We start from the raw sequence: 72,089 nt of genomic DNA, 5'->3' as shown, positions 1-72,089 counted from the left end.
AGGTGATATCAGAGGAGGGTCCTGTGTAACATGTAACTTGTGCTGTACAGGTGATATCAGAGAAGGGTCCTGTGTAACATGTAACTTGTCCTGTGCAGGTGATATCAGAGAAGGGTCCTGTGTAACATGTAACTTGTCCTGTGCAGGTGATATCAGAGAAGGGTCCTGTGTAACATGTAACTTGTCCTGTGCAGGTGATATCAGAGAAGGGTCCTGTGTAACATGTAACTTGTGCTGTGCAGGTGATATCAGAGGAGGGTCCTGTGTAACATGTAACTTGTGCTGTGCAGGTGATATCAGAGGAGGGTCCTGTGTAACATGTAACTTGTGCTGTTCAGGTGATATCAGAGAAGGGTCCTGTGTAACATGTAACTTGTGCTGTGCAGGTGATATCAGAGAAGGGTCCTGTGTGACATGTAACTTGTGCTGTGCAGGTGATATCAGAGAAGGGTCCTGTGTGACATGTAACTTGTGCTGTGCAGGTGATATCAGAGGAGGGTCCTGTGTAACATGTAACTTGTCCTGTGCAGGTGATATCAGAGGAGGGTCCTGTGTAACATGTAACTTGTGCTGTGCAGGTGATATCAGAGGAGGGTCCTGTGTAACATGTAACTTGTGCTGTGCAGGTGATATCAGAGAAGGGTCCTGTGTAACATGTAACTTGTGCTGTGCAGGTGATATCAGAGGAGGGTCCTGTGTAACATGTAACTTGTCCTGTGCAGGTGATATCAGAGGAGGGTCCTGTGTAACATGTAACTTGTGCTGTGCCGGTGATATCAGAGAAGGGTCCTGTGTAACATGTAACTTGTGCTGTGCAGGTGATATCAGAGGAGGGTCCTGTGTAACATGTAACTTGTCCTGTGCAGGTGATATCAGAGGAGGGTCCTGTGTAACATGTAACTTGTGCTGTGCAGGTGATATCAGAGAAGGGTCCTGTGTAACATGTAACTTGTGCTGTGCAGGTGATATCAGAGGAGGGTCCTGTGTAACATGTAACTTGTCCTGTGCAGGTGATATCAGAGAAGGGTCCTGTGTAACATGTAACTTGTGCTGTGCAGGTGATATCAGAGAATGGTCCTGTGTAACATGTAACTTGTGCTGTGCAGGTGATATCAGAGAAGGGTCCTGTGTAACATGTAACTTGTGCTGTGCAGGTGATATCAGAGAAGGGTCCTGTGTAACATGTAACTTGTGCTGTGCAGGTGATATCAGAGGAGGGTCCTGTGTAACATGTAACTTGTCCTGTGCAGGTGATATCAGAGGAGGGTCCTGTGTAACATGTAACTTGTGCTGTGCAGGTGATATCAGAGAAGGGTCCTGTGTAACATGTAACTTGTGCTGTGCAGGTGATATCAGAGAAGGGTCCTGTGTAACATGTAACTTGTGCTGTGCAGGTGATATCAGAGAAGGGTCCTGTGTAACATGTAACTTGTGCTGTGCAGGTGATATCAGAGAAGGGTCCTGTGTAACATGTAACTTGTGCTGTGCAGGTGATATCAGAGAAGGGTCCTGTGTAACATGTAACTTGTGCTGTGCAGGTGATATCAGAGAAGGGTCCTGTGTAACATGTAACTTGTGCTGTGCAGGTGATATCAGAGAAGGGTCCTGTGTAACATGTAACTTGTGCTGTGCAGGTGATATCAGAGGAGGGTCCTGTGTAACATGTAACTTGTGCTGTGCAGGTGATATCAGAGAAGGGTCCTGTGTAACATGTAACTTGTGCTGTGCAGGTGATATCAGAGAAGGGTCCTGTGTAACATGTAACTTGTGCTGTGCAGGTGATATCAGAGAAGGGTCCTGTGTAACATGTAACTTGTGCTGTGCAGGTGATATCAGAGAAGGGTCCTGTGTAACATGTAACTTGTGCTGTGCAGGTGATATCAGAGAAGGGTCCTGTGTAACATGTAACTTGTTGCTGTGCAGGTGATATCAGAGAAGGGTCCTGTGTAACATGTAACTTGTGCTGTGCAGGTGATATCAGAGAAGGGTCCTGTGTGACATGTAACTTGTCCTGTGCAGGTGATATCAGAGAAGGGTCCTGTGTAACATGTAACTTGTGCTGTGCAGGTGATATCAGAGGAGGGTCCTGTGTAACATGTAACTTGTGCTGTGCAGGTGATATCAGAGAAGGGTCCTGTGTAACATGTAACTTGTGCTGTGCAGGTGATATCAGAGAAGGGTCCTGTGTAACATGTAACTTGTCCTGTGCAGGTGATATCAGAGAAGGGTCCTGTGTAACATGTAACTTGTGCTGTGCAGGTGATATCAGAGAAGGGTCCTGTGTAACATGTAACTTGTCCTGTGCAGGTGATATCAGAGAAGGGTCCTGTGTAACATGTAACTTGTGCTGTGCAGGTGATATCAGAGAAGGGTCCTGTGTAACATGTAACTTGTCCTGTGCAGGTGATATCAGAGGAGGGTCCTGTGTAACATGTAACTTGTGCTGTGCAGGTGATATCAGAGGAGGGTCCTATGTAACATGTAACTTGTGCTGTGCAGGTGATATCAGAGAAGGGTCCTGTGTAACATGTAACTTGTGCTGTGCAGGTGATATCAGAGGAGGGTCCTGTGTGACATGTAACTTGTGCTGTGCAGGTGATATCAGAGGCGGGTCCTGTGTAACATGTAACTTGTGCTGTGCAGGTGATATCAGAGGAGGGTCCTGTGTAACATGTAACTTGTGCTGTGCAGGTGATATCAGAGAAGGGTCCTGTGTAACATGTAACTTGTGCTGTGCAGGTGATATCAGAGAAGGGTCCTGTGTAACATGTAACTTGTGCTGTGCAGGTGATATCAGAGAAGGGTCCTGTGTAACATGTAACTTGTGCTGTGCAGGTGATATCAGAGGAGGGTCCTGTGTAACATGTAACTTGTGCTGTGCAGGTGATATCAGAGAAGGGTCCTGTGTAACATGTAACTTGTGCTGTGCAGGTGATATCAGAGAAGGGTCCTGTGTAACATGTAACTTGTGCTGTGCCGGTGATATCAGAGAAGGGTCCTGTGTAACATGTAACTTGTGCTGTGCAGGTGATATCAGAGAAGGGTCCTGTGTAACATGTAACTTGTGCTGTGCAGGTGATATCAGAGGAAGGGTCCTGTGTAACATGTAACTTGTGCTGTGCAGGTGATATCAGAGAAGGGTCCTGTGTAACATGTAACTTGTGCTGTGCAGGTGATATCAGAGAAGGGTCCTGTGTAACATGTAACTTGTGCTGTGCAGGTGATATCAGAGAAGGGTCCTGTGTAACATGTAACTTGTGCTGTGCATGTGATATCAGAGAAGGGTCCTGTGTAACATGTAACTTGTGCTGTGCAGGTGATATCAGAGAAGGGTCCTGTGTAACATGTAACTTGTGCTGTGCAGGTGATATTAGAGAAGGGTCCTGTGTAACATGTAACTTGTGCTGTGCAGGTGATATCAGAGGAGGGTCCTGTGTAACATGTAACTTGTGCTGTGCAGGTGATATCAGAGGAGGGTCCTGTGTAACATGTAACTTGTGCTGTGCAGGTGATATCAGAGAGGGGTCCTGTGTAACATGTAACTTGTGCTGTGCAGGTGATATCAGAGGAGGGTCCTGTGTAACATGTAACTTGGCCTGTGCAGGTGATATCAGAGGAGGGTCCTGTGTAACATGTAACTTGTGCTGTGCAGGTGATATCAGAGAAGGGTCCTGTGTAACATGTAACTTGTGCTGTGCAGGTGATATCAGAGAAGGGTCCTGTGTAACATGTAACTTGTGCTGTACAGGTGATATCAGAGAAGGGTCCTGTGTAACATGTAACTTGTCCTGTGCAGGTGATATCAGAGAAGGGTCCTGTGTAACATGTAACTTGTCCTGTGCAGGTGATATCAGAGAAGGGTCCTGTGTAACATGTAACTTGTGCTGTGCAGGTGATATCAGAGAAGGGTCCTGTGTAACATGTAACTTGTGCTGTGCAGGTGATATCAGAGAAGGGTCCTGTGTAACATGTAACTTGTGCTGTACAGATGATATCAGAGAAGGGTCCTGTGTAACATGTAACTTGTCCTGTGCAGGTGATATCAGAGAAGGGTCCTGTGTAACATGTAACTTGTGCTGTGCAGGTGATATCAGAGAAGGGTCCTGTGTAACATGTAACTTGTGCTGTACAGATGATATCAGAGAAGGGTCCTGTGTAACATGTAACTTGTCCTGTGCAGGTGATATCAGAGAAGGATCCTGTGTAACATGTAACTTGTGCTGTGCAGGTGATATCAGAGGAGGGTCCTGTGTAACATGTAACTTGTGCTGTGCAGGTGATATCAGAGGAGGGTCCTGTGTAACATGTAACTTGTGCTGTTCAGGTGATATCAGAGAAGGGTCCTGTGTAACATGTAACTTGTGCTGTGCAGGTGATATCAGAGAAGGGTCCTGTGTAACATGTAACTTGTGCTGTGCAGGTGATATCAGAGAAGGGTCCTGTGTGACATGTAACTTGTGCTGTGCAGGTGATATCAGAGGAGGGTCCTGTGTAACATGTAACTTGTCCTGTGCAGGTGATATCAGAGGAGGGTCCTGTGTAACATGTAACTTGTGCTGTGCAGGTGATATCAGAGGAGGGTCCTGTGTAACATGTAACTTGTGCTGTGCAGGTGATATCAGAGAAGGGTCCTGTGTAACATGTAACTTGTGCTGTGCAGGTGATATCAGAAGAGGGTCCTGTGTAACATGTAACTTGTCCTGTGCAGGTGATATCAGAGGAGGGTCCTGTGTAACATGTAACTTGTGCTGTGCCGGTGATATCAGAGAAGGGTCCTGTGTAACATGTAACTTGTGCTGTGCAGGTGATATCAGAGGAGGGTCCTGTGTAACATGTAACTTGTCCTGTGCAGGTGATATCAGAGGAGGGTCCTGTGTAACATGTAACTTGTCCTGTGCAGGTGATATCAGAGAAGGGTCCTGTGTAACATGTAACTTGTGCTGTGCAGGTGATATCAGAGAATGGTCCTGTGTAACATGTAACTTGTGCTGTGCAGGTGATATCAGAGAAGGGTCCTGTGTAACATGTAACTTGTGCTGTGCAGGTGATATCAGAGAAGGGTCCTGTGTAACATGTAACTTGTGCTGTGCAGGTGATATCAGAGAAGGGTCCTGTGTAACATGTAACTTGTGCTGTGCAGGTGATATTAGAGAAGGGTCCTGTGTAACCTGTAACTTGTGCTGTGCAGGTGATATCAGAGAAGGGTCCTGTGTAACATGTAACTTGTGCTGTGCAGGTGATATTAGAGAAGGGTCCTGTGTAACATGTAACTTGTGCTGTGCAGGTGATATCAGAGGAGGGTCCTGTGTAACATGTAACTTGTGCTGTGCAGGTGATATCAGAGGAGGGTCCTGTGTAACATGTAACTTGTCCTGTGCAGGTGATATCAGAGAAGGGTCCTGTGTAACATGTAACTTGTGCTGTGCAGGTGATATCAGAGAAGGGTCCTGTGTAACATGTAACTTGTGCTGTGCAGGTGATATTAGAGAAGGGTCCTGTGTAACATGTAACTTGTGCTGTGCAGGTGATATCAGAGGAGGGTCCTGTGTAACATGTAACTTGTGCTGTGCAGGTGATATCAGAGAAGGGTCCTGTGTAACATGTAACTTGTGCTGTGCAGGTGATATCAGAGAAGGGTCCTGTGTAACATGTAACTTGTGCTGTGCAGGTGATATCAGAGAAGGGTCCTGTGTAACATGTAACTTGTGCTGTGCAGGTGATATCAGAGAAGGGTCCTGTGTAACATGTAACTTGTGCTGTGCAGGTGATATCAGAGAAGGGTCCTGTGTAACATGTAACTTGTCCTGTGCAGGTGATATCAGAGGAGGGTCCTGTGTAACATGTAACTTGTGCTGTGCAGGTGATATCAGAGGAGGGTCCTGTGTAACTTGTGCTGTGCAGGTGATATCAGAGGAGGGTCCTGTGTAACATGTAACTTGTGCTGTGCAGGTGATATCAGAGAAGGGTCCTGTGTAACATGTAACTTGTGCTGTGCAGGTGATATCAGAGAAGGGTCCTGTGTAACATGTAACTTGTCCTGTGCAGGTGATATCAGAGAAGGGTCCTGTGTAACATGTAACTTGTGCTGTGCAGGTGATATCAGAGAAGGGTCCTGTGTAACATGTAACTTGTCCTGTGCAGGTGATATCAGAGAAGGGTCCTGTGTAACATGTAACTTGTGCTGTGGAGGTGATATCAGAGAAGAGTCCTGTGTAACATGTAACTTGTCCTGTGCAGGTGATATCAGAGAAGGGTCCTGTGTAACATGTAACTTGTGCTGTGCAGGTGATATCAGAGAAGAGTCCTGTGTAACATGTAACTTGTGCTGTGCAGGTGATATCAGAGAAGGGTCCTGTGTAACATGTAACTTGGCCTGTGCAGGTGATATCAGAGAAGGGTCCTGTGTAACATGTAACTTGTCCTGTGCAGGTGATATCAGAGAAGGGTCCTGTGTAACATGTAACTTGTCCTGTGCAGGTGATATCAGAGAAGGGTCCTGTGTAACATGTAACTTGTGCTGTGCAGGTGATATCAGAGAAGGGTCCTGTGTAACATGTAACTTGTCCTGTGCAGGTGATATCAGAGAAGGGTCCTGTGTAACATGTAACTTGTGCTGTGCAGGTGATATCAGAGAAGGGTCCTGTGTAACATGTAACTTGTGCTGTGCAGGTGATATCAGAGGAGGGTCCTGTGTAACATATAACTTGTGCTGTGCAGGTGATATCAGAGAAGGGTCCTGTGTAACATGTTACTTGTGCTGTGCAGGTGATATCAGAGGAGGGTCCTGTGTAACATGTAACTTGTGCTGTGCAGGTGATATCAGAGAAGGGTCCTGTGTAACATGTAACTTGTGCTGTGCAGGTGATATCAGAGGAGGGTCCTGTGTAACATGTAACTTGTGCTGTGCAGGTGATATCAGAGGAGGGTCCTGTGTAACATGTAACTTGTGCTGTGCAGGTGATATCAGAGAAGGGTCCTGTGTAACATGTAACTTGTGCTGTGCAGGTGATATCAGAGAAGGGTCCTGTGTAACATGTAACTTGTGCTGTGCAGGTGATATCAGAGGAGGGTCCTGTGTAACATGTAACTTGTGCTGTGCAGGTGATATCAGAGGAGGGTCCTGTGTAACATGTAACTTGTGCTGTGCAGGTGATATCAGAGAAGGGTCCTGTGTAACATGTAACTTGGCCTGTGCAGGTGATATCAGAGAAGGGTCCTGTGTAACATGTAACTTGTCCTGTGCAGGTGATATCAGAGAAGGGTCCTGTGTAACATGTAACTTGTCCTGTGCAGGTGATATCAGAGAAGGGTCCTGTGTAACATGTAACTTGTGCTGTGCAGGTGATATCAGAGAAGGGTCCTGTGTAACATGTAACTTGTCCTGTGCAGGTGATATCAGAGAAGGGTCCTGTGTAACATGTAACTTGTGCTGTGCAGGTGATATCAGAGGAGGGTCCTGTGTAACATGTAACTTGTGCTGTGCAGGTGATATCAGAGAAGGGTCCTGTGTAACATGTAACTTGTGCTGTGCAGGTGATATCAGAGGAGGGTCCTGTGTAACATATAACTTGTGCTGTGCAGGTGATATCAGAGTAGGGTCCTGTGTAACATGTAACTTGTGCTGTGCAGGTGATATCAGAGAAGGGTCCTGTGTAACATGTTACTTGTGCTGTGCAGGTGATATCAGAGGAGGGTCCTGTGTAACATGTAACTTGTGCTGTGCAGGTGATATCAGAGAAGGGTCCTGTGTAACATGTAACTTGTGCTGTGCAGGTGATATCAGAGGAGGGTCCTGTGTAACATGTAACTTGTGCTGTGCAGGTGATATCAGAGGAGGGTCCTGTGTAACATGTAACTTGTGCTGTGCAGGTGATATCAGAGAAGGGTCCTGTGTAACATGTAACTTGTGTTGTGCAGGTGATATCAGAGAAGGGTCCTGTGTAACATGTAACTTGTGCTGTGCAGGTGATATCAGAGAAGGGTCCTGTGTAACATGTAACTTGTGCTGTGCAGGTGATATCAGAGAAGGGTCCTGTGTAACATGTAACTTGTGCTGTGCAGGTGATATCAGAGGAGTGTCCTGTGTAACATGTAACTTGTGCTGTGCAGGTGATTTCAGAGGAGGGTCCTGTGTGACATGTAACTTGTGCTGTGCAGGTGATATCAGAGGAGGGTCCTGTGTAACATGTAACTTGTGCTGTGCAGGTGATATCAGAGGAGTGTCCTGTGTAACATGTAACTTGTGCTGTGCAGGTGATATCAGAGGAGGGTCCTGTGTAACATGTAACTTGTGCTGTGCAGGTGATATCAGAGAAGGGTCCTGTGTAACATGTAACTTGTGTTGTGCAGGTGATATCAGAGAAGGGTCCTGTGTAACATGTAACTTGTGCTGTGCAGGTGATATCAGAGAAGGGTCCTGTGTAACATGTAACTTGTGCTGTGCAGGTGATATCAGAGAAGGGTCCTGTGTAACATGTAACTTGTGCTGTGCAGGTGATATCAGAGGAGTGTCCTGTGTAACATGTAACTTGTGCTGTGCAGGTGATTTCAGAGGAGGGTCCTGTGTGACATGTAACTTGTGCTGTGCAGGTGATATCAGAGGAGGGTCCTGTGTAACATGTAACTTGTGCTGTGCAGGTGATATCAGAGGAGTGTCCTGTGTAACATGTAACTTGTGCTGTGCAGGTGATATCAGAGGAGGGTCCTGTGTAACATGTAACTTGTGCTGTGCTGGTGATATCAGAGAAGGGTCCTGTGTAACATGTAACTTGTCCTGTGCAGGTGATATCAGAGAAGGGTCCTGTGTAACATGTAACTTGTGCTGTGCAGGTGATATCAGAGAAGGGTCCTGTGTAACATGTAACTTGTCCTGTGCAGGTGATATCAGAGAAGGGTCCTGTGTAACATGTAACTTGTCCTGTGCAGGTGATATCAGAGAAGGGTCCTGTGTAACATGTAACTTGTGCTGTGCAGGTGATATCAGAGGAGGGTCCTGTGTAACATGTAACTTGTGCTGTGCAGGTGATATCAGAGAAGGGTCCTGTGTAACATGTAACTTGTCCTGTGCAGGTGATATCAGAGGAGGGTCCTGTGTAACATGTAACTTGTGCTGTGCAGGTGATATCAGAGAAGGGTCCTGTGTAACATGTAACTTGTGCTGTGCAGGTGATATCAGAGAAGGGTCCAGTGTAACTTGTGCTGTGCAGGTGATATCAGAGAAGGGTCCTGTGTAACATGTAACTTGTGCTGTGCAGGTGATATCAGAGGAGGGTCCTGTGTAACATGTAACTTGTGCTGTGCAGGTGATATCAGAGAAGGGTCCTGTGTAACATGTAACTTGTCCTGTGCAGGTGATATCAGAGGAGGGTCCTGTGTAACATGTAACTTGTCCTGTGCAGGTGATATCAGAGAAGGGTCCTGTGTAACATGTAACTTGTCCTGTGCAGGTGATATCAGAGAAGGGTCCTGTGTAACATGTAACTTGTCCTGTGCAGGTGATATCAGAGGAGGGTCCTGTGTAACATGTAACTTGTCCTGTGCAGGTGATATCAGAGAAGGGTCCTGTGTAACATGTAACTTGTCCTGTGCAGGTGATATCAGAGAAGGGTCCTGTGTAACATGTAACTTGTGCTGTGCAGGTGATATCAGAGAAGGGTCCTGTGTAACATGTAACTTGTGCTGTGCAGGTGATATCAGAGGAGGGTCCTGTGTAACATATAACTTGTGCTGTGCAGGTGATATCAGAGAAGGGTCCTGTGTAACATGTAACTTGTGCTGTGCAGGTGATATCAGAGAAGGGTCCTGTGTAACATGTTACTTGTGCTGTGCAGGTGATATCAGAGGAGGGTCCTGTGTAACATGTAACTTGTGCTGTGCAGGTGATATCAGAGAAGGGTCCTGTGTAACATGTAACTTGTGCTGTGCAGGTGATATCAGAGGAGGGTCCTGTGTAACATGTAACTTGTGCTGTGCAGGTGATATCAGAGAAGGGTCCTGTGTAACATGTAACTTGTGCTGTGCAGGTGATATCAGAGAAGGGTCCTGTGTAACATGTAACTTGTGCTGTGCAGGTGATATCAGAGAAGGGTCCTGTGTAACATGTAACTTGTCCTGTGCAGGTGATATCAGAGGAGGGTCCTGTGTAACATGTAACTTGTGCTGTGCAGGTGATATCAGAGAAGGGTCCTGTGTAACATGTAACTTGTCCTGTGCAGGTGATATCAGAGGAGGGTCCTGTGTAACATGTAACTTGTGCTGTGCAGGTGATATCAGAGGAGGGTCCTGTGTAACATGTAACTTGTGCTGTGCAGGTGATATCAGAGAAGGGTCCTGTGTAACATGTAACTTGTGTTGTGCAGGTGATATCAGAGAAGGGTCCTGTGTAACATGTAACTTGTCCTGTGCAGGTGATATCAGAGGAGGGTCCTGTGTAACATGTAACTTGTGCTGTGCAGGTGATATCAGAGAAGGGTCCTGTGTAACATGTAACTTGTCCTGTGCAGGTGATATCAGAGGAGGGTCCTGTGTAACATGTAACTTGTGCTGTGCAGGTGATATCAGAGGAGGGTCCTGTGTAACATGTAACTTGTGCTGTGCAGGTGATATCAGAGAAGGGTCCTGTGTAACATGTAACTTGTGTTGTGCAGGTGATATCAGAGAAGGGTCCTGTGTAACATGTAACTTGTGCTGTGCAGGTGATATCAGAGAAGGGTCCTGTGTAACATGTAACTTGTGCTGTGCAGGTGATATCAGAGAAGGGTCCTGTGTAACATGTAACTTGTGCTGTGCAGGTGATATCAGAGAAGGGTCCTGTGTAACATGTAACTTGTGCTGTGCAGGTGATATCAGAGGAGGGTCCTGTGTAACATGTAACTTGTGCTGTGCAGGTGATATCAGAGGAGTGTCCTGTGTAACATGTAACTTGTGCTGTGCAGGTGATATCAGAGAAGGGTCCTGTGTAACATGTAGCTTGTCCTGTGCAGGTGATATCAGAGGAGGGTCCTGTGTGACATGTAACTTGTCCTGTGCAGGTGATATCAGAGGAGGGTCCTGTGTAACATGTAACTTGTCCTGTGCAGGTGATATCAGAGGAGGGTCCTGTGTAACATGTAACTTGTGCTGTGCAGGTGATATCAGAGGAGGGTCCTGTGTAACATGTAACTTGTGCTGTGCAGGTGATATCAGAGGAGGGTCCTGTGTAACATGTAACTTGTGCTGTGCAGGTGATATCAGAGGAGGGTCCTGTGTAACATGTAACTTGTCCTGTGCAGGTGATATCAGAGGAGGGTCCTGTGTAACATGTAACTTGTGCTGTGCAGGTGATATCAGAGGAGGGTCCTGTGTAACATGTAACTTGTGCTGTGCAGGTGATATCAGAGGAGGGTCCTGTGTGACATGTAACTTGTGCTGTGAAGCTTTTGATGTCTGTAAATATGACCTCCTGATGCTGCAAATTCAACAAATTACCATTTTACTTCTCTTTACAACCTGTAAAATGTTCTGATCTCTGTTGTGTATAATAATGTGAAACAAAAAAAATCTGTTATCATTAGGAGATTTGCTCAATAAAATTCGCATTATACTCCCAACGGTTGATGCTGAAGATTATACTGACTGTCATTGCATCGACTATTTAGGAAAATCAGCGAAAAATAACATTTGAATAATAATTTGGAACGCGGTGTACAGAGGTAGATTACACCCCATACACCCTCAGAGGGCTCTCCTATATACAGACCATAATGTGACATTATAAGATATTCTGAGCCCTCGTTACCCATCATCACAGATCACTCGTCTTTATTACTCAGATTGTCACATTTTCTAGGTTGTTAATTAATCTCATTATCTTCTGTTCTATAGTGTGCGGCCGGACACCGCGCGGTCACTTGGCGGAGAGACGAGGCACGGCACGTATCTGGCCGGAGGCAATGATTTCCACTTTGTTTAGGTTGAGAGATTTGGAGTCCTGACGTTCTGTCCCCGGGGGCAGGGTGAAGGTGAATTTCTGGAGCAGAGCGGAGAAGAGCAGGAAGAGCTCCATGCGGGCCAGGTTCTCTCCAAGACAAACTCGCTTCCCTAGAAGAATAGCAAGACGGTGTGTAATAACCAGATAATCTCCATCTCCTGGTATCAGCACTTATCAGGATACAATGAAGAGAAGGATTTATCCAGTGTAAATAATCATCGTATCATGAAAAGTTCTGCACCTTCCTGATATACTTTGTTTCATAAATGTCAGTGAATTGAAATATTCTTTATATCAAGAAAGTCAAATCTCCTTCAGACCTAATACTTCTCACAACTGATTGGTTTGCTACAATGTATCATTGCAGGTAAAATGTATCCGTCTGGACTGTAGGCAGTTGGTCTCACTCAGGACTTTTTAGACCGGATACAATTATAGCAAACCCTTAGCTGTGAGAAGTATTAGTTTTTTTTAGCCTCTGGTAAAACTATGAAAGCTCCTATTCATGGTCAGCAAGCAGAGATCTTGAAAATACAGGAGAATTGAAACACAACTGTACTAGAAAGTTGCAGACCTTTTCATTATAGTCATTAAACCTTCCATTCCCTGATCCCATTTCTGCTGATGGTCTATGATGTAGTGTGGCCCTATTCCAAGATTTGCCACGGGGGAGGGGCCATTATTTGCTTGTCACACCCCTGCTTGGCTTTTTTTTTTCAATGATCTACCATGCATCAGCCATTTTTATTATTTATATAGTAACATTCATTTCCATGGAGAGTTAGATAGCGGAGTATTGGGGGAACACATTGTTACAGAGTGGCCGGTGCTTCTCAGCCCCTTCAGAATGTAAGATAAGTCCGACGATTCTCTATCAGTGTAAGGCCGGGTTCACACTGGCCTAAAACAGTCCTGACCGCCGGTCTAATTATCTGTACTAGCAACAAAAATCTTTGATCTGGTCTGTCCACTTACACATAATGTAACCTGCCCGTTTCTGTACCACACAATGGGGACAATGTCACAACGTTTCTGCGTTCGTTTTCTAGCATTAAAATGTCGCAAACAGCACAAAAAATTGGCGCATTTTCCTAGACATGTTGGACACGGTTCTTTTTTTTATGTCACCTCTTTGCTTATTTTTGAGCAAAATTTTGCGTCTAAAATTTGGCGTATTCTAAGACTCCTCTGAGTCACGCCTCCTGTGTACTCACTTTTCAAACCTGTCCAGTGAGGCGCAAAAAGTGTCTAAACACAAATAAATGTGGCGCATGGATTGTACACCCGTCTTTTGGTACAGAATTCTGGCGCATTATCTCCCCCATTAACTCCTCCATCTTCTCTCTAGATCTTTGTATCTCCAGCTCTTACCTGCTGAGAAGGGCATGAACGCCAACCTGGTGCGGAACTGCCCCTCCTCGGTCAAGAAATGCCCGGGGTTGAATACTTCCGGAGTCTCCCACTGAGAGGGGTCAGTCAGGACTGATGAGAGGAATGGGATCACGGCCGCTCCCTGACAACAGGATGGGACATGTGTTATCCAAATTTGTCTGTAATAAACTAATAAATTCCTTTTTATATTATCTGCCATCAGTTCATATTACACCTAAATTCAATGACTGTATGCGGACTGTTCAGCTTATATACTCACAGTATATGTAATATACTATATATGCTCCCAGTGGTATATGTGATATAGTGTACATACTCCTAGTGATATATGTGATATAGTGTATATACTCCTAGTGATATATGTGATATAGTGTATATGCTCCTAGTGATATATGTGATATATTATATATGCTCCTAGTGATATAGTGTATATGCTCCTAGTGATATAGTATATATGCTCCTAGTGATATATGTGATATACTATATATGCTCCTAGTGATATATGTGATATAGTGTATATGCTCCTAGTGATATATGTGATATATTATATATGCTCCTAGTGATATAGTGTATATGCTCCTAGTGATATAGTATATATGCTCCTAGTGATATATGTGATATACTATATATGCTCCCAGTGGTATATGTGATAGTGTATATACCGTACTCCCAGTGATATATGTGATATAGTGTATATGATCCTAGTGATATATGTGATATAGTGTATATGCTCCCAGTGGTATATGTGATATAGTGTATATGCTCCTAGTGATATATGTGATATAGTGTATATGCTCCCAGTGATATATGTGATATAGTGTATATGCTCCCAGTGATATATGTGATATAGTGTACATGCTCCCAGTGGTATATGTGATATAGTGTTGATGATCCTAGTGGTATATGTGATATAGTGTATATGCTGACAGTGGTATATGTGATATAGTGTATATGCTCCCAGTGGTATATGTGATATAGTGTATATGATCCTAGTGATATATGTGATATAGTGTATATGCTCCCAGTGGTATATGTGAAATAGTGTAGATGATCATAGTGGTATATGTGATATAGTGTACATGCTCCCAGTGATATATGTGATATAGTGTATATGCTCCCAGTGATATATGTGATATACTATATATGCTCCCAGTGATATATATGATATATTATATATGCTCCCAGTGATATATGTGATATAGTGTACATGATCCCAGTGATATATGTGATATAGTGTACATGCTCCCAGTGATATGTGATATAGTGTACATGCTCCCAGTGGTATATGTGATATAGTGTACATGCTCCCAGTGGTATATGTGATATAGTGTACATGCTCCCAGTGGTATATGTGATATAGTGTACATGCTCCCAGTGGTATATGTGATATAGTGTACATGCTCCCAGTGGTATATGTGATATAGTGTATATGCTCCCAGTGATATGTGATATAGTGTACATGCTCCCAGTGGTATATGTGATATAGTGTACATGCTCCCAGTGATATATGTGATATAGTGTACATGCTCCCAGTGATATATGTGATATAGTGTACATGCTCCCAGTGATATATGCGATATAGTGTACATGATCCCAGTGATATATGTGATATAGTGTATATGCTCCTAGTGATATATTTAATATACTATATATGCTCCCAGTGGTATATGTGATATAGTGTATATGATCCTAGTGATTTATGAAATATACTATATATTCTCCCAGTGATATATGTGATATAGTATATATGCTCCCAGTGGTATATGTGATATAGTGTAGATGATCCTAGTGATATATGTGATATAGTGTATATGCTCCCAGTGTTATATGTGATAGTGTATATACCGTACTCCCAGTGATATATGTTATATAGTTTATATGCTCCTAATGATATATGTGATATAGTGTATATACCGTACTCCCAGTGATATATGTTATATAGTTTATATGCTCCTAATGATATATGTGATATAGTGTATATGCTCCTAGTAATATATGTGATATTGGGTATATACTCTGTGATATATGTGATATAGTTTATATGCTCCTAATGATATATGTGATATAGTGTACATACTCTCAGTGGTATATGTGATATAGTGTATATGATCCTAGTGATATATGTGATATAGTGTACATACTCTCAGTGGTATATGTGATATAGCATATATGCTCCTAGTGATATATGTGATATATTATATATGCTCCTAGTGATATATGTGATATAGTGTATATGCTCCTAGTGATATATGTGATATATTATATATGCTCCTAGTGATATAGTGTATATGCTCCTAGTGATATAGTATATATGCTCCTAGTGATATATGTGATATAGTATATATGTTCCCAGTGATATATGATATAGTGTATATGCTCCCAGTGATATAGTATATATGTTCCCACTGATATATGTGATATAGTGTACATGCTCCCAGTGATATATGTGATATAATGTGTATGCTCCCAGTGATATAATGTGCTATAGTATATATGTTCCCAGTGGTATATGTAATAAAGTGTATATACTCCCAGTGATATATGTGATATAGTATATATATGTTCCCAGTGATATATGTGATATAGTGTATATACTCCCAGTGATATATGTGATATATTATATATGTTCCCAGTGATATATATGATATAGTATATATGATCCCAGTGATATAGTATATATGTTCTCAGTGGTATATGATATAGTGTGCATTCTCCCTGTGATATAGTGTATATGTTTCCATTAATATATGTGACATACTTTATCTCTTGTTTGCAGCTCACAGAGGATTATCTATACTAATTCAATGTAACAAACTCATCAGTTGTGTGTGCAGGACTAGGTCACGACAGCTTTTAAAATTGTGTATGTAAATTTAAGGGAAATATCCCATATTTAGGGGTCCCCCCATCTGTGTAATGTAGAAAGTGTTCGGTACCTTTGGGATGGTATAACCTCTGAACTTGATGTCCTCAGTGACGGCGTGGAAGAGTGCGGTTGATGCCAGGTCGAGAACTCTCTGTATTTCATGGATGACTGCGTTTGTGTACGGCAGCTGGGGCTTGTCCATGATCTCTGGTAGACGGGACTTGGTCACCTCGTCTATCTCCTGCTGAACTTTAGCTGTGAGACAAAGATCCGATCAGCTGTGTGAGTATTCAGAACTGTAGGAGACGACCATGTTCATGATATTCCAAGGAGACGGGGTCTGGTCTATGATCAGTAGTGGGGTCCACAGTGACCCTCATAGTAAGGTGTAATGCTGACTGTGGACATTAGAGAATGTTATGGTGGATCTTCTGGCTATATCTATAATGGGCTACAGATGTGTCCACACATGTACGATAACCGACAGCTATTCTTCCCGACTCCCACAATATACACTACATATAGTACAATATAGAGACCGCCCAACTGTAGATAACACTGTTATCGAGTACATGCACTAGAGAAATAGTTTTTTTTCTTCTGACTTTACATAAAAGTGAGTGCAGCTCTGGAGTAAAAGATAAGTAATGTAATGTATGTACACAGTGACTCCACCAGCAGAATAGTGAGTGCAGCTCTGGAGTATAATACAGGATGTAACTCAGGATCAGTACAGGATAAGTAATGTATGTACACAGTGACTCCACCAGCAGAATAGTGAGTGCAGCTCTGGAGTATAATACAGGATGTAACTCAGGATCAGTACAGGATATGTAATGTAATATATGTACACAGTGACTCCACCAGCAGAATAGTGAGTGCAGCTCTGGAGTATAATACAGGATGTAACTCAGGATCAGTACAGGATAAGTAATGTAATGTATGTACACAGTGACTCCACCAGCAGAATAGTGAGTGCAGCTCTGGAGTATAATACAGGATGTAACTCAGGATCAGTACAGGATATGTAATGTAATATATGTACACAGTGACTCCACCAGCAGAATAGTGAGTGCAGCTCTGGAGTATAATACAGGATGTAACTCAGGATCAGTACAGGATAAGTAATGTATGTACACAGTGACTCCACCAGCAGAATAGTGAGTGCAGCTCTGGAGTATAATACAGGATGTAACTCAGGATCAGTACAGGATATGTAATGTAATGTATGTACACAGTGACTCGACCAGCAGAATAGTGAGAGCAGCTCTGGAGTATAATACAGGATAACACTCAGGATCAGTACAGGATAAGTAATGTAATGTATGTACACAGTGACTCCACCAGCAGAATAGTGAGTGCAGCTCTGGAGTATAATACAGGATGTAACTCAGGATCAGTACAGGATATGTAATGTAATGTATGTACACAGTGACTCCACCAGCAGAATAGTGAGTACAGCTCTGGAGTATAATACAGGATATAACTCAGGATCAGTACAGGATAAGTAATGTAATGTATGTACACAGTGACTCCACCAGCAGAATAGTGAGTGCAGCTCTGGAGTATAATACAGGATGTAACACAGGATCAGTACAGGATAAGTAATGTAATGTATGTACACAGTGACTCCACCAGCAGAATAGTCAGTACAGCTCTGGAGTGCGTGGAGTAGGACGTGTGGAGAGAGCTGCTGAGACATCCGTGCAGGCCTTGGATCCAGGGACTTTCCTTATCCTATCTGCCCAGGCCTCATAACATCTGCCTGGGCTTGGAAAGTACCCTGAGGGGGGTTCCATCCTTGGATGGTGCATCAGATCTCTACCTCTCAGAGCGTGCCGGCGGGGGATATAGGGTCATCCCAGCTGGCTGGGAATATGCAAAAGGTCTCGGGGGTGAGGAGATCATCTCGGGGCAAGGCTGTCCTGGGTCCCCCCCCCCCCGAGGCTGGAACCCTGGATAAGGGTATGTAGACACGGTCCGGCAGGGTGATAGAGGTGATGTTGCCTGGAGAAGGACCAGCACTGTCCAGACATTTGGATAACAGTGGAATGGAGAAATGGGGACAGCTGAGGACCGGAGAGACAGTGAGAACTTCAGCTCCCGTCTAGCCATGCGGTTGGAGGAGTATCTCAGGAAGTCGCTGCAATGGCTCCGATGGGACTTGGCGGTCGCCAGAGGCAGGGCTGCAAAAGCCTCAGGAGGTAAGAGGTCCCGATACCGTATGCAAGTTAAATATTTGTTAGAGGAAATAAAAGAATTGGAAGAGAGACGTGAGGAGATTGTGGCAGGCGGAGGGGTGTTTGGAAAAAAATAAAAAAATTAATATAGGTTTGCCGAGATGGCATCACCTGTAAAAACAGAAAGCATGGAGGACGACAGCAGAGCCCCAGACACAGCAAAGGAAAATGTGGTGGAGGAAATGGAGAGCGACACAGGAAAGTCCAGAGAAGACACAGATTCTGAGGCACCGAGAAGCAGTGAGGAGGAGGAGGGTGGACACACAGCTGGGAGAGCTAACGAGAGCTGTGAAACTGACAGTGAGCGGCCTCCAGGATTACTCACTCAGATCCGTAATGTGGACTCGCCGACATCCTTCTGTCAGGGATCATTAGCCTGTATATTGTTTGCAAAAACATTATTGCTTTATATCAGTATATTCCACAAAGATTTGTATATGAAACAAGATGGAGGCTGTTTGAGGAACACGCCTATGGAGACACCGCCCCTGGAATGCAAGAGGAGTGTACAGATGAACTTACAGCTGAATAGAGCCAATGGGGCTTAAGCACGTCCCACATCTCTAGGGATGAGATTGTTGTGTTTCTTTGTTCAATAAAGTTTAGTTCTTACTTCCTACTTCGCTGAGGGAGGATGTGTACCAACATTTGTCTGCTTGGTATAATTATTCCATGCATGCCCTCAGTTTCCAATTTACAGAGGTGGCTATTTGGTGTGAAATAACAGGGAAAAGGAAGTTTAACCCTGACAATTGGCACCCAAACGTGGGGCTGCACTCGAGGGGATCTCGGAATCCGGAAAACCGACAATCACAGGTTGAAACAGACGACCCAGGACTGCCCACTGAAGGAGCCTGATCACCTCCACAATAACACGGTAAGTCAGTTGATTTTATAAATCTTCGTCTTATCTGTGTTAGTGGACGGTCTTATGGTAGTCTGTAGAACCCTGGTCGATTGCCTGGATTAGCTCTCAGGCGACAGGAGCGACATCCCCGCTGTGTGGTCACGAACCCGTAAGAAATTAGTCGCGCCCGACTAACCATTCTCTGGGTAATTAGGGACTAGATAGAAAATATAACCTGTCTTATACGCGGGCATGCAGGCACAATACATGTGCGATAAGTCGTGTGATAAGTCGTGGGACAGGTGCACGCGGGGTGTAACACACTGATAAGTCGTGTGATAAGGCGCACGCGGGGTGTGTATGAAACACTGATAAGTCGTGGGACAGGCACACGCGGGGTGTAAACACTGATAAGTCGTGGGTAATGTATTGGCCAGACCAGAGGGTTGCAGGCCAAAAGTTGTTAGATAAATTACGTGAAGAATATAGACGGTTAGAATGGATGGTTTACGTTCCATATTCGAATCATCAGGATCACCCGTACCCAGACGATCCTATTCGTATGATTTGGTGAAGCGAAGGGAAATTGGAAATAAGTATGTTATATGTATTAGAAACCACAGGACCAGCTGCCGCCCTGTAATGGCGGCAGTCCCTCATGTTGGGTGTGTCCTCATTGTGGGCAGCAAAACCCCCCTCACAGCTGAGCAATGTGTTTCCTGTGGGAGAGGCCGCCCCCCCCACCCCCTGATGAGGTTACGCCCGGCCCAACCAAATCAGTATGAAATGATAGCCTTGTTAATTTTGTCATTTCCCTCAGTAAAGAGCTGACAGTAACACATGCTGCAGTGTTTTCTTCTATTCTAGATTCCGTCCCAGGGGTGCAGGACGCTGTGCACTGGTGAAAAGACACGTCATCATTAGATAGAGGCCGACAGATTGGACACTGTTACAGATTATGTGTTTGATGTTTTGAACGTAGATAATTCCTATACAATAGTGTGATGAATGATTGCAGATATGTACGTTCTCATGTGTTGAAAATGTATGTGCCCCCACTGTTCCCTATTTTTATATACAGTTTATTGGTTTGCAGTAATTAATATTACCAGATATATTATTTTCCGTTTTATTGAATAACTAATTCCAATTGTTTTGTTTTTGTTTTCACACATGAGGCGCGTGCTATAGTGCTGCCTAAATGTTATTTTGGAAAATGTGAGATGTTTTACAGGTAAATGGTTGCAAGTCATTTTAAAGATAAAATGTATTTTTGTCAGGAGAAAGTCATTGTTGTTCCAGGCTGTTGTGTATTACAGGGGGTTAAACTAGTGCCCCCCAGATAGAGTGCCCGACTTTATTATGTTGACCTGTAGTTTTGAACCCTGGTACATTACTTTCGCAGAGTCCAAAAAGGGGGGAATGGTGAAGGGACTGATCAGGTACAATTTGGTTTGTTTTGAATTAATGAATTTGGTTCCAGGAGATCTACAAAATGTGTAAGAGACCATCCCCCTCCAGCAAATTTACACAAGGGGCCGATGTCACTCACAGATGAGTCTTTACAGATTTAGTAGGGAAGGAGGTGAAAATTATCTGAATATTGTTCATGTTATGTAAAGATGTTAGTAATTTTTATTTGTTTTATATTAATCAAGTATTTACAGAACCTGATAAAAGTGAGATTCTCAAAGTGTTCTGGATTATCAGATGAGTGTGGAGAAGTGTATAACATTTGTTTTTATTTTAGAGAATGAAGATGCCCCCCTTTGAAATGTTCTTGTTAAGGATCTGCCAGGCACAGCTTCTGTATCTACGCCCATAGGTAATCAGTCTGCACCTGCTTCTATGCCTGTGAGACTGACTCCATCTTCCACCACTCAGGATGGCAGGCTTAGGCGTGGGAGAGCCTATCACAGCCTGGCCAGACGGAGCTAGCTCCCGCCCTCTGTCTATTTATACCTGCCTTTCCAGTTCCTTCTTGCTTGTGATTCTTCTTGTTTGGTTTCCTGGCCCTGCTGCAGCTTCTTTGACTATTTTACCCTGCTTCATATTGACCCTGGCTTACTGACTACTCTCCTGCTCTGCATTTGGTACCTCGTACACTCCTGGTTTGACTCGGCTCGTTCACCACTCTTGTTGCTCACAGTGTTGCCGTGGGCAACTGCCCCTTTTCCCTTGCTTCTGTGTACCCTTGTCTGTTTGTCTGTCGTTCACTTATTGAGCGTAGGAACCGTCGCCCAGTTGTACGCCGTCGCCTAGGGCGGGTCGTTGCAAGTAGGCAGGGACTGAGTGGTGGGTAGATTAGGGCTCCCTTGTCTGTTTCCCTACCCCCCGTCATTACAGTTCTATCTATATGTGACATGGGCTTTTAATGTAAATTTGTAATGTAGAAATACTTGATCATATATAGTATGTACAAGACAGGATACGAGGCACCAGGTAAATTATCCAGAAACCACTCTCACCTTCTCATTCATCTCAAGGAGCGGAGCTGGAGGTGCTCGCTGAGGCTGTAACCTGGCAGAAGGTAAGACGGCCGACATTTACACTGACTCTAGGTACGCTTTTGGCAACGCCTACAATTATGGGCCCATTGGTAGTAGGAACTTTATTCGATCATCGGGTAAGCCAATTGAGAGAGCAAGAGAAGACAGACCTGACAACAAGGGTATGTGCGGCCAGGTGTCAGTAAATTGGCTTGTCCCTGGATACAATAATGCCACCGCTAGGTTTGTATCAGCCTGCATGATGTGCGCATGGCATGACATAGGTAAAACAGCAAAAGTACCTGTGAGAAGTGCACGGCCAGATTACCCGTCCCAGCGACTGCAGAACATACAACTACCCAAGGTAGAAGTGTATGACAATGTGCTCGTGTGTGCAGACCTGTTCTCAGGGCGGTCTGAAGCCCGGCCGGTATCTTCCCCACTGCAGACGTTGTGTGTAGTGACAGGGGAACAGTGTTATCCCAAGTATTGACCTGGTGTTTGTACAATGATAAGATGTCAGCAGTTCTCCAGATGTTGTCCCAAAGTTAGTTTGTTTAATAACGATATTCAAAAAGTGTTGTGGGAATATTAAATACTGAGGTTAAGTCTTATGTAAAGTTCTGGACCAGCCTCAGCATTGGACTATTGGAGGCGTCAGTATTATGTTTGTGTAGATGAGAACTTCTCAGTGCAAGTAGATTCCCATTTGAAAATAAGAATCAGTTTGTAGGTATCAGTTTTAGTTACTGCCCAGTGTGAACGTTTAACATAAATCTGTCATTGTTAATGTTTTTCTTCAAATTAATTATCTGATTAAGATCAATTACTGATTATGCGATGAAAAGCTTGTTCCCCACAGGAAGTGTCCAACTGGGAGCGGAAGGCGTGAGAACCAGATTCAACAGAATGTGGACTGATAAAAGGAAGGTAAACCCGTAGCACCCAAGGCACTCTTGATGGCACTTGCATTGATGGTGTATGACCTCACATATGCCCCAAGACTGCAAGGATCGATGTGGTAAGATCTAATTGGTATGTCCCAGGCTTTACAGCTGATGCTGGTAAATTCTGTTAGAGCTGTTTGATTTGCCTACAGAACAGTTCTGGCAGACCGGTGCCAACCTTATCACACCCGCCTCCCACGAAGAGAACAGACCTTGAGAGGCCTTCCCAGGTAAAACAAACCAGAGTAGGGGGAGAAAAATTGGTTTGAGACACTTGTCAGATAAACATGTGGAATCTGTGTATATTTCTGTGAATAGGAGATGTTCCAGGTAATCAGCTGAGATCAAGGTAAAAATCTTGCTGAAAAGTGTAAACACCAAGTGCAAATACAATGTACCCAGTAATTACACATCTTCTAGGTGCCCTGTCCAGTGGAACAGAGAAGTTTTTCTTACATAAAGGTGTTTGTTTGATGTAGTTTAAGGGCCTGACATTATTATTGTATGTACTTAGAACAACTTTTATAGTGTATGCGGATGATGTTATCACCAGATTAGTATTTATTTTAACAATTGACAAGGGTTGGGGGTCCCCAGCAAGTGCCAGTAAACATTAACTGGAAGACTTTTAATATGATGAACTCCATCACTGAGATGCGGCAGGCGCAGCCTGAGCCAGTACGACGCGTTTGCCAGAGGAAGAGGACAGATGCGGAGGGTTTGTGGTAGTCACAATAAAACTCCACCACTCCGTCTACGTGGGCTTTCACCCCAGGCTCACAGCATGAGGTGCTATGTACAGCCCGGTGACGTATACTAAAAGAGACGGTGTCTGACAGATGAGAAGGACCAAACCAAGTCCTGATGACATCAGCAAAGATCAAAGTAAAGACCAAAGACCTGAGTGAATCCGTCAGCAGTATCAAGTGTTTTAATAAGTAAGTGACCAGGGGGGGGGGGGGGGGGGGTTAATAATAAATCCCCCACTGGACACCACTGTGCAGTCTGACTCGACAGAAGACAGGAGAAGAAGAGGGCGATGATGTACAGGACTTGCAATGAACTGATGGGACCCAAAACCTGAGGGTGATAGCATTATATTATTAGTTGAGGCCCTATTGTTTATATTGTCTGAGGTTTATAATTATAATGTATGTAAATATGCCATGGTGCTGCAAATTACAATCTGAGGATTTTTATGTGGAGGTGTGAGGTGAAGGTCACTGGTTGTTGTCACTCATATGTAAGAAGTACATGGCAGCAATGAGAGCCCGGAGGTTATGTTAGCCAGGTGTCTTTAGGTTTGGGGAAGATGCTGCCCATGACCTGTTATATCTACAGGGCTAAAAGTCCCATTAGGACAGTAAGTGACAGTGTGACAATTATTACCATTAATAAAATGTAGACTGGATTAATGATATATATTACAACCAGCAGCGGTTTGTAGATTATACCAAGACAACAATCCTGTATCCTGAGGAGAATAGGGAAAGTTAGGACCACTCCGAAACCTTGGAAGTCCAGGTACAAAGGGGGGTCACTCATAAGGGGTAGCTCGTCTCAAGCTGGTGAAGAAATCCAAAACCCCTACCCGCCTGGTTCGAGTGGTCAGTAGTAGGTTGCTAGGCAAGACTCAGAGATAGAGTAATAATGTTTTTAGGGGGGACTGTAAGGGATCATTAGCCTGTATATTGTTTGCAAAAACATTATTACTTTATATCAGTATATTCCACAAAGATTTGTATATGAAACAAGATGGAGGCTGTATGAGGAACACACCTATGGAAACACCGCCCCTGGAATGCAAGAGGAGTGTACAGATGAACTTACAGCTGAATAGAGCCAATGGGGCTTAAGCACGTCCCACATCTCTAGGGAGGAGTTTGTTGTGTTTCTTTGTTCAATAAGGTTTAGTTCTTACTTCCTACTTCGCTGAGGGAGGATGTGTACCAACATTTCTCTGCTTGGTATAATTCTTCCATGCATGCCCTCCGTTTCCAATTTACAGAGGTGGCTATTCGGTGTGAAATAACAGGGAAAAGGAAGTTTAACCCTGACACTTGCAGGGATTTTGTTTTGGTGCGGAATTACTCGCAGAAGAGGAAAAGAAAAAGCAAAAATGTAAGAAGAAAAAAAAGAAAATGGAAAAAAAATCAGCAAAGGGATCATACAAACTGGTGTATACAGCAAGATCCTTCCTGTGTTTTGAGCCAGATGAAAGTTAGAATCGGGGCACAGGTCCCACAAGACCCCCAGCTCTAGCCTCTGCAGAGGGGCTGGAGCGGGATTGCGGGGAGAGTGTTACGGGTCCGGAGGTAGAACACGTGGTGGTCAAAATGGCGCCGGACGCCAACCCCTACAAAGGGGGCGGTGATGGTCGCCTGGTGACACCAGGGGGTGTGTCCCCGTGCCCGGTGGATGGCGATTCCGGGAAACTGGTCTCTGATGCGAGTCTGGGGTCAGGAGAACGGGTAAACCAGACACCGGATGTGGTGTCCAATAGCCGGAAGCCTGTCGGTGACGCAGTAAGGCCGGCAGACGTTTCGGACAAAGACTCCGGCTCTGTTGGCCACTCCTCTGTGGGAGGGGGGAGTGGTCCGGTGCCGGAGGCGGCTCAAATGACGTCAGTAGTTCCTTCGTCCGCATCGCTACAAAGCGGTGTAGGCGAGAAGGGAGCTGCTGGCGTCAAGGAAGACGGTGGCCCCTCCCCCAAAAATGCTCAGTTCATAGAACAGATGGAGGTTAATGAGGCGGAGGTCACTGCGGGGACACCGCTTATAACACCTGGTGGCTCCCTGCAAAGGTGCCTGATGATCCGAAGACCGAAGCAATGTCTACCCACACAAAATGTACAGCAAAAATACATAATATAGAACCAGGCCTGGCCGGAAGGATGACTGCAGGGGGATAAGGTGGGTTAAATAAAAAAGTTCCGGCTGTGGATGTGGAAAACTGCTGGGGGTATGCAGGTGTCTGTATATAAAGTTGCTGGAGTGTCTGCTGATAATGGTGCGTTGAGTGCTCTGCCTGTAGGTGGTGAGGTGGTGGGTGGTGGGGATGGGGTGTCAACCAGGGGCAATGGGCCTGGCGCTCCTTTTGCTGTGACATCCGGTAGGTCTTATGCTGGTGTCGCAGTGGGGGACAGTGGACCCACCCATATCATCCTCAAGGTCCGGGGACTGTAACTTGCAATGTCTCTTGGACGCTTTAAGAGAGGGAAAGCAAAACCTAAACATAGGGGGAGTGTAGAAGGACCTATCTTTCTGGATAGACAAATATGGTCTAAATGCCTTCCGAGAGCAACGAGGAGATCAGTGGTCGTTCCCAACAGCCGGGCAGGCTGTAGCCAGGAGGAATGTGGTCCATCTCCGGTGGCGTGGCACTGATGCGTGCCCTCCCAGAAAGAGGGTGGTGGAGCTGCTGCTGGGGATGGGCTTCAAGGCTTGTGACATATTTGCCTTGATACATCCTCATGGCTTGGTCGAGTTCGACATCAGCTTTGCTCACCCAGGGGGCCTTTAGGTCATCTGGGAGAACTACGAACTGGTGAAGGACGAGCCTGGCTGGCGAGACTTTGTTGCACAAGCAATTTCTCGCCAAAGTGGTCCGAAGAGAGTGACCGTTCTTACCCGTAACGAGTCACTCTCTTGTATTGATATCATGACCTGGTTGGGAAGGTACGGAGAAGTAGTAGAGATGCCACGGAAGAACTTAGACGAGTTTGGCATCTGGTCAGGGGCCTGGACGGTCATGGTAAAACTAAGGCGTCTGGGACAGACGGTGTCCCACATACCATCGTCTGCTTTCCTGGGAAGAGATCGGATCCTTGTCTTCTACCAGGGGCAGCCAAAGCTGTGTCACCGGTGTGGCGACCCCTCACATTTGAGTGCAGGCTGCAAGGTGCAGAAGTGTGCTCATTGTCTGGGGATTGGTCATCTAGCCACATCGCGTGACCGTATTCGCTGCAACCTGTGTGGTGACTTAGGTCCCACGTTCAGTCGGTGTCCTCGATCTGTCATCAATGCTCGTTCCAAACCTGCGGAGGATGAAAGGAGGGAGGCCTCTGTGGGTGGGTGCGGGCAGAGATGATGGGGCACAGGGGCAAGGGAAGAATGAGAAGCGGGGTCACCCTTCTCGCTAGAGAAGGGCAGAGAAGCGAAGGAAGGAGAGGGAGCGTAGGGCGCTCCAGGAAACTGGGACAACCTCTGATTCAGATCGGGATGCCCCCCCCTGAAGCTGATGCCCCTGGGGGAGGCTGAATTGAATGAGGAGATGAGGAAGATCCAAAAGGAGCAGAGGGCTGGGGACTCTCAGTCCACCCACTATGAGAGTACAGCAAAAGGGAAGGGACACTGGTCAAAACCCAAAGGCCAAGTACATCTGGCCCCGCCCTGGCCCAGGAAGGTAAATCCTGTACCCCCTGGTGCACTCTACTGATCGATACCATGCTCCCTTGGACGTCCCAGCCTCTCATACTAAGAGGGAGGGAATGGTAGGGCGCCCTAGAATCATTGAGCCTGCCCTGCTGAAGGGGAGGTTGGCCCGGAACTTGGGGATGAAGATGGGAATAGGGTGGTAAGTATGGACTCCTGAATTTGCAAGAAGTGAGGCAAAGAAGGGGGGTCCTCATCGGATAAAGGAAGGGGGGTGGGAAGAAGAAAGCCATCTAACTCAAACATCCATGATGGCGGCACCCACTCCATTGACGCTGGCATCAATTAATGTTGCCAGCATTAAGTCAGATAGGGCGAGATTTGCAGCCTTTGATTTTCTTGGCTGAGTTGAAGCCGACATTTTGTTTTTGCAGGAGACCAGGCTGTCACTTTTGGCATACGTCGTTAAATCTAGGAGGGAGTGGCGACGCGGGCCCTCCTACTGGTCTCTTGCGGCTGAGCCTTATAGCGGAGTGGCGGTCCTTTTCACCGCATCGGTAACATGCCGACAGATGATTGAGTTAGAAATGGGGAGGTGCTTGATCTTAGATGTCCCCATGAGGGGACAGGAATTAAGATTAATCAATATATACGTACCCCAGAGCAAATGGGACCGTAAAAGTCTCTTCATGAGGATTAAGACTTTCCTTTTTTCAGGTCGACAACTTATCTTTGGAGGGGACTTCAATACTGTCATGAGACCCCGAGATAGAGGAGGTTCCGGAGATAAAAAATTGACCTATGATAGTGTAGAATTAAAAAAGTATAGTTAGCGATGCTCGCCTGGTGGATATCCACATCAGGCATATCCCAGGCCACTCGGGTTTCACCTATCGTAGAGGTAGTTGTAGGTCTAGGATAGACAGGTTTTTTTTGAACCAGTGTCCGTTGTTGAGGTGGTGTTCTCCGATCACTGTATGATTATTTTTTCTTTGAACATTGCAGAGGCCCTCCAGATGGGAAGAGGTATATGGAGGCTGAATTCTACTCTCTTGGAAGAAGCGGAGATAAGATAGGCCTTTGAGGATTTTCTTCAGAGCCAGGTACCTTTGTTGGATTTCAGTGGTACTAAGTCTGACTGGTGGGAGTTGTTTAAAGGCCGGGTGGCAGGATTTTTCCGCAGGCTCTCGAGCCTCATGTCCATGAGTAGGTACCGCCTATATCAGAAACTGAGGAGGAAACTCAAACATCTGGTCTCAACCGGGGGTAGTGGGGAGTAGATCTCCGGGGTGAAAGCTTTGCTCAGGTGGTGTCAGTATGATAGGCACGCATCTTTAGTTCTTGAGAGGGATTTCGGGAGGTACCGCTCCCCCGACCCCTACAGGAACTGTAAGATGTCAGTGAGTCGTAAGGTTGTGACAGGACTGATCGATAGTACAGGATCTCTGAAGAGATCCAAATCAGGGATCTTGGAGGTCGTCAGATCCTTCTACTCGCACCTCTTGGGGAAGCAGGATCCAAACCGAGACGAGATGTCGGCTTTCCTGGCTGAAACCATCCCTGAGCCAGGGGTAGACCCCTCTCTTGATGTTTTGATGGATTCGATCAACGAGGAGGAAGTGGGACTGGCGATTGATGGGTTTGCTTTTAAAAAATCGCCAGGGCCGGATGGCTTAACATCCGAGTTCTATAAAACCTTCAAGGGAACCCTAGTTCCCCTCTTGACTGAGGTGTTTAATGAGTGCCTTTCCTCGGGTACTTTGCCAATGTCAATAAGGAGGTCGGCCTTGATCATTTTATCAAGGGGTAAAGACTCGACCTGTATTGCGAATTGGTGTCCCATAGCGCTTCTCAATACAGACAGAAAGGTTCTTGCGAAAGTACTGTTTAATTGGCTGGTAAAGTTTGCATCCCGGCTCCTTTCGCCGGTCCAGCATTGCTCTGTTCCATCCAGGCCGCAGCACGTTTAGTGCTGTCCTCAGTGTCCGAGAGGCAGTGGAGCAGGGAAATTCTGGCCGGTGGGAGGGGTACATTCTGTCCTTGCACCAAGCTAAAGCTTTTGACCGGGTGAATCATGAGTACCTCTGGTCGGTCCTTCTGAGGTACGGCCTGCCGGAAGGGTTTGTAAATTGGCTCCAGACCCTATATGCTGGGGCAGAGACTTTTGCGCCAGTGAACGGTTGGGTTGGAACCCCCTTTGAGGTTGGGTCTGGTGTCCGCCAGGGTTGTCCCTTGAGCCCTTTGCTATATGTGTTCGCTATCGATCCTTTTCTCAGAAGGATTGATCGTGGACCATTGGCGGAAGTCAGGGCTAGCCTGGTAGGGCCAGAGGTCGCTCAGAGTGTGGTTGCGTACGCGGATGACGTCTCCATCTTTGTCTCCTCCAAAGGGGAGACAGAATGGGTGATGTCGGAAGTGGAACGTTACTCGTTGGCATCTGGGTCCAAGATCAACTGGGATAAGTGCAAAAGTCTCTGTCTGGGAGGAGGAGGTCCTGGTTTTGGCCTCCTGGATACCCTTCCAGAGCCTCAAGGGTGTGCTAAAATTTTAGAAGTGGAATTTGGCCCAGGTGATTACCCCAAGAAAAACTGGGAGGGTAGGATGACTCTAGTTTCCCAGAAGGTCGACCAATGGAAGGGTTGGTCCTTAACCCTGAGGGAAAGGGTTCACTTGGCCAAGGCCTACCTGGTGCCCATGTTGCTTTACCTGGGCAGTGTGTGCGTTCTGCCAGAACCTCTCTGGACTCGGGTCTAGAGCCTGTTCTTCCAGCTGTCATGGGGGAACAGGCTTAACCTAATCAAGAGGGAGGTTACCTACCTACCAAGGACGCTAGGCGGGTTAGGTATGGTTAACCCGGTGGTGTTCCTAGTGAACACCTTTATTAGGATCAACCTGGCAAACCTCTGGCAAGAGAGGCCTCCTTGGTGGATATCCTCCTGCAGGGGGTGGTTTCAGCCCTTCATCCAGGAATGGGAGACAGGAGGGCAAGGGAAAGACCTGCGCACACCTCATGGACCTCTCTTATGCTGGATGGGCCTATGGGGTGTTCAGAGACCTTGGTGGTAGGGACCAGTGCACTATGTTTGTTTTTAGTTAGCATACTAGTTAGGCACTTTAGATGGAACGCACGGTGCTTAGTGTCAACGCATAAAAAAATCCTTCTCAAGGAAGAGGTCGTTAGCAACATCCTGGGTGACCTGGTGAAGGTTAAATCTTTGGAGGTCTGTAGATTGGGTGCATCTAGAGCCTCTCGTCTGTGGAGGGGCTTCTCCTTTAGGGTGCCCTAATGTGTCGGTTTCCATGAGGGGGAGGGGGGGGGGTCATCGCCGGTGCTCCACTGGTGGTAGGGGTCTGCGTTCCTCCGGGACATCTTCAAGTAAGCAATAGGGTCAGGATAGGGAAAGGAATTGTCAGCCTAGGGTTAGTTTTTCTGCAAGGCAAGATGGAGGGCTAGCAGTGGAGCAAGGCGATAGGGATGGTGCGTCGGTGGGCGTGGACCTCGGCCTCTGGGGGCGTGCTAGGAGGGGGGGCTCTCCCCTTCTCGCTCTCTGGTGGTGGGCTGGCATGAAACAGTCGAATTTTTGTTTTGTTTTGAGTTGACAGGAAAAAAGGTTTACAAGCGTCCGAACTTGGTGCTTTCGGGTATGGATTGGATAGGATTGCTGTGGTAAATTGTATATATTTGTGGTGATTGTAGTTTTGTATATAATAAAAACTGTTAGATTAGGGTTAGATGGGGGAAAAAATAGGTTGGGGGGGTGTGTGCCTAGCCCAACCCTAGACTATGCGCACATGAGGAAGACATGGGGCGAGAGGTTGGGCTGGGGTGTAGGGTGTGGTGGAGGGGCCAGCATCTGGACTATGCGGACATGGGAGGACATGAGGCGAGATGCTGGCTAGGGTGGTGAGGGGTAGATAAGGATGCTTAGGGAGAGTTAGCTAGTAGTTATGGGGAAAAAAATAATAGAAAAAAATGTATAAAAAAATAATAATATATATAATAGTCTATATTAGAGATGGTTTCAGTTATTATATTATTATTATTATTAGTAATGTTGTTGTTATTATTATTATTATTTCTTTCTTGGGTATCAGTGATTGGCCCCTGGTTGATAAGGTCGGTATAAGTTTTATTTCTTGTTATAATATGATATGTTGGTGAGGGAATATCTGACACGTGGTTTGTGTGTGGCCAGGTCTAGCTTGTTTCTGTATATAGTAATGTATATAGTAATGTGTATAGTAATGTGTATAGTAATGTGTATGGTGTAAGAAGTTGTTTTGATTATTGTTGAGTATGATATGTTTTGTACATTTATATTAAATAAAGAGATACAGAATTAGTAATGTAATGTATGTACACAGTGACTCCACCAGCAGAATAGTGAGTGCAGCTCTGAAGTATAATACAGGATATAACTTAGGATCAGTACAGGATAAGTAATGTAATGTATGTACACAGTGACTCCACCAGCAGAATAGTGAGTGCAGCTCTGGAGTATAATACAGGATGTAACTCAGGATCAGTACAGGATAAGTAATGTAATGTATGTACACAGTGACTCAACCAGCAGAATAGTGAGTGCAGCTCTGGAGTATAATACAGGATGTAACTCAGGGTCAGTACAGGATAAGTAATGTAATGTATGTACACAGTGACTCCACCAGCAGAATAGTGAGTTCAGCTGTGGAGTATAATACAGGATGTAACGCAGGATCAGTACAGGATAAGTAATGTAATGTATATACACAGTGACTCTACCAGCAGAATAGTGAGTGCAGCTCTGGAGTATAATACAGGATATAACTCAGGATCAGTACAGGATAAGTAATGTAATGTATGTACACAGTGATTCCACCAGAAGAATAGTGAGTGCAGCTCTGGAGTATAATACAGGATATAACTCAGGATCAGTACAGGATAAGTAATGTATGTACACAGTGACTCCACCAGCAGAATAGTGAGTACAGCTCTGGAGTATAATACAGGATATAACTCAGGATAAGTAATGTAATGTATGTACACAGTGACTCCACCAGCAGGATAGTGAGTGCAGCTCTGGAGTATAATACAAGATATAACTCAGGATCAGTACAGGATAAGTAATGTAATGTATATACACAGTGACTCTACCAGCAGAATAGTGAGTGCAGCTCTGTAGTATAATACAGGATGTAACTCAGGATCAGTACAGGATAAGTAATGTATGTACACAGAGACCCCACCAGCAGAATAGTGAGTGCAGCTCTGGAGTATAATACAGGATATAACTCAGGATCAGTACAGGATAAGTAATGTAATGTATGTACACAGTGATTCCACCAGCAGAATAGTGAGTGCAGCTCTGGAGTATAATACAGGATATAACTCAGGAGCAGTACAGGATAAGTAATGTAATGTATGTACACAGTGACTCCACCAGCAGAATAGTGAGTGCAGCTCTGGAGTATAATACAGATGCGTTTTTACAAAGTATTTTAGCTGTAAGCTAAAGACCATTAAATTCAAAAACAAACTTCAGCTGAAACATTTAAAAACGCATGAGTACTTTAAGTATTTTTTGGCAGTGTTTGAAAATGCATAATGTGATTCCAGCTTAAGGCCCTGTTCACACAGAGTTTTATGGCGCTAATTTTGACGTGGAAACCGCATCCAATTGATTTCCCGCATTTCCGTCTTTGACCTCTCATTGAAATGTGAGGCAAAGAAAGTGTTTTTCGCGGCGTTTGTTGCCTACGGCACTCAATGGCTGTTGCAGGAGAATCTTGTTCCCATCCAGACACTCTGTCTTATGACCACATAAAATATACCTGGTAAATACATATAGTATATACTGATATTATTCAGTGGTGTTCACCCATTGAGGGGGCAGTATGCTCAGAAGCCATTTGGTCATAGATTCTTATCTACTGCCTTATTAGCATTACAATGGACCTCAGTACAGGAAGGAGCCATTGTAAACTGGATGTAGAGACAGCTGAGCATTCTGGGATTAGATTTACCTATACTGTACAGATGCACATTGGAAGGTATATGGGTGGTCATAAGGCGGAGTCAATGGAATGGGTGGGTTCAACTCAGGGATAGGAACATATAGGTCATGGGAAGCTCTTGGTGCGGGCTCTTTCCTGCCAGCACTGGACGCTCAGCACTTAACATCAGGAGCAAGCTAAGTTCTATTATATGTGTGCTTTCTATGTATGTATATAAGTATAATTATATTACAGCAGACTTTATATGTGTACATAGAGATATTCTAGGAATCTTATGTGGATTATAGATGAGTAGATATATATATGCTGTTTATGCATGAGTCTCTATATGTACATGTACTAATGGTCAGGCGCTGTATGTGGCTTTGGTTATAGTTGTAGTACCAGGAGACCGTATAGGGTTGGGACCTGGATTTATATTATATATACATACACATTACTAGTCACATGTGCAAAGTGTCCAGGGAAGGTAGGAACAGAGGCAGCTGTGTGTGGTTGTGTTGTCTATGTAATGTATTGTATCTTGATGTAATGTATATTGGTTTGTCACGTCTATGTTATGAGTAAAGTATGTTTATATATTTAAGCATCTGCGAGGGTTGTATGTTACTCCTGTGGTGTGTGAAGGACTGGAGTGTGTGCACATTGTGAACAATACAAAGTAAGCGGACTATATAGGAAACAGAAGTAATGGACTAGGAACGGAGAAAAGGGAGATAATACAGATAGTCAATTGCCCCCTTTTACAATGGCCATGGCGGAAAAACACAGCTAAGGCCGCGGCGAGAAAGTGCAGGCAGGTCAAAATCTGCCTCAAAGTTCCTGAAGGAACAGGGCCTAAGAAGTTCTAAGGGAAGAAGCAGTCAGATTCATACCTTGGACTTCAGGATAATTGGCCATTAGCACCAGGCTGAACTTCAGGGTGGATGCCGTGGTCTCCGTTCCCGCTGATAAAAGTGCTACAACCATCATGAGGAGACTGGTGTCACAGAAATCCGAATCCATCTCATGTTCCGCCTGAGGAAGCGCAGAAAATCCTGTCAGGTACGTGATTAATATATGGCTACTGTATTAGTGACAGGGCTGGCGTCAGGACTTAGGCGGCCCGTGGTAATCTGGGTAACATGCTGTACACCTGTATAGTAGAGGGGGGTTGGGTATGTCAATATCCATAATCAAATCCATCGACTATAGATCGTACTTGCCAAGTTTTGAAAAGTGACATCAGGGAAATTCAAAAAAGTGTCGAGCGAAGCAGCACGTGCAAAATGTATGAGCCACCCATTTACTGTATATAGGACACGCTCCGAAACGATGGGATTTAAATCACAAATTGTGCATATGATCCCCTTCATCACACCCCAAAACTAAAAGACCCCAGAGCAAACCCTCCAAACCAGGAGTGCAAGGAGACGGTCTGAGCTGAACACCAACAGTAATGATGTCGCCTTATTAACGCTTGGAATAAGATTTATTATTTGTTAGTAAGCCGTAAATTAATCAAGACCCGAGACCGCTAAACTTATTAAGGCCCCAGACAAGACCCCTAAAATTAAGGCCAGGGACCATACCCAATATAAAAGAAGATAAAATATATATTTACCGCTCCTGGGCCCATCTTCACTTCCAGGCGCTGCCGTCACACAAGGTCATGACGCTGGCCAGTGTGAGGAAATTGTGTGCCGGATTCCGGTGGTAATTCCTCTCCAGGCGGCAGACCTGCCATCATAGATGTATTGATGAAGACATTGCCCTCCTCCATTGAATCTATGGCAGCAGGTCGGCAGGGTCCAGACACCAGGAGTCCTCGGTCGGACCACGGTCCGCAAGTTGAAGACCAATGCTCTAAACTAATACAGACCGCAGACGCCTTTTAATAAATACAGACCCCCTGAATACATACAGAGCGAGACCCCCTAAATACAAACCCCAGATAAGACCCCTAAATAAACTCAGACCAGCAGATACTTACCTCTACCCGTTCCTGCACTCCTCTTTATTTCCGGGTGTCGCTGCAGACAACACCCTCACACATCGTCCTCATCATCAGGACGTTGTATGCAGCAGTGCCCGGTAGTGAAGAGGACTGCAGGAGCGGGGAGAGGTGAGTATGTTGTGAGGGCGCAGGACTCCCTTTTTTCTGGGAGTCTCGTGGACATCACTGAAGAGTTGGCAAGTATGATATAGACTGAAATATGGAGCCTGGTAATGGATATGGTCCCCTGCATTATAGGAGCTCAGCTAAGATGTTAGGAGTGTCTATTCACAAGCTTAGTGAGTGCAGTGTAATACAGCAGGTAATCTATCCAGACACTGAACAAGCAGGACATGCTCAGAGATTTCAACTCTGAAGCCTGCAGAATAGTGAGTGCAGCTCTGGAGTATAAAACAGGTTATGGAGGTAATGTAGGTTATGGCTATAGATTATATTGAAGCCCTCTTCTCATGATCCCCTTACCTCCTTTATCTTCAGCAGGTAATAGTCTATGAAATCCCGCGGTGACTCCGGCTTCAAGGTCTCTTTGTGCTGCTTTATATATTTTGTCACAAACGTCTGGATATATTTACTTTCTTTAAAGACTTTCTGCCTGATAAACGGGAGGTTCAGAAGAACTGGGACAATATTGCAGAGCTGTGGACAGGAAGAAAAGATCAACATGAGGATGACCATTATTGTCAATAGCCGACCCGGCGCCACCTTTAAAAAAGCCAAGTAGAGCCGGTACGGCACTCACGCTGCTGCCAGGTCACCTTAGTGGGTGAAGGTCACAGCTGATCGGGCATTGGTGGCCACCATATGCCACCAATGTCTATCCAGAGGCAACCCCTTTAAGAAAGTGCCCTAAATCACGGGATGAGATCCTGCTGATTGCTGCCATATTTGTGTGCACTTATCTCTTTTTAGGGCACACACCTCTATATATATTGAGGAATTTTTGGAAATTGCGGCCGGATGACGCGGCACACATCTTTATTTATTGTTTCACTCTATGTTCAAGTTCCACGTTTTTATGTCACAGGTTTTTTCAGGGTGCGATGCTCTAATGGGTGTCCTGCCCGAAAGTCTAGGGGGGGGGGGGTGTATGTGGCCATCAGGTTCCTCACACTCCTGCAACCCGGCTCCCCTGTCTGGAGGATTCAAACCTGGACTATTGAGCTCTGGCAGATGTGGGCGCTGCCTATGCAAATGCCGGAGAGCAGATGGGTTCTCCCTAAGCTCCAGCGAGGGAAGGCCATTGGTACCCGACCCTTGCAGAGCCTTTTGGTCCGTAGGGCTGGGGAATAGGTCTGGGCCCTTCTCCTTTTGGCTTCTTCCTGCACGTTTTTGTAGCACTCGGGCTTTAAAAAATAAATAAATAAATAAACAAAAGGAGCATTCCAGGGTCAAAAGGGTTTCTGGGACTTAAATATTGATGGCCTATCCTTAGATCATCAATGTTTGATTAAGAGGGGGTCCGATCCCCGGGACCCCTGCTAATCAGTACAGTGAAGGGACTGCAGCACTCCAGAGAATGCAGCGTCCCCTTCATTGTTTGCACTGGCCCCGTAATATACTGAGAGCCACCAACCGTGTTTAGGGGAGAAAGGATCCCTTTAATATGTCTGGACGTGGACGAGAGAAGTTCTTGCAGCTGCTTGTCCTGGTAATCAAAGTGCTCCCCAAACAGCACAGAACTGATGATGTTTCCCACAGCGCTGGCCAGGGACATTGCAGGGTTGAAGGGTTTCCCTAGAAAGAGAGAGAAGCGTCACAATATGAACCCAGTCACCACCAGTCTCTGCTGCCCGTCAGATGCATCTATGTTATTATAGGGGGGACCAACAACAGGTACACGTCAGATGTAAGAATACGGAAAAGTATTCCTCCCCCCTTTTTCCAGATGTCCCCTATAGAATATTCCTCACAATGAGCGGTTTCTTCGTTTATACAAAATTTTGTATAATTATTTAAGAAATACAACACGTGAAAAAGTAACTGCCCCCGTACATTTAAAGGGTATTCTGTCAATTGATATTTAGGGCATATCTGTAGGTCCCACATATGGAACCCCTACATACCAGACCCTACCCCTTGTGCTGCACCTCCGGCAGCCATACTACCCATTGATGTGCGCGGCTCTCTCCATTAAAGTCTATGGGCATTATGGAAACACTTGAGTGCTCTGAGACTCCCAGTTGTCAGAATTTCTATAATAACTGCAGCCTAACCCTTATTGTAACGGATAGTCCCGACACATTGGGAGGTTTTGTCGAATGAACTGCGAGGTTCAGGTTTCTGGTAAATGATGGTTACAGCAGATATAATGGGGGATGAGTGTCCATAGAGCCCCCCTCAGGGACGTAGCTATAGGGGGTAGAGAGGGAGCAGTGACAGCCAGGCCCTGGTGCCTGAAATGGCCCAAATGCCGCATAAGAGGACCCCAGTATTATAAATTGCACATGGTAGGTGGGGGACCCTGTTACAGATTTGACATTGGGTCCCGGGAGCTCTGGCTCTACATCTAACCCCTCCGTCCCATCACTCCTATTATTGTCCTCTCTCCTGACCTCCGCTGAGGATGGGGAGGCTGCAGGTCTGTGGAGGTTCTTCTAGGAGGTTCTAGCCCTTCCTGGATTCATTATTTCTTCAGTCAATATTTTTGGCATTCAGTTGGTTCTGGGAAGATTCACCACTACTATAGGTCCTCTAAAATTTGATATAATGGTTGGTTACTAGGGGGCACTTACTTTTACACATGGGTGATACGAGTGCCGTGACTACGGGCTTTACATAAATGATAGTTAGTTCATAGATGAGTTCAGAGAAGAAACTGTAGAGAAATCAATCACCATCACTAACATATACACGTCCCTCATGGTCCCCCGATAACGACAAACTCTCTCTCATTGGATGACAGCAGATTTTAGAATATCGGGACCCCACCAACCTTCTGTCTCGGACACAGCCTGAATGAGATACTTGGACTCTGCCAATACTCTCATCTCCATCGTCTTCTTCCCCATTCCAAAATTGCGGAGAGATGTCATGGTGAAGCGCCTCAGTGAACGCCATCGCGGACCATTTATTCCTAGGGAGAGAAGAACATGGAGGCATTAATGCCTGAAGACATTCCAATATTGTTGTTCTAGCTCCTCTCCCAGGATCATTAGAAGATTGTTCCTCTCACCACCGGGCGTCACATACTTTACTTTTGTCTTATGTGGTTTGCTGAGAGTCTCACATTGACCCGCTACACCTCATATTTCCCACAGAAGACTTTCTGCTATGGTGACAAGTGATGGGCCTTGTTGAGACCCTTCCATGGTATATCAGGGATGGAAAGGGAGCAGCATACGTCTACAGAACAATCCAGCAATAGTCTAGGGCGGGGCTTTATAAACGTTACTTTCTGGGGTGTCACCAATCAAACCATGGGAACGTTTAACCAACGGTCCAAATCCACATAGAGGTCAGACCAGATCTCTTTAATCTAGACCTCAGGCCAGACGTGTAGCTTCTCACCTCTCTCAGTTCCTGCAGTCCTTCCAGGCGGCACTGTAGACAACGTCTTCCCACACGGGCCCCGGCATCAAGACGTTGTCTGTGGCGGTGTTGTCCGGGAGTGAGGACTGCAGGAACGGGAGAGGTGAATATATATTTAAGATGATGCAGTGCCTGGGGGATTTGCTGGTTTCTGGGAGGTCTCCACTTTTTCCAGGAGTCTCCCAGACATTTCGGGAGAGTTGGCGAGTGTGACCAGAGTAGCTATAATAATCAGAATCGTTGTAAAATATAATGTATTAATCTCACCGTATCCCTTGGTGGAGATGTACATCACTGGGATTATCGGGCGCGCACTGAACTGCTCAGCGTGATTTATTAGGGCGTCTTTCACCGTCTCATAACCGCACAGAACGACCACAGGTTCTGACATTTTCCAGATGGTGAATACGGAGCCGTATTTCTGGCTGAGCTGATGGAGGAAAAAAACAACCAGCAATAATACAATCAAGAAAACGAAATATTATACCGAGCTATGAAAAAAGTGTCTGTCTGTAGGGAGGTTTCTTAGTGAAGAATAACGGATACCACAACTTTTCCTCGAATAATACTTTACTTGGATCACAACAATGCAACACTGCTTCTTCTTTATGGGTGCAAGTGGACAAACTGACGTTGGGGACATCGATCCCGCTGGAGTCCCCCTGGGTGAGGTTGTGCCTGAACCCACGTTACTCCGCTCGGCCGTCTATGCGCCTCTGACAGTTACAGTGGGAGCACCCGCTAGTGCCAGAATACTAGAGGTCAGGAGATACACTTCCGTCCTCCTAGCTGCGCCGTGGGTATCAAGAGAACTATCTGAACCTTCCGGCACCACCGTGGGTCCTTGCAGTGCTAACCGCTACCTTTCACGGTATATCCTCTCCCGCCCTCAGCCGATAGGGATCGGACACGCCTAGGAACGCAACCAAGATTTTGGGTACAGGTGTGAGAGTCTGTCCATTTTTTGTCCATTAATACGTCCTGGGTTGTTTGTCACACGGACCCTGTTGATACTGTCAGCTCCCAATGAAGTAACTTTTCATCTCTACACCTCCCAGGCTGGCCCCCTCCTCTGTCTCCTGGCACCTCTTCTGGTACCCTCTCATCTGTACACCTCCCAGACTGGCCCCCTCCTCTGTCTCCTGGCACCTCCTCTGGTGCCCTCTCATCTCTACACCTCCCAGGCTGGCCCCCTCCTCTGTCTCCTGGCACCTCTTCTGGTGCCCTCTCATCTGTACACCTCCCAGGCTGTCCCCCTCCTCTGTCTCCTGGCACCTCCTCTGATGTCCTTTCATGTCTACACCTCCCAGGCTGGCCCCCTCCTCTGTCTCCTGGCACCTCCTCTGATGTCCTTTCATGTCTACACCTCCCAGGCTGGCCCCCTCCTCTGTCTCCTGGCACCTCCTCTGGTGCCCTCTCATCTCTACACCTCCCAGGCTGGCCCCCTCCTCTGTCTCCTGGCACCTCCTCTGGTGCCCTCTCATCTCTACACCTCCCAGGCTGGCTCCCTCCTCTGTCTCCTGGCACCTCCTCTGGTGCCCTCTCATCTCTACACCTCCCAGGCTGGCTCCCTCATCTGTCTCCTGGCACCTCCTCTGGTGCCCTCTCATGTCTACACCTCCCAGGCTGGCTCCCTCCTCTGTCTCCTGGCACCTCCTCTGATGTCCTTTCATGTCTACACCTCCCAGGCTGGCCCCCTCCTCTGTCTCCTGGCACCTCCTCTGGTGCCCTCTCATCTCTACACCTCCCAGGCTGGCTCCCTCCTCTGTCTCCTGGCACCACCTCTGGTGTCCTCTCATCTCTACACCTCCCAGGCTGGCTCCCTCCTCTGTCTCCTGGCACCACCTCTGGTGTCCTCTCATCTCTACACCTCCCAGGCTCGCTCCCTCCTCTGTCTCCTGGCTTCTCTCTGCACCCTCCCTCTATCTACACTGCGTCAGGCCTCATGCCATAGAACCGTGCCGGGAATTATGAAGCACGTCCTACATTTTGTTTTTTACGGGCCGTGCTCTCATACTTTGTATGGGAGCACGGCACGAAAATGCGTCCCGCGGTCGTCGACGGCCGACTGTGCCCGCAATCGCAGGCCATGATTACGGGCACGGCCATGTGCGTGAGGCCTAACATGGCAAACACTGTCCTTCACTTCCTGTCAGACCGCTCTGTCCCTTCAGTCAGTGGTCCTGCAGTGACACCTAGTGGCTGCTAATGACATGGCAGGCTTACACAGGATAACACATATAGTAGGTACAGATAAAACAGGAGCAGTCATCACTCCAGAGGGAACACAGAATGAAAGACGCACAGGGAAGACAGTATCACCCCCTCACATGTCCCCAAACAGATGTTCTTCATTGTGACTTATCTGTCGTTAAACAAAATATAATATTATTTTACAAGAAAAACCTGAGGAATTGTATGAGGTCGGAACAAAGTTACTCAACATCCACATAACCCCTGTGCAAAAGTAAGTGTCCTCTTATCTACTCTATATTATAAGAACCAATGTCCGTCTGTCCTCTATAGGCATCCAGATGCCTGAACCATTTGACCCAATACTTGGCACATCGAATGTCTGGGAAGGTTTTCGGAACGGTCTGAACCTTGCTTTTGTTCTCTGTAATCAGCCATTATCACAGACATTGGCAGGTGGTGCACTTTACTAGAGAATTCTAGATGGGAGGGTACAGCGGAGCCCATAGCAACCAATCAGATTACTACTTTCATTTTCAAAGGGGCTTTGAAAAATAATGGCCGGACCTAGGCTGAAAGCCATAAGGCACTATTCACACGACAGGGATTCTCGAGCTGTCCCCTACAGTGGCGTTACCAACAGGAAGGGGGGGGGGGTGCCATCTATGTGGGAGGGTGCCATCAACTGGGGTGCTATGTACAATGGGGCTGTGTGGCACTACTTACAAGGGGACTGTGTGAGTGTGGCACTACCTACAGGGGGGCTGTGTGGCACTACCTACAGGGGGGCTGTGTGGCACTACCTACAAGGGGCTGTGTGGCACTACCTACAAGGGGCTGTGTGGCACTACCTACAAGGGGCTGTGTGGCACTACCTACAAGCGGCTGTGTGGCACTACCTACAAGGGGCTGTGTGGCACTACCTACAATGGGGCTGTGTGGCACTACCTACAGGGGGCTCTGTGGCACTACCTACAGGGGGCTGTGTGGCACTGCCTACAACGGGCTGTGTGGCACTGCCTACAACGGGCTGTGTGGCACTACCTACAGGGGGCTGCGTGGCACTACCTACAGGGGGCTGCGTGGCACTACCTACAGGGGGCTGCGTGGCACTACCTACAGGGGGCTGTATGGCACTACCTACAGGGGGCTGTGTGGCACTATCTACAACTGGGCTGTGTGGCACTACCTTCAGGGGGCTGTGTGGCACTACCTACAACGGGGCAGTGTGGCACTACCTACAGGGGGCAGTGTGGCACTACCTACAGGGGGCAGTGTGGCACTACCTACAGGGGGCTGTGTGGCACTACCTACAGGGGGCTGTGTTGCACTACCTACAGGGGGCTGTGTGGCACTACCTTCAGGGGGCTGTGTGGCACTACCTACAACGGGGCTGTGTGGCACTACCTACAGGGGGCAGTGTGGACTACCTACAGGGGGCAGTGTGGCACTACCTACAGGGGGCTGTGTGGCACTACCTACAGGGGGCTGTGTGGCACTACCTACAGGGGGCTGTGTGGCACTACCCACAGGGGGCAGTGTGGCACTACCTACAGGGGGCAGTGTGGCACTACCTACAGGGGGCAGTGTGGCACTACCTACAGGGGGCTCTCTGGCACTACTAACAAGGGGGCAGTGTGGCACTACCTACAGGGGGCAGTGTGGCACTACCTACAGGGGGCAGTGTGGCACTACCTACAGGGGGCTGTGTGGCACTACCTACAGGGTGGCTGTGTGGCACTACCTACAGGGTGGCTGTGTGGCACCACCTACAGGGTGGCTGTGTGGCACTACCTACAGGGTGGCTGTTCAGTCTTCCATCGCTCCGGTGAAGGACATATGGGAGGAAGTGATGTCACAGCGTGATCTCGCGAGATCATGCTGTGCTGTGAATCAAGCTGGGCTGGAATAAAGAGAAGTTTATGACGCTGATTGTTTTCTATACAACGCCCACCTGGTGAATAGAAAAAAAGATGCCCAGTTGGGCATTTAGAAAAAATCTGCATATATCGAAAAATGTTTATAACTTGGTCAATAATAAATGTTTTTTTTAAAAAACAAACAGTAGTTATCAGCATCAAAGCGCCTATTAGATTAGGTAGGAGATAGGGAAGTTATAAACTGGTGACACAGCCTCTTTAACCTACTTGCCAACAGTCCCAACATGTCCCGGCAACTGCTACATTCAATTGTATCTGCGTCCTCAGGATACATACAATTGAATAATATGGCAGAGCAGGAAACAATCCGCTTCGTGCTCTACGATTCACACCTCCGGGAGCTTTGCCGATGCTCTGGCCTTGGATTCCGCTCATAGACGGAGCCCCTGACTTACTGTCCATATATGCTGAACAGAAACGAAGCGGCTCAGCCCTCACACGAGCACTTCTGCCGCTTCGTTTTAGTGATTGGTGGGGGTCTCAGTGCTCGGACTCCCACCAATCAAAACTTCTGACATCACTATGACAGGTCAGATGTTTGTCGAACGTTTAGTTACCCAGTTGCCGGGATTAGTTCATTCTTACAACTCCACTGACGTCACAATAGATCCAGGACGGATGGTGCAGGACCCAGCTGAGTTTTTAAACCCTTTAGAACCAACGGGAATGTCCGGTCCTCATCACCTGGATGTAAAGGCTGGTGCTCCAGTTATTCTCCGGAGAAATCTGGATGTACCAAGACTGTGTAATGGAAGCAGCAGTAAAGCCTGCCGCCCCATGTGCTTGACGCAACGATCCTCACTGGATCCACCAATTCCACTGATAACTCAGATGACACGACACGATTACACAGCCAGTTAAGCTATTATTTACAATGACGATAAATAAGGTCAATCATGTCAGGTGTCTGGACTCTGCATGTTTCTTGCATGGACAATTGTATGTCTCTGGCTCCAGAGTTGGATCAAGTAAATATCTTTATGTCTATACAGCAGGCAATAAATCTGCCAATGTTGTTTATCAGCCGGCTCTGTTATAGTCTTATGTCTCCATCTCCTACTGTCATGTATTTAGGTGGTTAAAAATTAAATAAACCGTGTATCTGCCGGGGTATATAGGGTTACTAGCGATTTCCCCGTAAACAAAAAAACGAGGGCATGGATTGGTCTCCTGGGCACCCATGGAACAAATCCAATGAACACACACAAACCGACCGACACTGTAAAGGTTCTGCCAGACACAGCTTCTGTGTCGACGCCCGTGGTTAATCAGTCTGCACCTGCTCCTAGGTCTGATAGAGTGACTCGATCTGCTACCACTCAGGCTGGTAGGCTCAGGAGTGGGAGAACCTATCACAGCCTAGCCAGACGGTTCTAGCTCCCGCCCTCGGTCTATTTATACCTTCATTTCCTGCTTGTCTCTGCCTGTGATTCTGTCTTGTTTCCTGTCTCTGCTGCTCCTGCTAGTACTATTGACCTCTGCTTCATTTTGACCCTGGCTTTACTGACTACGCTCCTGCTCTGCGTTTGGTACCTCATACACTCCTGGTTTGACTCGGCTCGTTCACTACTCTTGTTGCTCACGGTGTTGCCGTGGTCAACTGCACATATCGAGCGTAGGGACCGTCGCCCAGTTGTACACCGTCGCCTAGGACGGACCGTGCAAGTAGGCAGGGACTGAGTGGCGGGTAGATTAGGGCTACCTGTCTGTCTCCCTAGTCCGTCATTAAAGACACGTTATACCTGGGCAACGCCAGGTACTTTTTCTAGCACTGAATAACTGGCAGCACGGCTTTTAGCAGCAAGAATTTCCGCTTCCTATAACCGGATATCATGGTTACACCGTCAGTAAGGTTAAAGACACAGGTTCACCCAGTTTCCTGTAAATTACATAGATTGAAATAAGACAAATGTCCATCAAGTTCAACCCATGTCATTCAATTACACGTCTTTCATTGCTAGATTAATTATCACGCTCAATGCCATTTGTCAGTAAATTAATGCTGACATAGTATCTGCCATTACCAGCTCTTGGGGTCGGGCATTCCATAGTTTAACTGCTCTAACTGTAAAGAACCCTTTCCTATATTGATGTCTAAAACGCCTTTCTTACACACGCAATTAAAAAGTTAATGGAACAACAAACATCTAGAACAGGGGTCTCAAGCACGGGGCCCAGGGGCTGTCATCTGCGGCCCGCGGGACATCGGCTCTGCTCCGAGACTCTGGAATTCCCTGACAGCGCTGTCCATATATGAACAGTGATGTCTGGGGCTTCCCCAGAGCCGGAGTCCCGGGCAGAGCGCTAGTACAGGCTCTGCTCCGGGACTCTGTGGAATTCCCTGACATCGCTGCCCATATATGGACAGTGTGTCAGGGTCTTCCCCAGAGCGGAGTCCCGGGCAGAGCGCTAGTATCGGCTCTGCTCCGGGACGCTGCGGAATGCCCTGACATCGCTGTCCACATATGAACAGCAATGTCTAGAGCTTCCCCAGAGCCGGAGTCCCGGGCAGAGCGCTAGTATCGGCTCTGCTCCAAGACTCTGGAATTCCCTGACATCGCTGTCCACATATGAACAGCGATGTCAGGGTCTTCCCCAGAGCGGAGTCTCGGGCAGATTTCTAGTATCGGCTCTGCTCCGGGACTCTGTGGAATTCCCTGACATCGCTGTCAACATATGGACAGTGTGTCAGGGTCTTCCCCAGAGCGGAGTCCCGGGCAGAGCGCTATTATCGGCTCTGCTCCGTGACTCTGGGGAAGCCTCTTACATCGCTGTCAATACACCAACAATGATGTCAGTGGCTTCCCCAGAGCAGGAGTCCCAGTGATGTCAGGAGCACAGCTGGAGTCCCAGGAAGAGCCTACTAGCGCTCTGCCCGGGACTCCAGCTCTAGGGTTGCCCCTGACATCTCTGTCCATATATGGACAGTGATGTCAGGAGCAGAGCTGGAATCCCAGGCAGAGTGCCAGAAGCGGCTCTGCTCCGGGACTCCACTCCAGCTCTGGGCAAGCCCCTGACATCACTGTGGTAGCATCTGCGGGGGGCACTGAGGCAGCACCTGCGGAGGGCACTGTGGCAGCATCTCCAGAGGGCACTGTGGCAGCATCTCCAGAGGGCACTGTGGCAGCATCTCCAGAGGGCACTGTGGCAGCATCTCCAGAGGGCACTGTGGCAGCATCTCCAGAGGGGTGTGTTGCATTATCTACAGAGGGCACTGTGGCCTTATCTACAGAGGGCACTGTGGCCTTATCTACAGAGGGCACTGTGGCCTTATCTACAGAGGGCACTGTGGCCTTATCTACAGAGGGTGTTAAGGATCTGCCAGGCACAGCTTCTGTATCCACGCCCATAGGTAATCAGTCTGCACCTTCTTCTATGTCTGTGAGACTGACTCCATCTTCCACCACTCAGGATGGCAGGCTTAGGAGTGGGAGAGCCTATCAGAGCCTGGCCAGACGGAGCTAGCTCCCGCCCTCTGTCTATTTATACCTGCCTTTCCTGTTCCTCCTTGCTTGTGATTCTTCTCATTTTGTTTCCTGGCCCTGCTGCAGCTTCTTGTACCATTTGACCCTGCTTCATATTGACCCTGGCTTACTGACTACTCTCCTGCTCTGCGTTTGGTACCTCGTACACTCCTGGTTTGACTCGGCTCGTTAACCACTCTTGTTGCTCACGGTGTTGCCATGGGCAACTGCCCCTTTTCCCTTGCTTGTGTACCCTTGTCTGTTTGTCTGTCGTGCACTTATTGAGCGTAGGGACCGTCGCCCAGTTGTACCCCGTCGCCTAGGGCGGGTCGTTGCAAGTAGGCAGGGACTGAGTGGCGGGTAGATTATGGCTCACTTGTCTGTTTCCTTACCCCTATCATTACATAATCACAAGCCCATATACCTACTCTACCCTGGTCCCTCACACTACTATGGACCCCCTTGAGACCCTGGTTCAGCAAATGCAGGGTCTCTCCCTACAGGTCCAGGCCCTGGCTCAGAGGGTCAACCAGCCTGATGCTACCATGGTAGTGCCCCTCACCTCACCTCTTGAACCCCACCTCAAGTTGCCTGACCGGTTCTCAGGGGACCGGAAGACTTTTCTCTCCTTTCGGGAGAGTTGTAGGCTCTTTTTCGTTTAAAGCCCCACTCCTCAGGTTCTGAGAGCCAGCGGGTGGGTATAATTATGTCCCAGCTCCAGGAAGGGCCCCAAGAATGGGCCTTCTCCTTGGCTCCTGACGCCCCTGAACTTTCCTCCGTTGATCTTTTCTTTTCTGCTCTCGGACTCATTTGTGACGAGACTGAAAGGACTGCCTTTGCCGAGAGTCAGCTGGTGACCTTACGTCAGGGTAAGAGACCTGTTGAGGAGTATTGCTCTGACTTTAGGAAGTGGTGCGTAGCTTCTCGGTGGAATGACCCTGCCTTAAGGTGCCAGTTTAGGTTGGGTCTGTCGAACGCCCTGAAAGACCTGCTAGTTAGCTATCCCTCTTCTGACTCCCTAGACCAGGTTATGGCTTTAGCGGTACGACTTGACCGGCGTCTCAGGGAACGACAACGTGAAAGTTTTTGTGTTTTCTCCTCTGACGCCCCCATGATGCCTCCCGAGGTTCCGTTGCTTCGTTCTTCCACGGAAGACTCGGAGGTACCTATGCAACTCGGGGCCTCCGTGTCCCCCCAACAACGTAGAGAGTTCCGCAGGAAGAATGGTCTCTGCTTCTATTGTGGGGATGACAAGCATCAAGTGAACACCTGTCCTAGGCGTAAGAATAAGCAGCCGGAAAACTTCCGCGCCTAAGTGATCATCGGGGAGGTCACTTGGGCGCACAGGTATTTCCCGTAAATATGAAACGTAATAAAATCTTGCTTCACTTTCAGGTCTCTTTTGGTGGTAGGTCTGCTACCGGCAGTGTCTTCGTGGATTCAGGGTCATCTGCTAATATCATGTCTGTGGAATTTGCTATGTCTCTAGCTATGCCTTTGATTGATTTGCCTAAACCTGTCCCGGTAGTGGGTATCGACTCCACTCCTCTTGCTAATGGTTATTTTACACAGCATACCCCTGTTTTTGAACTCCTTGTTGGCTCCATGCATTTGGAGCAGTGCTCTGTACTGTTGATGCAGGGATTATCGTCCGATTTGGTTTTAGGCCTTCCCTGGTTGCAGTTGCATAATCCCACGTTTGACTGGAATACTGGGGATCTTACCAAATGGGGTAATGAATGCTTGACGTCATGTTTTTCTGTTAATTCTATTTCTCCCCCTGAGGAGGTGAACACGCTACCTGAGTTTGTGCAGGACTTCGCTGATGTTTTCTCTAAGGAGGCCTCCGAAGTGTTACCTCCTCATAGAGAATATTGCGCTATCGATTTGGTACCAGGAGCTAAGCTCCCTAAGGGTAGGATATTTAATCTCTCTTGTCCCGAACGTGAAGCCATGAGAGAGTATATCCAGGAATGCCTGGCCAAGGGTTACATTTGCCCCTCTACTTCTCCGGTAGGTGCTGGCTTCTTCTTCGTAGGGAAGTAAGATGGTGGTCTTAGGCCATGCATTGACTACCCTAACTTGAATAAGGTCACTGTAAGGAACCAGTATCCCCTTCCTTTGATTCCTGATCTCTTTAATCAGGTTCAGGAGCCCAATGGTTCTCTAAGTTTGATCTATGGGGGGCGCATAACCTTATCCGCATCAAAGAGGGGGATGAGTGGAAGACTGCTTTTAACACGCCCGAAGGTCATTTAGAATACCTCGTCATGCCCTTTGGGTTGTGTAATGCTCCCGCGGTCTTCCAGAATTTCATAAATGAGATTTTAAGAGATTACCTGGGGGTATTTCTTGTAGTGTACCTTGATGACATACTTGTGTTTTCCAAGGACTGGTCCTCCCACATTAAGCATGTCAGGAAGGTGCTCCAGGTCCTTCGGGAAAACAAACTGTTTGCGAAGACCGAAAAATGTGTGTTTCGGGTGCAGGAGATACCATATTTGGGTCAAATCCTCACTCCTCATGAATTCCGCATGGACCCCGCCAAGGTCCAGGCTGTGGCGGAATGGGTCCAACCTGCCTCCCAGTTCTTCTTGGGGTTCGCTAATTATTACAGGAGATTTATTGCTTACTTCTCGGTCATCGCTAAGCCTCTTACGGACCTCACTCGCAAGGGTGCTGATCTCCTCTGCTGGCCTCCTGAGTCTATCCAGGCTTTTGAGGTCCTTAAGAAGTGCTTTATCTCAGCCCCAGTGCTGATTCAGCCTAACCAAATGGAGCCATTCATCGTGGAGGTTGACGCCTCCGAGGTGGGAGTGGGTGCTGTCTTGTACCAGGGTACCAGGTCCCTCACCCATCTCCGTCCCTGTGCCTACTTCTCCAGGAAGTTCTCGCCCACTGAGAGTAACTATGACATTGGCAACCGCGAACTCTTAGCCATTAAATGGGCATTTGAGGAGTGGCGCCACTTCTTGGAGGGGGCTAGGCACCAGGTAACGGTCCTTACCGACCACAAAAATCTGGTTTTCCTAGAATCTGCCCTGAGGCTAAACCCGAGACAAGCTCGATGGGCGTTGTTTTTTACTAGATTCAACTTTTTGGTCACCTATAGGGCTGGGTCTAAAAATGTTAAAGCTGATGCACTGTCGCGTAGTTTCATGGCCAGCCTTCCTTCGGAGGAAGATCCTGCTTGTGTTTTGCCCCCAGGTATAATCATTTCCTCTGTTGATTCTGACTTAGTCTCCGAAATTGCGGCTGATCAAGGTTCAGCTCCCGGGAACCTTCCTGAGAACAAGCTGTTTGTTCCCCTGCAATTCCGGCTAAGGGTACTCAGGGAAAATCATGAGTCTGCACTATCTGGTCATCCAGGCATCCTGGGTACCAAGCACCTCATTGGCAGAAACTATTGGTGGCCTGGGTTGCCTAAAGACGTTAAGGCCTACGTCGCCGCTTGTGAAATTTGTGCTAGGTCCAAGACTCCCAGGTCCCGACCAGCGGGCTTACTATGTTCTTTGCCCATTCCCCAGAGACCTTTGCTCCACCGTTATATAGGGCCGTACAAGGTCATTGAAGTCCTTAACCCTGTCTCCTTCCGACTGGAGTTACCCCCGTCTTTTCGAATAAACGACGTGTTTCATGCCTCCCTCCTGAAACGCTGCTCCCCATCCTTGGCTACCTCGAGGAAACCTCCGGTCCCTGTTCTCACCCCTGAAGGGGTAGAATTAGAGGTGGCCAAGATTGTGGACAGCAGGATGGTCCAAGGCTTCCTCCAGTACCTGGTCCATTGGAGAGGATACGGGCCTGAAGAGAGGACTTGGGTACCCGCCCGGGATGTTCACGCTGGGGAATTGCTCAGGAGGTTCCATATTCGGTTCCCCAATAAGCCAGGTCCACCTAGAAAGGGTCCAGTGGCCCCTCATAAAAGGGGGGGGGGGTACTGTAAAGGATCTGCCAGACACAGCTTCTGTGTCGACGCCCGTGGTTAATCAGTCTGCACCTGCTCCTAAGTCTGATAGAGTGACTCAATCATCCACCACTCGGGCTGGGAGGCTGAGAAGTGGGAGAGCCTATCACAGCCTGGCCAGACGGAGCTAGCTCCCGCCCTCTGTCTATTTATACCTTCATTTCCTGCTCCTCCTTTGCCTGTGATTCTGCCTGTTTCCTGGCTCTGCTGCTGCTGCTTGTACTATTGACCTCTGCTTCATATTGACCCTGGCTTTACTGACTACTCTCCTGCTCTGCGTTTGGTACCTCGTACACTTCTGGTTTGACTCGGCTTGTTCACTACTCTTGTTGCTCACGGTGTTGCCGTGGGCAACTGTCCCATTTCCCTTAGTTTCTGTGTACCCTTGTCTGTTTGTCTGTCGTGCACATATTGAGTGTAGAGACCGTCGCCCAGTTGTACGCCGTCGCCTAGGACGGGCTGTGCAAGTAGGCAGGGACTGAGTGGTGGGTAGATTAGGGCTCACCTGTCTGTCTCCCTACCCCGTCATTACAGCTAATGGGCGTGTTACAATGTATCGATGTAGACAATAGAGGGGGTTTTACACGGGGGGATTATCGGGCAGACAATTCATAGAACGCTCGTTGCTGATAATTGTCCTGTGTAAACAGATCAGCGATCAGCAGATGAACGAACAAAAGCCGGTTCATCTGCTAATTGGATTGTTTTAAAAAAGTTAAATATTCTGGTTGTCGGCAGCGCATCTTGGTGTGTAAACCGGGAGACGCGCTGCCGACATAATAATAATGGATGAGGACCAGGGATCGGAGTAACGAGCGCTCGTCCCCATCCACAGTTCCGTGTGACAGGCGCCGATCAACGATGTCTCGTGAATCGGCACTCGCGCACCGGCCAATTATCGTCCGGTGTAATAGGGGCTTTAGGTTCCTCTTAAGCAGCCCGACAAAGGCCGTGTAAACAAGCGCCGATCAACGAGAGAGCTCATTCATCAGCACTTTGCTTCTTTCACAAGGAGCTACGTTTGGGGACGAGTGATCGTTACTACGATCGCTCGTCCTCATACATTTCTATCTTGTTTGCAGTGGTGTAATTACCGCTGTAGAGGCCATAGCAGCTGCTACGGGGCCCGCAGCATGAGGGGGCACGTACTGCTCGCTGACACGGCCCGCGCCCATAGCCGGTGGCGTCGCTAGCACCGGAGTCGTCCCCGGTGCTATCGACAGCCACATTCACTTGTATCTGCGTCCTCTGGACGCAGGTACAAATTTATATTATAGGCCTCTCGAAGGGCGCGACGGCGCCACTGGAACGAGCTGCTGCCACCCCTCCACCAATTGTACCTGCGTCTATAGCACGTAGATACAAATACATGCATTAGCGCTGAATGGCTGGGTACATTCCGTGCCCGACCATTCAGCGCTATTACGCTAATTGGCAGGCAAAATGACCTGTTAATCAGTGCCTTTCAACAACGGAAGCGGCGTGATGATGTTATCACGCCACTTCTGTTGTTGAAAGGCACTAATTGATGAGGCAAGTCATTCTGCCCTGATTATCAGAGCTTTTAAACTATGCGAGCGGCCCGATGACTACATTGCGCCACTTGCATCGTTCAGCCACAGCTCAGAGGAGCAGGCATGCATTGCCACCGGATGGCGCGGGAACGGGATCATGTGAGAATGTCAGGTTTTTTTTTTCTAATAAAAATGTGAGGGACATTATCTACAGTGAGGGCTCTATCTACAGGGGGGGGTCTATATGTGGGGATGTGGAGCAATATATATATAGGGGGAGCTACATGTAGGGCACTATCTACAGGGGTGGGCTATATGTGGGAAATTATATACAGGGGCGGGATATATGTGGAGCACTATCTATAGGGGGAGCTATTTGTAAGGCACTATCTACAGGTGTGAGCTATATGTGTCAGGGATCATTACCATGTATATTGTTTGAAAAATATTATCCATATATATATATATATATATATATATATATATATATATATTCAGTATATTACACAAAGAGATTGGATTCATGGAGCACAAAGAGCCGGCATAACACGCCTATGGAAGACACCGCCCCCTGGAATGCAAAGAGGAGTGTGCAGAAGAATGTACAGGAGAACTTACAACTGAGGAGCCAATGGGACTTAAGCAAGTCCCACATCTCTAGGGAGGGGCATGTGTCTTTACTCTGTGTGTTTCTTTCTTCTGAATAAAGGGCAGTTCTCCTCTTGTCTGATGGAGGGAAAGATGTCTACCAACATTTGTCTGTGTGGTGTACTTCTTTCCAGGCATGCCTTCAGCTTTCAATTTACAGAGGTGGTTATTCGGTGTGAAATAACAGGGGACAGAAGCCACCCTGAAATACGGACCTGACATATGCGGAACACTAGATAATGTGGTGGGTTACCTGTGGGGCACTATATATAGGGAGCTATATGTAGGGAACTGTCTACAGGGGGAGTTATATGTGAGGATTTTTCTACAGAGGTGGGCTATATGTGAAGCACTATCTATAGGGGGAGCTATATGTAGGGCAGCATGGTGGCTCAGTGGTTAGCACTATTGCCTTGCAGCGCTGGAGTCCATATGTGGGCACTATCTACAGGGGCTTCTATGTAGGGCACTATCTAGAGAGGCTCTGATGGGCGTCATTATAGGGGGCTATGGGGGCACTATCTACAGGGGGCACGGTGTGTGTGTGTGTGTGTGTGTGTGGGGGGGGGGGAAACAGTGTTTGGTACTATTATAATCAGGGACACAGTGTATCCGCTATTATAATTAGAGGTGCAGTGTATGGCGCTATTAGATTTAGGGCTGTTGAGAATTTTATCTTCGTTTATAGGTGCAGAAATGTTTTAAAAGTGAGAAGCTGAAGACATCTGAGCGAAAAACTGCAGAAATGGGCAGTGGCCCGGGAGAAGTTATCATAGAGGCCTGGACCGGAGGGAAAAGAAAAGAACTAGAATCTTAGACTTCACCAGTGAGCCACTAAATGTAAATGTTTATTCTGTCTCTAATCAGCACTGTAGTCACTGTATGATCTGCAGCGAGATGATGGGTGGTGGGATTATGATATGATTTTTTTTGTGAAACAGCAACTCCCAGCATATCCTTACCATTGTTTGGGCCATGCTGGGAGCGGTAGTTTTACGCCGTACAAACCTATACGGTGGGAGTTGTACTAAATTGAGCTGTATTTGTTCTGGTGATGTATATATGTACTGAGCTTGGTTCTGGTGCTGTATTTATGTACTAAGCTTGGTTCTATTGAAGTATATATGTACTGAGCTTTGTTCTGGTACTGTATACATGTATTGAGCTTTGTTCTGTGCTGTAGTACTGTATATATGTACTCTGCTTGGTTCTGGTGTTGTATATATATATTGCGTTTGGTTCTGGTGCTGTATATATGTAATGTGCTTTGTTCTGGTACTGTATATATGTACTGAGCTTTGTTCTGGTACTGTATATATGTACTGAGCTTTGTTCTGGTGCTGTATATATGTATGAGGTTGGTTCTGGTGATGTACGGAGCTTTGTTCCGGTGGTGTATATATGTATGAGATTAATTGTGGTGCTGTATACATGTACTGAGCTTTGTTCTGGTACTGTATATATGTATGAGCTTGGTTCTGGAGCTGTATATATGTACTGAGCTTGGTTCTGGTGATGTATATATGTACTGAGATTGGTTCTAGTGCTGTATATACACTACCGTTCAAAAGTTTGGGGTCACCCAGACAATTTTATGTTTTCCATGAAAACTCACACTTATTTTTATCAAATGAGTTGCAAAATGACTAGAAAATATAGTCAAAACATTGACAAGGTTAGAAATAATGATTTTTATTTGAAATAATAATTTTCTCCTTCAAACTTTGCTTTCGTCTTGGAATGCTCCATTTGCAGCAATTCCAGCATTGCAGACCTTTGGCATTCTAGCTGTTAATTTGCTGAGGTAATCGGGAGACATTTCCCCCCGTGCTTCCAGAATCCCCTCCCACAAGTTGGATTGGCTTGATGGGCACTTCTTGCGTACCATACGGTCAAGCTCCTCCCACAACAGCTCTATGGGGTTGAGATCTTGTGACTGCGCTGGCCACTCCATTACAGATAGAATACCAGCTGCCGGCTTCTTCCCTAAATACTACTTGCATCATTTGGAGGTGCTTTGGGTCATTGTCCTGTTGTAGGATGATGAAATTGGCTCCAATCAAGCGCTGTCCACAGGGTATGGCATGGCGTTGCGGAGTGATCGCCTTCCTTATTCAAAATCCATTTTACCTTGTACAAATCTCCCACTTTACCCCAGACCATCACATGACCTTCACCATGCTTGACAGATGGAGTCAGGCACTCTTCCAGCATCTTTTCAGTTGTTCTGCGTCTCACAAATGTTCTTCTGTGTGATCCAAACACCTCAAACTTCGATTCGTCTGTCCATAACACTTTTTTCCAATCTTCCTCTGTCCAATGTCTGGGCTTTTGCCCATATTAATCTTTTCCTTTTATTAGCCAGTCTCAGATATGGCTTTTTCTTTGCCACTCTGCCCTGAAGGTCAGCATCCCGGAGTCGCCTCTTCACTGTAGACGTTGACACTGGCGTTTTGCGGGTACTATTTAATGAAGCTGCCAGTTGAGGACCTGTGAGGCGTCTATTTCTCAAACTAGAGACTCTAATGTACTTGTCTTGTTGCTCAGTTGTGCAGCGGGGCCTCCCACTTCTCTTTCTACTCTGGTTAGAGCCTGTGTGTGCTGTCCTCTGAAGGGAGTAGTACACATCGTTGTAGGAAATCTTCAGTTTCTTGGCAATTTCTCGCATGGAATAGCCTTCATTTCTAAGAACAAGAATAGACTGTCGAGTTTCACATGAAAGCTCTCTTTTTCTAGCCATTTAGAGAGTTTAATCGAACCCACAAATGTAATGCTCCAGATTCTCAACTAGCTCAAAGGAAGGTCCGTTTTATAGCTCCTCTAAACAGCAAAACTGTTTACAGCGGTGCTAACATAATTGCACAAGGGTTTTCAAGTGTTTTCTAATCATCCATTAGCCTTCTAACACAGTTAGCAAACACAATGTACCATTAGAACACTGGAGTGATGGTTGCTGGAAATGGGCCTCTATACACCTATGTAGATATTGCATTAAAAAACAGACGTTTGCAGCTAGAATAGTCATTTATCACATTAACAATGTATAGAGTGGATTTCTGATTAATTTAATGTTATCTTCATTGGAAAAAACTGTGCTTTTCTTTCAAAGGAAATTTCTAAGTGACCCTAAACATTTGAACGGTAGTGTATGTGCTGAGCTTGGTTGTGGTACTGTATATATTTTAGAGCTTAGTTATAGTGATGTATATATGTCAGAGCTTAGTTATAGTGCTGTATATATGTCAGAGCTTAGTTATAGTGCTGTATATATTTTAGAGCTTAGTTATAGTGATGTATATATGTCAGAGCTTAGTTATAGTACTGTATATATGTCAGAGCTTGGTTATAGTACTGTATATATGTCAGAGCTTAGTTATAGTGCTGTATATATGTCAGAGGTTAGTTATAGCACTGTATATATGTCAGAGCTTAGTTATAGTACTGTATATATGTCAGAGGTTAGTTATAGTGCTGTATATATGTCAGAGCTTAGTTATAGTGCTGTATATATGTCAGAGGTTAGTTATAGTGCTGTATATATGTCAGAGCTTAGTTATAGTGCTGTATATATGTCAGAGCTTAGTTATAGTGCTGTATATATGTCAGAGCTTAGTTATAGTGCTGTATATATGTCAGAGCTTAGTTATAGTGCTGTATATATGTCAGAGCTTAGTTATAGTGCTGTATATATGTCAGAGCTTAGTTATAGTACTGTATATATGTCAGAGCTTAGTTATAGTGCTGTATATATGTCAGAGCTTAGTTATAGTGCTGTATATATGTCAGAGCTTAGTTATAGTGCTGTATATATGTCAGAGCTTAGTTATAGTGCTGTATATATGTCAGAGGTAAGTTATAGTGCTGTATATATGTCAGAGCTTAGTTATAGTACTGTATATATGTCAGAGCTTAGTTATAGTGCTGTATATATGTCAGAGCTTAGTTATAGTGCTGTATATATGTCAGAGCTTAGTTATAGTACTGTATATATGTCAGAGCTTAGTTATAGTGCTGTATATATGTCAGAGCTTAGTTATAGTGCTGTATATATGTCAGAGCTTAGTTATAGTGCTGTATATATGTCAGAGCTTAGTTATAGTGCTGTATATATGTCAGAGCTTAGTTATAGTGCTGTATATATGTCAGAGCTTAGTTATAGTGCTGTATATATGTCAGAGCTTAGTTATAGTGCTGTATATATGTCAGAGCTTAGTTATAGTGCTGTATATATGTCAGAGGTTAGTTATAGCACTGTATATATGTCAGAGCTTAGTTATAGTACTGTATATATGTCAGAGGTTAGTTATAGTGCTGTATATATGTCAGAGCTTAGTTATAGTGCTGTATATATGTCAGAGCTTAGTTATAGTGCTGTATATATGTCAGAGCTTAGTTATAGTGCTGTATATATGTCAGAGCTTAGTTATAGTGCTGTATATATGTCAGAGGTTAGTTATAGTGCTGTATATATGTCAGAGCTTAGTTATAGTGCTGTATATATGTCAGAGCTTAGTTATAGTGCTGTATATATGTCAGAGCTTAGTTATAGTGCTGTATATATGTCAGAGCTTAGTTATAGTGCTGTATATATGTCAGAGCTTAGTTATAGTGCTGTATATATGTCAGAGCTTAGTTATAGTACTGTATATATGTCAGAGCTTAGTTATAGTGCTGTATATCTGTCAGAGGTTAGTTATAGTGCTGTATATATGTCAGAGCTTAGTTATAGTGCTGTATATATGTCAGAGCTTAGTTATAGTACTGTATATATGTCAGAGCTTAGTTATAGTGCTGTATATATGTCAGAGCTTAGTTATAGTGCTGTATATATGTCAGAGCTTAGTTATAGTGCTGTATATATGTCAGAGCTTAGTTATAGTGCTGTATATATGTCAGAGGTAAGTTATAGTGCTGTATATATGTCAGAGCTTAGTTATAGTACTGTATATATGTCAGAGCTTAGTTATAGTGCTGTATATATGTCAGAGCTTAGTTATAGTGCTGTATATATGTCAGAGCTTAGTTATAGTACTGTATATATGTCAGAGCTTAGTTATAGCACTGTATATATGTCAGAGCTTAGTTATAGTGCTGTATATATGTCAGAGCTTAGTTATAGTGCTGTATATATGTCAGAGCTTAGTTATAGTACTGTATATATGTCAGAGCTTAGTTATAGTGCTGTATATATGTCAGAGCTTAGTTATAGTGCTGTATATATGTCAGAGCTTAGTTATAGTGCTGTATATATGTCAGATCTTAGTTATAGTGCTGTATACATGTCAGAGCTTAGTTATAGTACTGTATATATGTCAGAGCTTAGTTATAGTGCTGTATATATGTCAGAGCTTAGTTATAGTGCTGTATATATGTCAGAGCTTAGTTATAGTACTGTATATATGTCAGAGCTTAGTTATAGTGCTGTATATATGTCAGAGCTTAGTTATAGTGCTGTATATATGTCAGAGCTTAGTTATAGTACTGTATATATGTCAGAGCTTAGTTATAGTACTGTATATATGTCAGAGCTTAGTTATAGTGCTGTATATATGTCAGAGCTTAGTTATAGTGCTGTATATATGTCAGAGCTTAGTTATAGCGCTGTATATATGTCAGAGCTTAGTTATAGCACTGTATATATGTCAGAGCTTAGTTATAGCGCTGTATATATGTCAGAGCTTAGTTATAGTGCTGTATATATGTCAGAGCTTAGTTATAGTGCTGTATATATGTCAGAGCTTAGTTATAGTGCTGTATACATGTCAGAGCTTAGTTATAGTGCTGTATATATGTCAGAGCTTAGTTATAGTGCTGTATATATGTCAGAGCTTAGTTATAGTGCTGTATATATGTCAGAGCTTAGTTATAGTGCTGTATATATGTCAGAGCTTAGTTATAGTGCTGTATATATGTCAGAGCTTAGTTATAGTGCTGTATATATGTCAGAGCTTAGTTATAGTACTGTATATATGTCAGAGCTTAGTTATAGTGCTGTATATATGTCAGAGCTTAGTTATAGTACTGTATATATGTCAGAGCTTAGTTATAGTATTGTATATATGTCAGAGCTTAGTTATAGCGCTGTATATATGTCAGAGCTTAGTTATAGCACTGTATATATGTCAGAGCTTAGTTATAGCGCTGTATATATGTCAGAGCTTAGTTATAGTGCTGTATATATGCCAGAGGTTAGTTATAGTACTGTATATATGTCAGAGCTTAGTTATAGTGCTGTATATATGCCAGAGGTTAGTTATAGTACTGTATATATGTCAGAGCTTAGTTATAGTACTGTATATATGTCAGAGCTTAGTTATAGTGCTGTATATATGTCAGAGCTTAGTTATAGTGATGTATATATGTCAGAGCTTAGTTATAGTACTGTATATATGTCAGAGCTTAGTTATAGTGCTGTATATATGTCAGAGCTTAGTTATAGTGCTGTATATATGTCAGAGCTTAGTTATAGTGCTGTATATATGTGAGAGCTTAGTTATAGTGCTGTATATATGTCAGAGCTTAGTTATAGTGCTGTATATATGTCAGAGCTTAGTTATAGTGCTGTATATATGTCAGAGGTTAGTTATAGTGCTGTATATATGTCAGAGCTTAGTTATAGTGCTGTATATATGTCAGAGCTTAGTTATAGTGCTGTATATATGTCAGAGCTTAGTTATAGTGCTGTATATATGTCAGAGCTTAGTTATAGTGATGTATATATGTCAGAGCTTAGTTATAGCGCTGTATATATGTCAGAGCTTAGTTATAGTACTGTATATATGTCAGAGCTTAGTTATAGTGCTGTATATATGTCAGAGCTTAGTTATAGTGCTGTATATATGTCAGAGCTTAGTTATAGTGCTGTATATATGTCAGAGCTTAGTTATAGTATTGTATATATGTCAGAGCTTAGTTATAGTGCTGTATATATGTCAGAGCTTAGTTATAGTACTGTATATATGTCAGAGGTTAGTTATAGTGCTGTATATATGTCAGAGCTTAGTTATAGTGCTGTATATATGTCAGAGCTTAGTTATAGTGCTGTATATATGCCAGAGGTTAGTTATAGTACTGTATATATGTCAGAGCTTAGTTATAGTGCTGTATATATGTCAGAGCTTAGTTATAGTGCTGTATATATGTCAGAGCTTAGTTATAGTGCTGTATATATGTCAGAGCTTAGTTATAGTGCTGTATATATGTCAGAGCTTAGTTATAGTACTGTATATATGTCAGAGCTTAGTTATAGTACTGTATATATGTCAGAGCTTAGTTATAGTACTGTATATATGTCAGAGCTTAGTTATAGTGCTGTATATATGTCAGAGGTTAGTTATAGTGCTGTATATATGTCAGAGCTTAGTTATAGTACTGTATATATGTCAGAGCTTAGTTATAGTACTGTATATATGTCAGAGGTTAGTTATAGTGCTGTATATATGTCAGAGCTTAGTTATAGTGCTGTATATATGTCAGAGCTTAGTTATAGTGCTGTATATATGTCAGAGCTTAGTTATAGTGCTGTATATATGTCAGAGCTTAGTTATAGTGCTGTATATATGTCAGAGCTTAGTTATAGTGCTGTATATATGTCAGAGCTTAGTTATAGTGCTGTATATATGTCAGAGTTAGTTATAGTGCTGTATATATGTCAGAGCTTAGTTATAATGCTGTATATATGTCAGAGCTTAGTTATAGTGCTGTATATATGTCAGAGGTTAGTTATAGTGCTGTATATATGTCAGAGCTTAGTTATAGTGCTGTATATATGTCAGAGCTTAGTTATAGTGCTGTATATATGTCAGAGCTTAGTTATAGTGCTGTATATATGTCAGAGCTTAGTTATAGTACTGTATATATGTCAGAGCTTAGTTATAATGCTGTATATATGTCAGAGCTTAGTTATAGTGCTGTATATATGTCAGAGCTTAGTTATAGTGCTGTATATATGTCAGAGCTTAGTTATAGTGCTGTATATATGTCAGAGCTTAGTTATAATGCTGTATATATGTCAGAGCTTAGTTATAGTGCTGTATATATGTCAGAGGTTAGTTATAGTGCTGTATATATGTCAGAGCTTAGTTATAGTGCTGTATATATGTCAGAGCTTAGTTATAGTACTGTATATATGTCAGAGGTTAGTTATAGTACTGTATATATGTCAGAGCTTAGTTATAGTGCTGTATATATGTCAGAGCTTAGTTATAGTGCTGTATATATGTCAGAGCTTAGTTATAGTGCTGTATATATGTCAGAGCTTAGTGATAGTGCTGTATATATGTCAGAGGTTAGTTATAGTGCTGTATATATGTCAGAGCTTAGTTATAGTGCTGTATATATGTCAGAGCTTAGTTATAGTGCTGTATATATGTCAGAGCTTAGTTATAGTACTGTATATATGTCAGAGCTTAGTTATAGTGCTGTATATATGTCAGAGCTTAGTTATAGTACTGTATATATGTCAGAGGTTAGTTATAGTGCTGTATATATGTCAGAGCTTAGTTATAGTACTGTATATATGTCAGAGCTTAGTTATAGTGCTGTATATATGTGAGAGCTTAGTTATAGTGCTGTATATATGTCAGAGCTTAGTTATAGTGCTGTATATATGTCAGAGCTTAGTTATAGTGCTGTATATATGTCAGAGCTTAGTTATAGTGCTGTATATATGTCAGAGCTTAGTTATAGTGCTGTATATATGTCAGAGCTTAGTTATAGTGCTGTATATATGTCAGAGCTTAGTTATAGTACTGTATATATGTCAGAGCTTAGTTATAGTGCTGTATATATGTCAGAGCTTAGTTATAGTGCTGTATATATGTCAGAGCTTAGTTATAGTGCTGTATATATGTCAGAGCTTAGTTATAGTGCTGTATATATGTCAGAGCTTAGTTATAGTACTGTATATATGTCAGAGCTTAGTTATAGTGCTGTATATATGTCAGAGCTTAGTTATAGTGCTGTATATATGTCAGAGCTTAGTTATAGTGCTGTATATATGTCAGAGCTTAGTTATAGTGCTGTATATATGTCAGAGGTTAGTTATAGTGCTGTATATATGTCAGAGCTTAGTTATAGTGCTGTATATATGTCAGAGCTTAGTTATAGTGCTGTATATATGTCAGAGCTTAGTTATAGTACTGTATATATGTCAGAGCTTAGTTATAGTGCTGTATATATGTCAGAGCTTAGTTATAGTGCTGTATATATGTCAGAGCTTAGTTATAGTGCTGTATATATGTCAGAGCTTAGTTATAGTGCTGTATATATGTCAGAGCTTAGTTATAGTGCTGTATATATGTCAGAGCTTAGTTATAGTGCTGTATATATGTCAGAGCTTAGTTATAGTGATGTATATATGTCAGAGCTTAGTTATAGTACTGTATATATGTCAGAGCTTAGTTATAGTGCTGTATATATGTCAGAGCTTAGTTATAGTACTGTATATATGTCAGAGCTTAGTTATAGTGCTGTATATATGTCAGAGCTTAGTTATAGTGCTGTATATATGTCAGAGGTTAGTTATAGTGCTGTATATATGTCAGAGGTTAGTTATAGTGCTGTATATATGTCAGAGCTTAGTTATAGTGCTGTATATATGTCAGAGCTTAGTTATAGTGCTGTATATATGTCAGAGCTTAGTTATAGTGCTGTATATATGTCAGAGCTTAGTTATAGTGCTGTATATATGTCAGAGCTTAGTTATAGTGCTGTATATATGTCAGAGCTTAGTTATAGTGCTGTATATATGTCAGAGCTTAGTTATAGTGCTGTATATATGTCAGAGCTTAGTTATAGTGCTGTATATATGTCAGAGCTTAGTTATAGTGCTGTATATATGTCAGAGCTTAGTTATAGTGCTGTATATATGTCAGAGCTTAGTTATAGTGCTGTATATATGTCAGAGCTTAGTTATAGCGCTGTATATATGTCAGAGGTTAGTTATAGTACTGTATATATGTCAGAGCTTAGTTATAGTGCTGTATATATGTCAGAGCTTAGTTATAGTGCTGTATATATGTTAGAGCTTAGTTATAGTACTGTATATATGGCAGAGCTTAGTTATAGTGCTGAATATATGTCAGAGCTTAGTTATAGTGCTCTATATATGTCAGAGGTTAGTTATAGTGCTGTATATATGTCAGAGCTTAGTTATAGTGCTGTATATATGTCAGAGCTTAGTTATAGTGCTGTATATATGTCAGAGCTTAGTTATAGTGCTGTATATATGTCAGAGCTTAGTTATAGTGCTGTATATATGTCAGAGCTTAGTTATAGTGCTGTATATATGTCAGAGCTTAGTTATAGTGCTGTATATATGTCAGAGCTTAGTTATAGTACTGTATATATGTCAGAGCTTAGTTATAGTGCTGTATATATGTCAGAGCTTAGTTATAGTGCTGTATATATGTCAGAGCTTAGTTATAGTGCTGTATATATGTCAGAGCTTAGTTATAGTGCTGTATATATGTCAGAGCTTAGTTATAGTGCTGTATATATGTCAGAGCTTAGTTATAGTGCTGTATATATGTCAGAGCTTAGTTATAGTGCTGTATATATGTCAGAGCTTAGTTATAGTGCTGTATATATGTCAGAGCTTAGTTATAGTGCTGTATATATGTCAGAGCTTAGTTATAGTGCTGTATATATGTCAGAGCTTAGTTATAGTGCTGTATATATGTCAGAGCTTAGTTATAGCGCTGTATATATGTCAGAGGTTAGTTATAGTACTGTATATATGTCAGAGCTTAGTTATAGTGCTGTATATATGTCAGAGCTTAGTTATAGTGCTGTATATATGTCAGATCTTGGTTCTGGAGCTGTAGTTATATAGGATATATTTATAATAACAAAATTGCAGGGCAGATGGAGTTGTTTTTAATTCAATGTATATTTAATGGGAACCTGTCTGGTAGTTTTAACCCCTTGAACCGCCTCCATGCGGTAATACATGACCTGACAATATTTCCAAGCATTCCGCTGTATGTTTTTTTCAGATGCAGCAAAATCTATAAAATCAACTTTTAAAACGGCGCACTCTATATGCTAATTATTCATTAATGGGTCATGGGGGCGGTGCCGCTATCCTGAAGAGTCACATAATCCGGCCTCCAACCCCACCTTTCCATGTTTGATTGACATCCCCCAGCTTGTACAAGTTTCTCGGATGCGCCATTGCCTTGTACTCTTTAGGCATGCACTGTAGAGCGAGGTGTACTTTGCCAGGCGTTATCGCTGCACCGCGCATCCCAGGGGAGTACAAGGCAACGGCGCATCCGCAAGAGTTCGAGGAGGCTGATAGTGATTTAGAACAGCCAGGAGGATGTCAATCAAAATTTGGGGGACACCAGTTCAATTTTCACCTTGGGCAGCAGAGAAGCTAGAATCGGCCCTGAGGTTGCAGGTGCTGGGAAGACTCCCTGCGCATGTGTCCCGACCGGAACCTGTGCAGCGCTCAGTCCATCGCAAGAGCGGGGCAATGTAAGTACAATATACAAGGGGGGGGGGGCAGGGTGGCACTATATACAAGAGGGGGTAGGGTGGCACTATATAAAACAGGGGGAAGCAAGGTGGCACTACATACTAGGGGGGCTGTGTGGCACTATACAGGTGGGAGCTGTGTGGCACTATACACAAGGGGAAACTGTGTGGCACTACTAAGGGGGACTGTGTGGCACTATCTACTAGGGGGGGGGGGGCTGTGTGGCACTATCTACAGGGGGACTTTATGGCGATATCTACAGGGGGGCAGTAATGCACTGTCTACAAGGGGGAAGTGGGGGGCGCTTTCTACAATTGGGGTGTGACACTGTCTACAGGGGGCTGTATAGCACTATCTATAAGTTTGCTATGGGGCCCACACTTTCCTAGTTACGCCCCTGCTTGTCGGCGTTATGTCTCCGTGTTCATAATTTTTTTGTGCAGCATAAACGATACGATCAGCCGATAATCGCGCGTTTGCCCGATAATTGGTCCGTGTAAAAGAACCCTAAAAAGTACAACATGTGGAAGTAGAGTACATCACGCGGGGGCACGGTACATCACGCGGGGGCACGGTACATCACGCGGGGCACGGTACATCACGCGGGGGCACGGTACATCACGCGGGGGCACGGTACATCACGCGGGGGCACGGTACATCACGCGGGGGCACGGTACATCACGCGGGGCACGGTACATCACGCGGGGGCACGGTACATCACGCGGGGCACGGTACATCACGCGGGGCACGGTACATCACGCGGGGGCACGGTACATCACGCGGGGGCACGGTACATCACGCGGGGGCACGGTACATCACGCGGGGGCACGGTACATCACGCGGGGCACGGTACATCACGCGGGGGCACGGTACATCACGCGGGGGCACGGTACATCACGCGGGGCACGGTACATCACGCGGGGGCACGGTACAGCACGCGGAGACACAGAATGTTACGCGGGAGTGCTTTATTCCGCAATGTTTCCTCAGTGAGTTTACGATCGGTGAGGATCAGTCTGTGTTTGCGAGTTGTTTATCTAGGCTAAAAGCCGCCTCGATAGTTATCAGATCTTATGTAACAAACAAAGGAGTGAAAGTCCAAAGCCATGACAGAGGAAGCCTCCAGACCACCCCCTCCACACACATCGCACCTCCACCCAAAATAACCACAACGTGATAAACTCAGGAACGAAGGTAAAGACAGGAGTCAGGAGGTCCTCATTATGTCCTCCTCAGTGAACCCCTCATTATTACGGGGACTGATGACATCATGGGCGCAGTTAAGGCTTTTGTAGTTTATGTTTAACTTGATTTTTTTCATTATCTGCATTCAGGCTCCAGAGCTGAGATCTCCCAGCATCCCCTGCTTGTTCAGAGTCTGCACAGAGCTTGTTTTGATGATTTACATTCTGGGAAGTGTCATCTTTACACCAGGCAATGTACACTCTACTAAAATGTAGTGCCCCCTGCAGTATAGGAGCTAAAGTGTTAGGGGATGCCCACAAGCTTGATATCTAGACCCCCTGTATAAGCCAGAACAGAGAGCTACTCACAAAGAGCGTCTCTTGCGGACTCGGCACGTCCATGTGCATTATTGTCAGCCATTCTTTTAAACAGCTGCATGTAATACTCCAGCACTCCCTGCTTGTTCAGTTTCTCCAGACAGCTTACTTGTATTTTGGGGGCCCTATTTGATTATTGATCGGGGCCCCTCGTTTCCATGTAGGCTCCTATATATAGGACATACCCTACTGCTTGCTTAGGACACAAGTGCAATCCTTAATCCGCTATATGATAAGTGGTGCCCTGGTTGGGTGCAGTTCACACTAGGCAGTCGCACGGGTCCCCTGTATCTATTGATGATCATTATGCCTGCGATATATGAAGAGCAGAATACACAATATCTGCATTACCCAGCATGCACTGCACTATGTCACATTGCAGACACTTACCTTTTGGAAGTTGGTGGTGGCGGCTCTCAAGTCCATGTACTTGGGGGTCCCCAGCAGTGGAATTGGAGGTGGTCCGGGAGGCAGTAAATAATTTCCATGCTGTTTGGACCACGAGAGGAAGATATAGACGGTGAGGAGGACGACGAGAGAAAGAGCGAGGATGGTGGACAGCTCCATGGCCCCTGTGGTCAGAAACATGGAGACCATTCGATTGTTAGTTCCACCATTGTGCTTACTGAACTCTGTAGCCGATAATCTCACCAAACTAGATGAACCGGTTATCCAAAGTGGTTTATCCGTTTCCACACAGATTCCCATGGCTTTAGGTTACGGCTCTTTCACACTGCGTTTCAAGGAGTGATCCAGGTTTAGAAAAACATACTTGTTTTCTACCAAAAACAGCGCCACACCTGTTTACAGGTTGAGTGTGGTATTGTAGCTCAGCCCCAGTCACTTCTATAGAGCGGAGATGCAATACCAAACACAACCCATGGACAGGTGTGGTGCTGTTATTGGAAGAGAGCCGCCATGTTTTCCTATCCTGGAAACCCTTTCTATGGTCTTTGTTTGACGTATATGACGGGAGCTCCGGACGTATACGGGAAATGGAGACTGACGGATGCCTAAAAGTGGCATCCGTCACCCGTAAGCTATAATGGCATCCGTTTACTGGACACATCATACTCTCATGACCTTTTTCATCATGTACTTATTAAACGGATACCATCATAACCTATGGGTGACAGAGGCCACTTTTAGGCATCCGTTTAACGCATCCGTCACCCATAAGCTATAATGGCGTCCCTTCAGCGAATACATCATAAAAAAATATTAAAAAGTCCACGATGTACCCATTAAATGTGTCAGAGTGCAATCCGTCACCTATAGGCTACAATGTTAGAAAAAAAATGATACGTATAGCGTTTAGGTTTTTTTACTGGTTGCCCCTGGATAGAATAGCGCCCTCTACATGTTATTCTATCCAGCAAAAAAACGGTGTCCCTGATGAAAACTGCCTGACAAACTCTTCTGGCCGCTGTCGGTATAATGGCGGCCTAGTATGTTTGGCGAATGTGCCGGGGCTTTTCCAACCCATACGTCCAATGTACATGAAAAAAAAGCATCATGAGCGGTGAGTAGAGGGACTTCTTAGGGTATGTTCACACGGCCTATTTACGGACGTAATTTGGGCGTTTTTGCCCCGAATTACGTCTGAAAATAGCGCCTCAATAGCGCTGACAAACATCTGCCCATTGAAATCAATGGGCAGACGTTTGTCTGTTCACACGAGGCGTATATTTACGCGCCGCTGTCAAATGACGGCGCGTAAATAGACGCCCGCGTAGAAGAAGTGACCTGTCACTTCTTTGGCCGTAATTGGAGCCGCTATTCATTGACTCCAATGAATAGCAGCGCTAATTACGGCCGTAATTGACGCGGCGTTCAAGCGCCTGCACATGCCGGTACGGCTGAAATTACGGGGATGTTTTCAGGCTGAAACATGCCCGTAATTTCAGCCGTAACGGACGCCCTCGTGTGAACATACCCTTATCCTCCACATCATTGTAGGTGTTGGATTATTAGCATTTCTCTCTGCGTCACAGGATATGTTGGTGATATACAGAGCACGGAGTCCCTAAAGTAATTCACCGGTCGTCACTGAGTCAAATGCATCAAATACATAACATCATAGCAAGATCTGTCACTGAAATAGGAGTCACTGATACAAGAGTCCCCGACACAGGAGTCCCCGACACAGGAGTCCCCAAGATGTAAATCTCACATATGACTCATGTAAGATCTATGACCATGCGCATTTCATCTCTTTCGACATTCTGCAGGTGGAGCAGAGCAGTGTTCAGTTAGATGATGCTCCCTGTTCTCTGAGAGGAGAGGCTTCGTTATAAACACCATATACCTAATAATACAGACTGGACTGTACCCAGTGTCAGGACACGGCATGTCATATATATATATATACTGGTGTCCAGAGCAGGCAGCTCCGTCCTGCACACACTTCTATACATCCCATCTTCTTCCACTTCTCACCTGTGTTATGCAGCGCTCCCGCTCAGGTGGAGTTCAGCCGAGTTCTGTTCCCTCAACGTGTCCAGTCCAAGATACATTATACAATAAGCTAATCATTAACCCCCCGTAGTCTGTAATGACAATGTCCCACAGACCAGCCGGCTGCCCCTTCCCCCCTGATAACCTTATACCACACTTTCTTGTTTTGTCCTGAATACTTGTGACAGATTTGCCTGGTGTCACGCATCTTGCCGGCCTGGAGACGGGCTCGGGTCTGATGAGAGGTCTCAGCAGCTCGGGCGGCAGCCATGCGTTTTGCTGCAGGAGTCTTTCGTCTAAGTGTAGGTTCCTTTTGGGAGGCATGACTGGTCTAAAAGGGGTTCAATTTATGAGAATGCTGAAATCCAGTATAGGTGTGGTATAGGTGCGGCGTGGTGTAGGAGCGGCGTGGTATAGGAGCGGCGTGGTATAGGAGCGGCGTGGTATAGGTGCCGCGTGGTATAGGTGCCGCGTGGTATAGGAGCGGCGTGGTACATACCTCCCAACCGTCCCGGATTCGTTCCGGGCGGTCTGCAAAATTTCCTGCTGCAGCTGTATCAAAACAGCTGATCGCTGCTGACAGGCGCCTTGCATGCCAGACGACTGCAGCAGCGATCAGCGTCAGAAGAAGGCAGGAGTCTTGCGGCGGTGTTCTGACTGGGATCGATGCCGGCCCGGGAGTGGACCAGTCCAGTCACCTGACCTCACCGGTCAGGTGACTGGACTGGTCCACTCCCGGGCCGGCATCAACACCAGCGAGAACACCGCCGCAAGACTCCCGCCTTCTTCTGACGGTGAGTGACATCAAAGCAGAGCGGAGAGTGGCAGCAGTAGGGCCGGCTACCTCTAACGCTCTCCGCTCTGGCGGCAATGTGGCACAAAGTATAAGGGGGTTGTGTGTCACTATGTATAAGGGGGAGGGGGGTTGTGTGGCACTATGTACAAGGGGGGGAGGGGGTTGTGTGGTGCTATGTACAAATGGGGGGCTGTGTGTGGAGCTATGTACAGGGGGGCCAGCAGGATATTGTCGTGTATTAAAAGAGGCATGGACTCGCGGGACAGGGATGTAATATTACCACTTTACAAAGCATTAGTGAGGCCTCATCTAGAATATGCAGTTCAGTTCTGGGCTCCAGTTCATAGAAAGGATGCCCTGGAGTTGGAAAAAATACAAAGAAGAGCAACGAAACTAATTAGGGGCATGGAGAGTTTAAGTTATGAGGAAAGATTGAAAGAATTAAACCTATTTAGCCTTGAAAAAAGACGACTAAGGGGGGACATGATTAACTTATATAAATATATTAATGGCACATACAAAAAATATGGTGATATCCTGTTCCTTGTAAAACCCCCTCAAAAAACAAGGGGGCACTCCCTCCGTCTGGAGAAAAAAAGGTTCAACCTGCAGAGGCGACAAGCCTTCTTTACTGTGAGAACTGTGAATCTATGGAATAGTCACCGCAGGAGCCGTCACAGCAGGGACAGTAGACACCGCAGGAGCCGTCACAGCAGGGACAGTAGACACCGCAGGAGCCGTCACAGCAGGGACAGGAGACAGCGCAGGAGCCGTCAGAGCAGGGACAGGAGACACCGCAGGAGCCGTCACAGCAGGGACAGGAGACACCGCAGGAGCCGTCACAGCAGGGACAGGAGACAGCGCAGGAGCCGTCAGAGCAGGGACAGGAGACACCGCAGGAGCCGTCACAGCAGGGACAGGAGACACCGCAGGAGCCGTCACAGCAGGGACAGGAGACACCGCAGGAGCCGTCACAGCAGGGACAGGAGACACCGCAGGAGCCGTCACAGCAGGGACAGTAGATGGCTTTAAAAAACGGTTAGATAATTTCCTAGAACAAAAAAATATTAGCTCCTATGTGTAGAAATTTTTCCTTCCCTTTTCCCGTCCCTTGGTTGTACTTGATGGACATGTGTCTTTTTTCAGCCGTACTAACTATGTAACTATGTAACTATGTAGTATAGGTGCGCTATAGCATAGGAGCGGTGTGTATATATAGGAGCGGTGAAGTGTAGGAGCGGTGCAGCGTAGGAGCGGTGTAGTATAGGTTGTAAGGGTGCAGCCCACGGGATCGCTGTTCCCTGGGGTAGACCAGCACTTTTGGCACAGTAAGGGTATGTGCACACACACTAATTACATCCGTAATTGACGGACGTATTTTGTCCGCAAGTACCGGACCGAACACAGTGCAGGGAGCCGGGCTCCTAGCATCATAGTTATGTACGATGCTAGGAGTCCCTGCCTCGCTGCAGGACAACTGTCCCGTACTGAAAACATGATTACAGTACGAGACAGCAGTTCCACGGAGAGGCAGGGACTCCTAGCGTCGTACATAAGTATGATGCTAGGAGCCCGGCTCCCTGCACGGTGTTCGGTCCGGGACTTCCGGCCGAAATACGTCCGTCAATTACGGACGTAATTAGTGTGTGTGCACATACCCTAAGAAGACTACAGTCCAGTCACAGTGTGGTACTACTGGCCTCAGCCAGTTTTATTAGGTAGAAAAGCGGTAGCAGGAAACAAATAAATACATAAAGTAAATCCGAAGCCGTTTGGCCACTAACTAAACATACAGTTCCTAACTACAAAGAGCGGAGCCTAGAGCTCCAAACACCACACCACACCACACCACACCACACCACACCACACCACACCACACCACCTTTACTCACATCCAGCTTTCCCAGGAGCAGAGAGAGAGAGACTGAACTTTGCCTTTATTTAGAGCACCTCAGCAGGTAATTAGCCACAATGCAATACCTGAAGTGGCTGGTGGAATAGGAACCCTCCCAACTCTCCCTATTCCAACAACAAGGCCCTTTTACACGGGGTTTCCAGAAAACCCTTGAGCAAGAAAAACACATTTTCCTTCTAGCTCAATTCCCTAATTGTTTTAAAATGTTTAGGACAGGAACCAGGGTGAGATGTACACTCCGTCAACTACTTTTCCCTGGTCCTGTGACAAGGTACAGTGTAGTATAAGAGCAGTGTAGTATAGGAGCGGTTTGGTATAGGAGCGTTGTAGTATGGGAGCGGTGTAGTATAGCAGCGGTGTATTATAAGAGCGGTGTAGAATTGGAGCGGTGTAATGTAAGAGCGGTGTGCTGTAGGAGCGATGTAATATAGGTGCAGTGTAGTATAGGTCCGGTGTAGTATAGGTCCGGTGTAGTATAGGTGCGGTGTAGTATAGTCAAGATGTAGTATAGGTGCGGTGTAGTATAGGTGCGGTGTAGTATAGGTGCGGTGTAGTATAGTCAAGATGTAGTATAGGTAAGATGTAGTATAGGTGCGGTGTAGTATAGGTGCGGTGTAGTATAGTCAAGATGTAGTATAGGTAAGATGTAGTATAGGTGCGGTGTAGTTTAGGAGCGGTGTAGCATAGGAGCGGTGCAGTATAGGAGCGGTGTAGTTTAGAAGTGGTGTAGTATAGTTACAGTGTAGTATAGGAGCGGTGTAGTATTGGAGTGGTGTAGTATTGGTGCAGTGAAGTATTGGTGCGGTGTAGTATAGGAGCGGTGCAGTGTAGGAGCGATGTAGTGTAGGAGCGATGTAGTGTAGGAGCGGTGTATTATAGGTACAATGCAGTATAGGAGCGTGGTAGTGTAGGAATGGTGTAGTATAGGAGCAATGTAGTATAGGAGCGGTGTAGTAAAGGAGCGGTGTAGTAAAGGTGTGGTGTAGTATAGGAGCGGTGTAGTATAAGAGTGGTGTAGTATAAGTGCGGTGTAGTATAAGTGCGGTGTAGTATAAGTGCGGTGTAGTATAGGTGCGGCGTGATATAGGTGTGGTATAGGTGCGGTGTAGTATAGGAGCGGTGTAGTATAGGAGCGGTGTAGTACAGGAGCGGTGTAGTATAGGAGCAATGTAGTATAGGAGCAATGTAGTATAGGAGCGGTGTAGTATAGGTGCGGTGTAATGTAGGTGCGGTGTGATATATGTGTGTGGTATAGCTGTGGTGTAGGAGCGGTGTGATATAGGAGCGGTGTAGTATTGGAGCAGTGTAGTATAGGAGCAGTGTAGTATGGGAAAGGTGTAGTGTAAGAGCGGTGTAGTGTAAGAGCGGTGTAGTATAGGAGCGGTGTAGTTTAGGAGCGGTGTAGTTTAGGAGCGGTTTAGTTTAGGAGCGGTTTAGTTTAGGAGCGTGTAGTATAGGAGCGGTGTAGTAAAGGAGCGGTGTAGTAAAGGAGCGGTGTAGTAAAGGAGCGGTGT

The 72,089-nt window shown here is 45.6% G+C and overlaps 1 protein-coding gene across 1 annotated transcript; it reads right to left on the bottom strand.

Moving 5' to 3' along the window:
- Positions 1-11,811: 11,811 nt before the first annotated feature.
- Positions 11,812-67,915, bottom strand: LOC142706762 (cytochrome P450 2C29-like). The gene is made up of 10 exons (XM_075848310.1): positions 67,847-67,915; positions 65,798-65,979; positions 38,908-39,070; positions 38,045-38,185; positions 36,686-36,846; positions 35,575-35,748; positions 33,992-34,133; positions 16,297-16,481; positions 13,340-13,481; positions 11,812-12,078 (listed from the first exon to the last, which is right to left on the bottom strand). Exons 2-10 carry the CDS (start codon positions 65,972-65,974, stop codon positions 11,885-11,887), a joined length of 1,479 nt encoding a protein of 492 aa, XP_075704425.1. The 5' UTR covers positions 65,975-65,979; positions 67,847-67,915; the 3' UTR covers positions 11,812-11,884.
- Between the last annotated feature and the right edge of the window lie 4,174 nt (positions 67,916-72,089).

This window comes from Rhinoderma darwinii, unplaced genomic scaffold (genome assembly GCF_050947455.1).
Source record: "Rhinoderma darwinii isolate aRhiDar2 unplaced genomic scaffold, aRhiDar2.hap1 Scaffold_3440, whole genome shotgun sequence".
NCBI lineage: Eukaryota > Metazoa > Chordata > Amphibia > Anura > Rhinodermatidae > Rhinoderma > Rhinoderma darwinii.
Note: the sequence above shows the minus strand (reverse complement) of the source record. Positions and strands in the feature narration are given on the sequence as shown.

Bases quoted from the DNA above. Each gene is read 5' to 3' on its own strand.
- LOC142706762 (XM_075848310.1), bottom strand. From the start codon at position 65,974: ATGGAGCTGTCCACCATCCTCGCTCTTTCTCTCGTCGTCCTCCTCACC. The intron at 38,186-38,907 runs GTGAGATTAATA...TTCTCTCCCTAG, and splicing joins CATCTCCACCAAGGGATACG to GAATAAATGGTCCGCGATGG. The intron at 34,134-35,574 runs GTAAGGGGATCA...GCGCTTCCTCAG, and splicing joins ACCTGCTGAAGATAAAGGAG to GCGGAACATGAGATGGATTC.